The sequence below is a fragment of the Solanum pennellii genome, chromosome 9, assembly GCF_001406875.1.
Source record: "Solanum pennellii chromosome 9, SPENNV200".
Lineage (NCBI taxonomy): Eukaryota > Viridiplantae > Streptophyta > Magnoliopsida > Solanales > Solanaceae > Solanum > Solanum pennellii.
In genome coordinates this window covers 75,004,842-75,076,930 of record NC_028645.1, presented here as the reverse complement: position 1 = coordinate 75,076,930, position 72,089 = coordinate 75,004,842, and the positions used below count along the sequence as shown (strand labels likewise).

Genomic DNA, 72,089 nt, shown 5'->3' with positions numbered 1-72,089 from the left:
TTTCAATACATATTGTATTTGTTAGCCTTTTAGGCTAATAAGCAAAAGATTGGGTGGACACAATTTTTTCTTTATGACGGATCAAAGATAATAGCACCATGATTTCTCCTCCTGAGTCTAAAAGATAATATTTGCGGCCATCTGTCAATTTTACATAGACCCATAATTTGTTTAGATAATTAAGGATCTATAGCTAGTGTAGATACAATTGTTGCCACTCTTGTGGCTGCATTCTTGTTAGCTTCCCTCACGTGTTAGTTTATGTAATACTAAGTTGATCTGAACACGTGTTAGTTTTTTTAGATTTGTGTTATGTTCTTTTAAATTTCTGAACAAAGTGTTTAAACCTACTTAAAAAAGTTTTTAAACTTTGAGTCATAACAAGTGTTTTGAGCTACTGAAAAAAAGTGTTTTGTTTTTTGACCACACTTTAGTTTATAAATTACTGCTATATATAATTATTAATATATCTTATGATTTTGATTTTACTATAGTTCTCTTGGAATGCTTATAAATTATAATGATCTTTTTTTTTTCAGTTGAACATGTTTTTTAGCTTTTACTATAAATCAAAAATATGTGCTTGTTAATAGTAATAGTCAGACATTCTTTTGAGCTTATATACCACTAAGCAACGAAATAACGAAGTTTATTAACAAAAGAGAGTAACTACCCTTTGATTTTACAAAATAGAGAGTAACGAAAATAACGAAGTTGATTTTACAAAAATATGCTTCTATCATCATATGAATTAATAAAATAATCATCTATTAACCCAAAGAATCATATAAAATCAATAAAAAAAGGGAAACTCACATATAGCCACTTAAAAATAGCTTAATTACTCTCCATAGCTATAGTTGATAATTATAATTTGTAGTTACATGTTATATGGAGGAAAGAGGCGAGCGAGACTGGGAGAGAGAGGAGAGAGGCGAGAGAGAGGGGGAAGAGTGGGAGAAAGGTGAATTGTATATGTATATTGGTTAGATAATTGTATATTATACATATGTATTTGTACATATGGCAAGAGAGATTGAGAGAGGAAGGAGAGAGGCGATCGAGACTGGGAGAGGGAGGAGAGAGGCGACTAAGATCGAGAGAGATAGGAGAGAGGCGAGCGAAAGAGGGCAGAGAGTGGGTGAGAGGTGAATTATATATGTATATAATTGTATATTATACATATACATTTGTATATAGGGCAAGCGAGATTTAGAGAGGGAGGAGAGAGGTGAGCGGGATTGGGAGAGGGAGGAGAGAGGTGAGCGAGAGAGGGCAGAGAGTGAGAGAGGTGAGATGTATATGTATATAGGTTAAATAATTGTATATTATACATGCGTATTTGTATATTCTTGGGAATTATACATATACAAACATGACTAACTATACAAATTCAAAGTCAGCTCACGTAATTAATGTATAATGTTAGTCGCGAGTGGTAATTATAGCAAACTATAGCTATGATGAGTAATTAAATAGTATAAGTTTGCTTTGTTGCGTAATTTTCCCATAAAATAATCATCTATTAACCCAAAGAAGGGAAAAACACTCAACTAATTAACAAATATATATTATTTAATTATTTAACCTAGTTATAATTCAAATAATTTACTGCTCCCCATAAATCTTTATCCATATTTACGTAGGCCATGTAAGAAAGATAAAGATGATTTTTTGGTGGTATAAATAATCCTAAATACTTAATAGAACTTTCTAGAGTTATGTAGAGTAGTACCTTAAGCACTTGATGTATCTAGGAATTGTGTAGATGTTCTACAGACGTAGATATTTATAGTAAATTATAGGAAAATCTAGATTCTTGTTAGATAGTTAGAAGATAAGGTCATCTAGATTTTTCTTGTAGATCAATCTAGAATAACTTCTATAAGCATCCCTACTCTAGTATATATAATGGTGACCATAGTTATTTGCAATTAATCCAAATCAACCGGTCTTCTTCTATATCAAATTTTTTCTTATTCAAAATAATCCTTCTCCTTTCTAGCTTCCTCTTCCTTAGTTGAATCTTCCGATCTTAGTTAATGATCTTGGGCTAGCAAAAGGGTTCCCCAATTATACTCTTCTTCTGCTATTCTCTACACCATGTTCATTTCTGTATAATTATGTTTTCACACTTATTCAAAGTTATATTTTCTCTTTCTGCATAATTTTCTTTAATGTCTCATTAATTCACTCGAATCTGCCGATATTTCAAGGCAACTTCTGACTGTTTAAAAAATATTCTTTTTAATTTTTCTTATTGCAGTTTCAATCTTATTCTTTTTATTTGTATTTGTATATCATATTGATTTCTTTTATTTCTTAGTTTTCTCTTTTAATAGAATTAAAATCATAAATGAACAAACTCCTTTCAAGAGAATCACTCGAGGTATATAAACACATTCAAAAAACTTAGACGATTTTCAATTTTCATAATTGGATCTAACTCATGATTTTCAAGAAATTACAGGATCTCTAGCTAAATCTTCAGTTGATAAATGATAAATTCGGTCAAAGCATTGAATATTAGCGGATGTAGATTCGAACCCTGCAATAAAAGAATCTCGAATGAAAACAAAATTATAAACTGAAAATATTCTAAAATATACTTGTGCTTAGAATTTGAAAATAAAAATAGTTATATCACCGAAACATACCTTATAAGAGATTTCGTGTTGATAACGTGTTATAAAATAAAATATTAATATTTAATAACAAAGCAATAGAGAGAAAGAGTAGTAATATTTTTTCTCCAATCTTTCAATATTTTAATGCACTTGTATTTATATATAAGATGACTAAATATAGAAAACAAGTATATTTTTAAGGGAAAATTGTATATAATAGCAAACTAATAACCTAAAATAAATGGAATAGCTAGGGTTTGATTTAATTGTGCTCCATAGCAAACGTTAGCTAAAATTTGCCAGCGTCTCTCTCCCAGAAATCTCGCTCGCCTCTCTCGCTTTATACACATAAGTGTATAATTCTGTTTCTGTTTTGTATAAACCGAGAGAAAATTGTATATACACATGCAAAAATATATATCTTCGTGTTATACACTTAATTATACAATTTACAAACATTTTACTTCAAATATTGCAGAGAAAAAGGTCAACGAATTATACAATTGCGAATTATACAATTGCAGTGAAATACAATTTTCTCTAACTTTATACAACAGAAGTGTATATATTGTGTTTCTGTTTTTGTATAAAGCGAGAGAAAAACATATATCTTCTTGATATACACTTAGTATTGCAGCGAAATAGGCAGTGAATTATACAATTGTGCATTATACAATTGCAGTGAAATAGGATAGCGAATTATACAATTGCAGCGAAATAGGCCAGCGAATTATACAATTTAGGCCAGCGAATTATACACTTGTATATGTATAGCGAATTATACAGTTTTATGTTTGCTATGGAGCGCAATTATGCAAAATTTGCTATAGCATACAAATATGAATTTTCTTTTTGCTATATGTGAAAGTTGCTCTATTTTTAATCCTCAAAAGTCAAGAAGTAGATCTCTTAAAGTCATGCTTAATCTTTTGAAGTTTGAAATATGAATTTGATACATGTTATCCACCACTACAAGAAAACTGTGAATTACATGAGAATTTTTTCTACGGAAAATTTTTGTAACTATTTCATGTGGAATTTTTTATTGCAAAGTTCTAAGTTCTTCAATATTAGAATATATTACCTACGGAATGTATATTCCCAACAAATTTTGCAGGTAAATTTTGCGTCATTTTGCGCCAAACATGAACTTGCGATATTACCTGGGGAAAAGTAATGGTAAGTACATTATTTTTACCTAAATTCGTAGGTAAATCAACCAAAAAAATATTTTAAATTTTTTTTCTTATTCCATAGAAAAATCCTCAGGTAATCAATTCTACAGATTTTTCTGGAGATATTTTTTTTATCTAAAGGTTTATTACTTGGGAAATTATTTGGGGATTAGTTGCTGTGAAATTTGTTGAGAATTTATATTTGGGGATTTGTTTAGAAATTTTATTACTTGAAAATTATTTGGGGATTAATTGCTGTGAAATTTGCTGGAAATTTATATTTGGGGATTGACCTAGGGATTTTATTACTTGAAAAATTATTTGGGGAATAATTTGTTGCGTAATTTTCTGCGGATTTATATTTTGAGACTTACCTAATTGATTTATTACTTGCAAAATATTTAGGAACTTTTTTTAACAAATTCAGCTGAAAATTATTTATTGAGAATTTACTTAGGAATTTTGTGACTTGAAAAATTAACAAATTACATAAAAGACAATTACAATAACATTAGTAAAAGTAATTTTAATAGGAAAATGTTAAAATCGAAGATAGCAAATAACAAAAAAAAAGTTATACATTAAACTATCTAGTGAGCACGTATGGATTAAAAAAAAGATGCTCAATAAGATTAGTTTGTTGACTCTATTGAGATTGTTGAATGGTCATATCACCGAACGAGAAATCAAAGAGGTGAGAATTCATTGTCCAAAGATGATAGAGAAGTAATGTGTATCTTAATCAGGGGCTGATTTACGTGGACTGATGGGGGTGCCACGCATGCAGTGATCTCGGAAAAAACGTTGTTTATATATGTAAATATGCACAATATTTCAATATATATATTACTTTTGCCACTTAGTGACTGAAATTTGGAACAACTCATTTAGTGAAGGAATGCTATGCCACACAGCCAACCCAAGTTCAAACCTCACTGCCAACACTTTCTTTTTGCTTCCTCCTTTTCTTCTTTTTTATTTTTGCTTGCTCATTTTCTTCTTTTCTTTTTTGTCTTTTTTATTAGTATGTAAAGGGCTTAATTTTTTTTTCTATTCATTATTATTTGTTTACTACTTCTTATTAATTCAAATTGACTTTTTTTCTGTTTAATTTTTAGTTTTTTTTTTTAATTTTCTCTTGCACTGATTACTGATCTCTTGATATGAGCGTTGCATGTTTATTTTTATCAACTAATGAGTACTGAATTATGAACATCAAATAAATATTATTAAGAATATATTTAAATAATAATTTTTAAAAAATATAATTTTTAAAAATGATGACTAGACTGAAATTACAATTTTTATTCTTTTCGTACTTTTATCTACAAAAACACATAAACTCAATGTAATGTATTATGTTAGTACTATTTGATGGTTTATACAAGATCAAATTTTAATGTGAAAAAACTTTTTTTCCCTCAAAGTTTCAGACATTTAATTTCACAAAGAAAATAAAAATTGAATTGTTTAGTCATCTGTAATCTCAAAATATTTGAAATAAAATATTACTAACATGCGTATTTGATAAATTTATATATAAAAATAAAATAAAAATCAGTAATTCGAACTGTAACCCAAAATTAAAGCAACCGATCCTTTTATCTTACTTGAACGTTGTGGCACCCACTATCTCAAAATCCTAGATCCACCCCTGATCTTAACGAACTGAACAAGGGAAGTAAAAAGAATGAATAGCCCCTGATCTTAACGAACTGAACAAGGGAAATAAAAAGAATGAATATATATATATATATATATATATATTAGTTGACATATTTTCAAACTTTGGCTATTGGGCATTATACATAGGACACTCGAGTAGAACTTTTATTTTGATTAATTAACTAAACATAATTGTAACTTATCATATATTGAACGATACAAATGAAGTTAAGAGTCGATAGACTTCACACCAATCCAATCGTGAGAAACTATAAAATGTTTAGGATTTTAGGTATCGTTCTATATATGATACCTTACAACTCTTCAATATTATATATTTATCGAGATTAAAAATGATACAATTTATTTATAGTGAGTTATTAAATGATATTATTTTTCAATAGATAATTAAATATATTAAAATATAATTATTAAAGATAAATTTAAATTTTAAGTGCCGCACATAACTAATAAGATATACTACCAATTATAACTTCCTTCCACATTAAAGTTATAAATATATTTATATTTTTAATTACTTATTTATAAGAATTTTGTATGTATAATTTAAATTTTGTCTACGTTTAATATGCTTAGATATGGATATTATCTCATGGAAAGTGTAAACATAAAATTTTCATGATATGTTGTGTGGTAGTAATTTATATTTAAATTACATGAAATTTAGCCAATATTTCAACACATATTTCATTACCATATTAATATGAGATGACTTTATAGTTCTTTTTTGTGTAATTTATAAATGTTAAAATTATATTTTAATAATATTTAATTAATTTAATCTAATTTAGCTTAAAAATTAATAAATTTGGAGAAAATACTAAAAATAAGTGTATTGTCATTAGTACAAGTTGCACCACATACACTAACAATTTTTCATATATAATGTTATGACTTTAATTATTGTGAAAATGTAGCAATTAGTATAGGTTGGACATTGGGTAGTGGAAAGGAATTAAGTTGTGCATTTAATAATAGGTGGAAGATTATATTAAATACAAGCAATCAAGAAGAGGTGTATATGTAAAAATTTGGATTTAATACAACTATTAGAGAAAAGAGGTGTATATGTAAAAATTTGGATTTAATACAACTATTAGAGAAGAGGTGTATATGTCTTGGTGGTTTAATAAATTAATTAATAATTAAATAGGATATAATAATTAATATTTGCTTACAAGAAATTTCTTAAAAATTTATTAGAATATCTTCCTGCGGATTTACTTAAGGAAAAAAATGATAAGAAATACCCATATTGTTCATTTTTACCAAAAAAAATATTTTGGATTTTAAAATAATTTTTGTAAGAAAATTCGCAAGTAATTACATGCGAAATATAAATCCCTAGATAAATAATTTAGTGATTTTGAAAATTCGCAAGAAATAATTACCTAGGAAGGTTTTATCATCGGATTTCTTTTGACAGAAAATTTCGCAAAAAATTGAGTTTCCTGTCGATTTTCGTACACAATCCCTAGGAAAATCTCCAACTAATACACACTTTTCTTGTTTAACATGTAGAGATATTGAAAGTAAGACTTTGGATTGATAGACAAAAGAAGGGAGATCTGATAATATGCACGCTTGGATAGGGAGATAAAGAGAATTATGTTGCCAATCTTTGTTTGGAAAAAAACAGAATTACTAATTTTGATAAAACTTTGCAGAAACACGAAGTAACTAAAGTTTTCAGAATAAGTACAAAAGATGAACAGAAATCAAATTAATGAATAAATTAAAATCTGTAAAAACACATACCAGAAAATTTTGAATAGGAAAAAGATCAAGTTCACTGAACTCACAGTGTCCCCTTAAGGAAATTATCCCCCTTTAGTATCTGAGGTTTGATTTGTAATATGACCTACCAGGGTAAAATGATCTCAATCAACAGAGTATAGATACCAAAAACTTTGGTGTCAGCGAACCAATCAACAGTAGGAAAGTGCACGAAGAAAATTTTAGTGCAGAAGAAGAAGAAGAAACTCAGAAAATTCGTAAGTAAATATTCTGAAGAATGAGTGATATTTATAGGCAAGAAAAACAGGTTCTGAAAGGTTGCAACCCTTTCAGAATTCACATGACCATTAATGAAAGTTTGTAACCTTTCAAATGGTACTGACTGTTCCTGAAAGTTGAAATTTCAGAATAGTCATGGCGGAAAATTTAAATAAAATTGAAAAGTTCAAATAAAATGGGTCGCGCGCGGATCCAAGTCGGATCGAGTTAGTCAACTAAAAAATTGAAACGTTTCGGTTAATTTTTAACTAAATAACTGTAAAACAAACTTTGTCCAAAAAAAAATAATCACTCGATCGATCATTTGCCAAAGTCGTAGCTGTAGCTGATATGAGCGAGCGAAGACGACGACGGCGCGAGGGGGGTCCCTCTTTCCAACTCTTTTAACAATTAATAAGAGTGTTTCTGTATTTAAACTCTCCTATTTTTCTTTCCACCACCGATGAGGGACAAATGTCTTTTCATTAAAGCATAAGAGGACTTTTAAAGTTCCCAACTCTTCAAGTTCTCAACTTTCAAATTCCTCTCTTTCACTTTATTTCCATCAATTCTTGCTACATACCGAACAAATCACACTTTTACACAACAATAAGTGTAATGTCTCTTTCTAACTTCTCTTCCTTTTAAACTAGATGCTGATTGCGCCTTAATCCCAAGTCAACTTTTTGGCGCAATAACTGATTTTGTGATATCAAAGGTCATGTCGAACTGGAATTGATTCATAGCAACACTTTCATCCCCCAAAAGAAACTTGTCCCTAAATGAAGCCTGACATCGTATGATATATATCGAATTTCCATACCATACCAAAATTTTTAATAGAGTGATTTAGTTTTATGGCGTTTTTCGTAATATACACTAACAAATATGCAATGTAATATTAGTATAAACTAAATGTTTTAGAAGTTGAACTTTGGCTACTTTATTTTGATTAAAATGTATTTGACTTGTAATTGATTAACAAAATTATTTGTTGGATTTTATTTTGCATATATATAATATATATATAATGTGTTAGTATGATATAATTGAGACCTTTTTTTTTAATTATTGAATTCATAATACTCCATTATACGAGTATATATTAGTCGAAGTTAAACAAATTACGAACCAACTTCTCATGCCGTAGAATATTAAAACTGAAGTTTAATATACCGAACCATATTAAATTAAATTGATATGATAATGATATAATATTTTAAAAATCGAATACCAAAATTACTATATCCTATCATATTCACCCCTATACTTACTAAAGGTTCAAGGCAACAACAACGTCTAATAGCAAGCTTCTCATCGATTATCTCAGATATTAATAGGATGTCATTGTACTCTTAACAATTTCCTTAACGACATTTTCGTAGCAATTAGAGTTATGAATTTTCGGTTTAGGGAAAATGCATAAGTACCCCTCCAACCTATGAACGAAATCTCAGAGACACACTTATACTATACCAAGGTTCTATTACCCCCCTGAACTTATTTTATATATAATTTTCTATCCCTTTTCAGCCTACGTGGCACTATCGTGTGGACCCAACGTGTGTTGACATTTTTTTTCAAGCTAGTCTCACGTAGGCCGAAAAGGAATAGAAAATAATTTATAAAATAAGTTCAGGGGTAATAGAAACTTAGTATAATATAAGTGTGCCTCTGAGATTTCGGGCATAGGTTAAGGGGTACTTGTGAATTTCCCTTCAATTTATAATGGAGTAAGTTATATGATATCTATATTCAGCTAGACAAATACTCATTTAATTAAACACACATTATCAATTAAAATTTACCTTTTATTATCGTATATAAATTCAGATAAAAATCATTTCAAAATTTTAAATATATAAAATACTCTATGAATCACTCTTTGAAGTTGTTGCAATTTTTTATTGGGAAAATTATATAAACAAGCTAACATTTAGTACTTTAATTTATAATACATGACTATAGTTTTAATTAATTATAGAAAATGAGTTTTCATAAAATGGTTATGGGGCCCACCGTTTTTTGTATAAATCGTGTAGAATCCCAAATTTCATTTTATACGAATCTACACACAACCTCTCTTTACCATACCCATATAATTATCTCCTTAATTCTCTCAACTCGCCATAAATCCCTTCTGTCCTTGTGAATCTCTTAGCAGAATCAAATTCAAATTTTGAAAAAATGTCTCCTAATCGTTCAAATTTGATTTCAGGCATTATCCTTTCTTTTTTTTTCATCAGTTTTTAAGTGATTATATTTGTATAGTCTTTTTATTTTCCTCAATTTTTTCATATATATAATTTTATTTTATTTTGTATATTAACAGTTAATTGAATTGCATTATGTCATAGATGTATGACATTTCTAAGCCACACATGTATAAAACTTGTTTATACAATTTTTCAGCTATAGTTATACATTTCCAGCAGTTGTATAAATGTTTAGTTAAATTCGTTAGGTTTTTTGCTTACAAGTATCTAATGGTTTGCACTTGTATGAATTATGTCGTATTTGTATATATTATCGATTTTTAAGTCATATGTATAATGTGGGGTCCATCCCCATGTACCAAACTTTGAATAGCTCTCTGCCAATTTCAAAGTTTGGCAGATTTGGTGCTGAATTATTTTTCAGCTTTACTTAATTTTCAATAGTAGGTAAACTATGATAATAAACAATTGTTTTTCTTCTATAGCATATTTGGAGAGTAGTGCATTTGTTTTCTATAAAATGGAGGACAATTCTTCATTCTAGGTGCACCAAAAAAAAATTATAAATGAGAGAAAAGAAGAGTGAGGCATCACAGAGGAAAAATAATCTGTGAAGAAAAATAGAGAGTGTGAGCGATATTGTAGTGAGGTGGAAAAATCAAAAGAGTGTTATTTCATTTTGAATGTATAGTGGTCTTTGGAGTTTTGCTCAGACATACAAGTGTAAAATCCTTACTATAGTGATATTCGTTGCTCCTCTCGGGTCGTGGTTTTTCCCTTATTTAGGAGGGTTTCCATGTAAAATCTTGGTGTCATTATTTCTCTTTTATTCTCGTAGATTAACCGTATTGTTGTGTTCCATATTTATTGCCTTTATTACCGCAAATATTATTTCTGTTACAGATTTATTCCCAACATATAAAACACTAACGCTATAACCGAACAATTATAGAAATACAACTGCAACACAATGATTTTCTTTATTTCATTTTTCTGAATGCATCACCAAAATTGCTACACTGTAGATTAAAAAATGAATTTTAATATACAAATTATTTAATATGCAGTTTATTCAGTAACATATACAAATTGATTTAATCAAATACAAAAACAATTAAGATATACAAATCACTCGTGTTACTATATAAAACTCATTTTATATATATAATTTGATGGTAAACAGATACAAAATGATATACGTAAATGAAAGGGTTCAAAATTCATTTGTATTTTTGTATCCATTATATACAAATACATTTTTATATACAAATAATTCATATGTTAATAGTGACCAACTTTCCTATCATATTCAAAAAGTAATCTATATTCATAAGATTCCAACTATAGAAATACGAATAAAATTAAACCAATACTCCATATAAATCTTTTAACGCATTCATACTCATACGAATACAATCAAATTACGTTATATATACATAAGAACACAATCCATAACATACTTAGTATCTGAAAAAAGAAGAAAATAAAAGGGTAAATAGTACATCGAAGATTCACCAAAAGAAATTTTAAATACAAATGTTAAAATTAATTCGGAGATACACAAATGACTGTAATATAATTAATCATTGTATTTATCTTATTGTATAATTCACAAAGAAATCAATGGATTTTTTGTCAAAATTCTGTAGAAATATCGATATTAGGAAAGATGGTGAAATGATATGTGGTAAGTTTAAGGGATCGTTTCCTTACTTATAACCGAAATTGACTTAATTAGTTAAATCAGCTTAATAACCTATTTGTATAATTAAAATTAGTAAATCAGAATATACAAATCAAAATCAGTTTTAGCCATTAAACCTATAGCTATGCTGCGTAAATAGATAAATTCTAGGTAAGGAGGTTATGTTTCAACTTTTAGCTATTTGTAAAAATTTCTCCTTTTTTAAACTAGTTTATTATTTTTGAGATTTCATTCTTTATCTTTCTAATTCCAATATTTTTATTGAAATTATTCTCTATTAAATTTTTTTATATCTACAGAGTAAAATAAAATAGTAAATAATATTTTTAATTAGCGAAATGATTTTCTAGCCCATTTTAAATGTTTATTAACTTACTTTGTCCATATAGGTACCGTTTTGGAGATTTTCTAGCTTTTGCCTTAATAAGTAAGCAAAAATGAGTCGAGAGAAGTCTAGAATATGTATATTTCTTCACACGCGTGGCTCGACGAATCACGAACTTTCCACTTAACCCGTCTTATCTCTTTCTCAAACGGATACGGGTCGGATCATAATTTCAATTGCAAATTGCAAATTTTATAAAGAGGCAATTCTTTCTTCCCCAATTGCCTCACGCGCAAGTAAACCTTACGAACGTACAATCAGAGTGAGAAATAGTTTGTTCAAGTTCTTCGATAATTTGAGAGATGTGGAACCAGGCTTACCGGAAACATGACGTGGAGTTCGGCACTGCGCCGTTGTATCCGGCGATGTTGGAAAGTCCTGAACTCCGGTGGTCTTTTATTCGAAAAGTATACTCGATTATTTCTATACAGTTGCTTCTGACTATTGCGGTCGCCTCTGTCGTCGTCACCGTTCATCCAATTTCACACTTCTTTGCAGCCACAAATGCAGGCTTAGCACTTTATATTGTACTCATCATCACTCCATTTATCAGTAAGTTAATGATTCTAATCGTGGATCTAGTCAGGGTAATTTTCTTCTTCAGTGTTAATTAATTAATTAATTGATTGTGTTGTTGTTATTGTTGTTGCAGCGTTGTGCCCGTTGTATTACTATCACCAGAGACATCCGGTTAACTACTTGCTTCTTGGATTGTTCACGGTTTCTCTTGCCTTTACTATCGGATTGACTTGCGCATTCACCAGCGGTAAGCATCTTCAATTGGATTGTTTTGTATTGTTTTTCTGTTTTAGGGTATATGGACATTGCGTGCGTTCTATGTCATAGTGCATTTATCTTTAGAATATTCTTCTCTTGTAGATAGATCACTGGAATTAGTATAACAGCGGTTAGTCTCACCTAACTTTTTGAAGTTGACATTGAGAATCAAAAGAACCGACTGTTATATAGAAACATAGAATCTAATTCAGTAAAATTGCTATGCACCTATACACTTATATTTCTATACATACATAGGGAGCTTAAAGAGTGATTGGTTGCCCCGGCAGAGACAGATTCAGGTTTTAGTCGCTAAGCGTCTTTGAATGTAGACGTAGTTCGACAGCATCAACATTTGGCTTATTGTATGGAATTTCCTATGGAAGATCCATCAAAAACACTATTGACTAGTTAAATTTTGGTGGATTCTATCCAAATTAGGCATTTCTGAGAAGACGATACTACTCTATCCAAAACATCGTAATTGACCAATTATTTTGTTGGTTTTGATCAACTTTAGTCTTTGATTTGATAAGTTGTGTTCACTTTATATAGACAGATCAATCAAACAAAAAAAATAGTATACAATAATAATTATGATACCTTGACGCAAAACAGGAGATTGACTCAACTTATGAATTAGAATGAAATAGCACAGTGGTTTTAGTTCCATTAAGTGATGGAGCATCAAGCCCCAAGCATGATCGGGAGAGATGAACTTCTGAATTTTAAGGAAGAAAGAATCTTCAGTTCTATTTATGGAGTCTTAAACAAATATGAGATATGAAGTTTAGACTTAATTGAAAAAGAGAAGTCAAACAACAGCTCATGAAGAATAACTGGTCTGGAGGAAAGAAAAACGAACCACACAACGTTGCCTGTCATATTTGAACTCCACCAGTTGGGAGGAACTTTTAACCTCTGCCACTGGCACCTTTGAACTATCTGTTGCAGCGCGTAGTACTTAACGTATTTATAATATTTCTTACATCTATACAGATGTATACACGAAAAATTCCATTGAAGCCTGTAGGTGCCATTTCACCCCCTTCGGACATTAGTGGATCCACTTTTATGTAGAATGTATACTATTTAGGTCTTTCAGTAATGTTTGTCAAACAAATAGCTCTGTCAAAGTACAGATTGAGCTTTTTGGTTTACCGTCACATTTTTAAACTAGTTAAAATTTTGCAATTGTGACTCATGATTCATAACAATAACTGCCTGTATTAGTTCTTCGTTTTCTAGAAGCTGGGTTTCTAGAAGAATATGATATCACGACAATAATTGATGGTCTGAATACGATGATTGTCAATGATGTTGCCTCTACGGATAATGATCAAAATACTACTAATACTATCAAGTCTTCATTTTTCCTGCAAAAATGGATATCCCTTTCAAGAATAACTAAATCTTATGACCTTTTTTGGTGAAGTTATATTACATTATAACAATTGGAATGTTCAATGAACCAAGTTGAAACCATATGTTATTTAGGACATTCATTTTGATTGTACCCACTAAAGGTCGTTTGTATTTTGATAAAGTACTCCATGGATGATTGTTATAGGTTAATTTTGTTCAATGAATGAAGTTGATACCACAGATGAACTTAGACAAATGAGATTGTTACTTGGGAACATTTTATGTTGATTGTACCCAGGAAATATTGTTTGTATTTTGATAAGGTACTCATGAAAGATTGTTATAGGTTAATTTTCCAAACAATAACCAGACTGTCGGTTTATGATATAACTTGACTTCATGGACTTCTGATTGTGATAAATGGTGAGCGAGCTGTGTCTGCTCTGGTCTAAAAGGATAAATCATGAGTTCACTTATATAGTAAGGGATTACATGAACTCTCTGGTCAATCTTTTATCAATCTTACAACCTGAATTGACATATGTGTCATTTGTCTCTTACGGATTTGAGGTGACAATTATTGTCACTTGCCATTGAAATTAACACATTCTTGCAAATAGGACCTGAAAACATATTGGTATCTAAAATGTTTCTATTGGTGTATTTCAGGCAAAGTAATTCTGGAGGCAGTCATACTGACAACAGCGGTAGTGATTAGTCTGACATTATACACCTTCTGGGCGGCTAAAAGAGGCCAAGATTTCAACTTCCTGGGACCTTTTTTGTTTGGTGCTCTTATTGTTCTTCTGTTGTTTTCCTTCATCCAGGTTTGTAAATTTATTATTTCTCACTCTGTACGTTGTGTTCATCTTTATTACTCTCATAATTCATAAACAAATAATCTGATTTCTTTCCTTGTTTATGGCCAGATTCTTTTCCCTCTGGGTAAGATCTCAGTGATGATCTATGGGTGTCTTGCGTCGATCATCTTCTGTGGGTACATTGTCTATGATACAGACAATCTAATCAAGCGGTACACTTATGATGAGTACATCTGGGCTGCTATATGCTTGTATCTGGACGTTATCAATTTGTTCCTCTCTCTGTTGTCCATCTTCAGGGCGGCTGATAATTGAAGAGTTAAAGAGAGGAATACCTAATAATAATTTCTCTCTGTATGTATGTGAATGTTTTATCATTTGTTTCCTTTCTCCTAGTTTTCCCCCTCTCTTTTGTTGTGGATGGTTTGCTTATTGATAATTGTATAGAACCGTTTTCTTAGTTGGAAGAACTAGAACTACTGTATCGATTTGCCAAAGATGACATCCATTGATTGGGGTTCCTCTCATTCTCCTCTTCTGCTGTTTGAATCGTTGGAAAAGGTCATAACTCAATAATCATACACGTCCATTGGTCAGGATCAATCACTCCGGTGGGGTACGTTTTCGATCTATGCCCAATTTCTTACTAACCAATTACTAAACAAATGAGTGGTTCGTCTTTGACATATGCCCAACTTATTATACTAATCAAACAGTTATTTGGTCAAACGAATGAGTGGCTCGTTTTTAGTCCATGCCCAGTTTCTAATAAGCTATATAGTTAAATGAGTGGTCGATTCTTGTTATCTGTTCAATTTCTTACTAAGCAATTAATTATTTTGTCAAATAAATGAGTAATCTTCTTTCCATTTTTGCTTTGGGTACCAATCAAGTAAATATCTTTTCTTTGATCTATGTACAATTTCGTACGTCCATATTTATGAACAAACTTATTTTATATTATATATATTAGGTGTAATTTTCATTTCAGAGCATAAGATACTTTTATAGTAATTGGCTAATTTTCATTTAAGAGCATAAGATTGTAATTGAGCTACTAAAGTAAAGGGAACAAAAAAGGAAAAATAATCTAAAAAACATCAACAAGTTGTAATGCTGATTAATTATGACGTGTCTAATTGATAGATAATAATATGTATCCATATTAATCTGATTTCAAGTTATTTTTTGTCCCTCACATTTCTCCAAGAAATTGAAGACATTTTATTTATCACCTCAACAGCTCTATTTTAAAATAATCACAATTCTTTATTTCTTTCTTTCATATTGTAAAATGAATCCCCCTTTTGCTGCCTCTAAGGATTCAAATAATTTTAAATTTCAAAGTGAAACGTAGAAAATTAATTATTTTATTCGAATAAGAATAAGTAAAAGTTTACGGTAAAAAATATTTGGGATCTCAAAATTTGAAGGGCAGACCAATACTTCAGCAACCTCCCCTGACAACTTCTGTTTTCCTTCTCATTTTCTAATTTCAATCAAAGATAAGATAATAGTGACAGAAACATTGAAGACATTATTCATTGCTCTTACTATTCAACAATAGTCGAAACTAATAAACAATTAGTAAATAATTTGAATTTTTTATCAAATCATACTTACTAAATATAATCATTTAAACATTGAAAATTGAATCTGATTGAATAGCAAAAATAAAATAGATAAAAAAAATAACAAATTACTCGTTAACTTAATAAACTAGAAAAGTATGGACAAGCAGAGTCGAAAGGAGGAGAGTGCCAAATATGGTAAAAAAATCTTTATTTAAAGTAGGAAAAATGTATGAAAAAGATCAAAATATACTTTGAACTTTGCTAAAAGGATTATATATGCTTCTATATATATATATATATATATATATATATATAAATTAATTAATTAAAATTTAAAAATATAATTTAAAATTAATCTTTTCAATTTTGTTAAATGAATAACATATGTGAGCTTTGTAGTGGTAGAAGTATATGTCAGTCATTTGCATAATGGTAAGGTATATAAGTGTCAATTACATACATGTCTGCTTCAAATGACAAAATTAAACGTATATCATATCCTCTTTCTTTTTTAAGTATTTGAGTAGAAATCAGAAAGTAAAAATCCAAAAAACATTAAAAGGGGAAATTATATGCATAAAAGGAAAATGAGAAATTATTGTACAATCTCTGACAAAAATATTAAAGACATATCTTGAAATATTTATTACAACAAAAATTATTTTTAAAATTTTCATTACAACCCAAAAAAAAACAATTTTTGGGGACTTAAATATTAACCCTAAAGCCAAGCAAAGCAATTTTGTGAAGTGTGAAATAGAATAGAAAAGAGAATGTCTGCAATGAGATCGAAGCAATATTACGCCACTAGCAGTCTTGTTGTTGGGTATGCTTTGTGTTCGAGCTTGCTTGCTGTGATCAACAAGTTCGCCATTACTAATTTCAACTATCCAGGTCTTCTCACTGCATTACAGTACTTAACTTCAACTTTAGGTGTTTGGATTTTGGGCAAATTTGGTTTCTTACATCATGATCCTTTTACATTTGAAAATGCTAAGAAATTCTTGCCTGCTGCATTTGTATTTTACTTGGCAATCTTTACCAATACTAATCTATTGCGTCATGCCAATGTCGATACGTTTATTGTGTTTAGATCGTGTACGCCTTTACTTGTTGCAGTTGCTGATACTGCTTTTAGGAAGCAGCCATGCCCCTCTAAGTTGACGTTTTTAGCATTGGTTGTTATTTTGGGTGGTGCATTTGGTTATGTTGCTACGGATTCGGGGTTTAGTTTGACAGCGTATACGTGGGCGTTGGCGTATTTGGTGACTATTACGACTGAGATGGTTTATATTAAGCATATGGTCACGAATCTAGGGTTGAATACTTGGGGTTTTGTGTTTTATAATAATTTGTTGTCGTTGATGATGGCGCCTTTCTTTTGGATTATTACTGGGGAGTATGTTGATGTGTTTATTGCGATGGGATCGAATGGAAAAGGGAATTTGTTTCATCCTGTTGCGCTTGTGGCGGTTTCGTTGTCGTGTGTGTTTGGATTGCTTATTAGTTTCTTTGGATTTGCCGCGAGGAAGGCGATATCTGCTACTGCTTTTACAGTAACTGGGGTTGTGAATAAGTTTTTGACTGTTGCGATTAATGTTCTTATTTGGGATAAGCATGCTAGTCCGTTTGGTTTAGGGTGTTTGTTGATGACTATTGCGGGTGGGGTTCTTTATCAGCAATCTGTAACTGGTGTTACTAGTGCTCCACCACAACGGGATTCAGCTGTATCTAAGCAGGACAATGGGAATGACCAAGACAACTATGGAGATAGTGATGAAGAGAAGGGAATGTCTGGTAAGATCTCCGGTGTATAAGTATTTTGGCATCTTTGCCTATTGCTGAAGATGCTATTGTTAATCCTTCCACTATATTTTGAATCCTCTTCTCAACTGTTGTTCTTTACAAATTTTTGCTAGATATTTGTAAGACTGGGATTGCTACCCTTAATAATAGATAGTACTGATTTGATTATGATTTAGTGTGTTTTTGCTCCTTTTCTTTGAGCATGCTATTATGTTGATTTCATACATGTATCTCTTGTTTAACAGAGCTCCCACAGAAATGTATGCTTTTTGTTTTTCTGCAAAAGTAGACAACCTTTGCATCTTCAACTTTGTCCTAACATACTGTTAAGACATGTCACACTGAGATGGGCTGAATTATTAACCCAGAGAAAAGTGGACAGTGAGTCAAACTACTTGATTTCTATGTCAAGCAAGTAAGCAACAATCTTATCAGTCACCTGGAGAGACAATTCTATTAGATGGTTTATTATCTAATACAAAACCATTTTCCGTATCGCATCTGTGTTATTTAACAATTATCACTGTTTTGATAATCTCTGAACCTCTATTTCACGTCTCTCGTTCGGTACACTAATACATTCAGCGCAAGCGTTGTTGATTCATCCATTCGTTGCTTCCTTTAGGCTGACTGAGCTATCTAATCAAGTCTGAGATATAATTATTAATACTTGCGTGGAAACTTATTATGTGATAATGGACTGTTGGTCCATAAAACCCAAATAATTTCACCCACCAAATCCCAGCACATCTGATGAAGGAAAACCCTGAATATCATCCCTTAATCTCTGTCTGTCTTTCCTAATTCTTTTCCACAATTTCGTCAACTTGCTTTTCTCTGCCCCTTCTAATTTTAATCAGACATTCAAGATTATTCCAATTTTTCTACCTAGATGGAAAAAATGACAGTTAAATGAACAAAATCTGCTAAGGATTGTCTGTCTTATTCAGGATTGGACCGTTTTTTTATTGTGTGGAGGAATTCAGTGAATGTATTCGTAATACTAAATGCATGAACCTTGGATTATCTTGAGTGTAACTCTTAACAACTTTACAAATAAGTGTTGTTGGTCTTTGGAATTAGTTCCTCAATGAGCTTAGCTTGAGCTGAAAAGGAAAACCTCAGCAATGACAATGGTGGTGTACATTAAAGAGTAGGGGATGGGCTTATGGAAGAGGGAGCCAGGCCTTTTATTTTCTCAGTCTTGAGGATTGTCTCTCCTGGTCACTGGACTCCTTAAGGGTGGAATTTTATCTTTAGAAGACAATTAAGTGACTTGGAGATTCAGAGGGTAGCAAATTTCGCCATTGGGCAGTTTTTTCGACATCATTGGTTTTTGTGGTGGAAAGGAAATCAGAAGGGGATTGTCTCAAAAAAAGAAAAAAAAGAAATCAGAAGGGGAATTTTAAGGTGAGTTTTGCATACAACTGGTTCAACCATCCCAATCACCCAAAAGTCATTGGCCATGGAGAGGAATCTGGAGTCAAAAATGCCACTAAAAGTGCCCTGTTTTGCTGGTTATTTAGCCAAAAAACTGTACTGACTCAAAACAACTTAATGCGGAGGGTGATACCATTATGTTCTAGATGTTTCTTTCATGGAAAAATGCTGACTACACTGGAAGATCACTGGCCAGCTATGAGGTTATTCCTGGTCTTTAAGGGTATGTCATGGACCACGCCTGCCAAGAATACATAAGCAATTCAGAGTTGGGAGGAAGCAAGAAACCATTCCAAGAACAGAAGCAAATGGAGAGTTGTCCCTGCTAGTATGTGGTGGGCAATGGAAGGAGAGGAATTCTGGAGCTTTCGAGAATAGAGAATAGTATGCAAAAAGTCAAAACTAAATTATTTTATGTTACTGGTGTAATCAGTTATGCTCAAATGATACTATTTCCATAATTGATGTACTAGACTCAATTTAGGAAAAGATAGTTGGATTCGAAGTACATGTTGTAAATATTGACCAGTACAGTGTTAGTATTGTCTTTTGAGGAATATACAAAGTTACAGTTAAAAAAAAGATTATATCTTCTGGTCTGCAGTGGGTAATGTTGTCCGTGTGAGTGAAGGGATGATTCCGTGTTGGTGAATGTCCCATGTTATTTCTGTAGAAGAAGTCGTTGGTGTGTTTTTCCCTTTGAAGTGAGTGCTTGATAAAGTTTCTTTGTTTTCAGAAGGAGGTAGTTTGTTTTGGGGGTGGGAATAATAGAGGATGGTTCCCCTCCAATTTTGTGGGTTAGGGTCTTTGGGAAAAAAATTATTGAGATGGAAGGAAAGGAAACAGTTGCAGAAGAGAGTTTGGAGGGAGAGATTTCGAAGGGTAGAAAAGGAGGAGGAAAGAGTTGAAGCATACTAGAGAAGAGGGAGAAAGCGATCGAGCAGAGAGAGGGGAAGTTGGAGGAGTTTTGGTAAGTGGGACCCTAAAAGGTCCTCTTGTCAAGCATGTAAATAGCCTCTCTTACAAGTAGTGTATACTGTTTGCTGTGTGAGGCTCATTGTAGAATTTCTCAGTCTGATTGGCCTAAACTCGTGTTTAAAACATTTAGCTCAGCCGGTTCAGGCTGACTGGCCCAAACCGGGGACTATGTTCTTGATTGGTTGTTACTTTTCATGAAGCACTGTACAGTTTCTTTCTTCCGTAAGTAATACAATTAGTTACCAAAAAAATGCTCATTTATATCATATTATATACACTCTATATTTAAGAGCATAATTTTTGTAAGTAATGTTGATTTTCAAAGGGGAAAGAAAAAGAAAACAAGGAAGATAATTTAAAGATTTATGCTTAAGTTTTAATGTTAATTAATTATGTGTATTAATTAATTATCAAGTGTCCAATTAAAAAATGATGTTTCCACATTAATCAGATTTTAAGTTATTTATTTGTCCTCACATTCTTTACAGAGAGTGAGCATGCTCTTTGTGCCACCTCAACACCTAAGGGTGTATTTGTTCCATTTTAAATTGGTTCACGACCCTTATTTCTTTCTTCATAATGTAAAGGGAGCAAAAACCCAATTTTGCTCCTTCTATTGATAGAAAAAGGGTGGGGGGTAATAGGACCCCTGAAAAGAAAAGGTGTGTAGTTTGGAAATATGTTCATAGTCATGCAGATACTTATACCTTTTCCTGTTAAATTATATGTATACATTTAAGTTATGCAGAAATATATTATTGGAGTACTATAGTGCAGTCTGTAACTAGTTTCTGTTAGTCAATCATTAGAGAATTCACAATTCCTGAGTCTATTAAATCTATTTACCTTTGTCTTATTCCTAAATGTGTAGGGGCCTCTATGATTACTCAATCTCGCCATATTACTCTTTGTAAAACTATTTATAATATAACTTCCAAAGTTATTGTGAATCGTCTCAAATGTTTTTTGACTGACATTATTGGCCCTACACTATCTACTTTCCAAAAGAATAGACGTGCCTCCGATAATGCCGTTATTGTTCAAGAGATTCTCTATTACGTTCATAAATCTAAGAGTTGTGTCTCATATATGCTTCTAACTAGATTTGGAAAAAGGTTTTGATAGACTAGAATGGAGTTTCATTAGAGAAAGTTTTAATTTATTTCAATGTGCCTCCTAAGTAGTCAAACTTATACTTGTATACTTTTACTTCAATATTTGTCTGTCTCAATTGGTCAACCACGGATACTTTTAAACCCAGTAAGGGTATTCGCAAGGAGACCCTCTCTCCTTGTATAACTTTCTTCATTTTATGCATGTAAATGCTCTCAAGACTATTATTATGGCTGTTGATCTCCATCTTTTGGGGCATGTCAAGATTTCAAGGAATGGACCCCCAATGTAGCACTTATTCTTTATGATATTATCTTTACTTCAAAGTTTTACTGAAACTTCTTGTCATACTACCAAAAAGTTAATTTTGACAAATCTAAATTTCTCGAATAATACTTCAGTTCTGGATAAACTGTCTCTTCTTTTCAAATGAATGAAGACAGTCTTTTTTGGTAAATGTTTGGGATTTCCCATTTTTGACAAAAACCTTCTAGGGCAGATTTTCAGTTTATTTTGGACAGTTTAAAGCATGATGGATGGATGAAAAACCCATGTTCTTATTCTGGTCGGACGTACGACATTAATCCGCTCTACTCTCTACAGTCTTCCCACCATATTATGCAGTTCATATCCATTCCCTCTTATATTTTAAAACTACTATTGAAAGATATATGCACAACTTCCTCGGGGGTGGAACTTTTGAACGCAAAAATTATCTTGTCAGTTGGAAGGCTGTTACTTCTCAAAGACTTTAGTTGGGGGGTGGGTGGGTGGGTGGGGGGTTGATATACAAGACCTTAAATTTAAAAATCATGCTTTGCTTGCTGTGACTGCTTGATGATTCTTCAATTCACAACACCAGCTCTGGGCTTCTCTGTTACGTTCTAAATACTTATCCTCTACTGCCATTAGCTCTAATAACTCTAGGACTTGGAAAGCCATTCAACATGGATGGCAATATTGCCAAATTGGACTTCTTTGGAAACCTGCGAACAGCAGACACATTAATTTCTGGATTGCCTCTTGGATTCGACCAAACACCCCTCTTAAACACTTGTTCATGGACCTTCACTGGAAAAGTATCTCTTGACTACAATAGCTGTATTTCGTGTAATCTGTGGGATTTCTCGACTCTTTCCTTTAATCTGCCAGATACTCTACTTCGAAAAATACAAGCAGTGCATCTCCCCCAGCACTCGTTACGTGTGATAGTTTGATCTGGGGCCTAACCTCAAATGGCTCCTTCTCAGTAAAGACTTGCTTTCCTTCGATTGTCTTTGGCGTCTCAAACTGTCTCCTAAAATAAAACATTTCTCATGGATACTTAATCATGGTAGATTGCCTACTGCTAGCTATACCCTTCACCTTAGCATAGCTACTCTAATGAGTGCAAAGTTTGTCATTCCTCTCAAGAGGAAACTATCTCATATTTTTTTCAACTGTACCTTTAGATGCTACCTCTCCTTCTGCATGGCTTGAACAGTTCACTCAATTCACCCCTACAATTATGACTCAATCCCCTGTACTGTTTTCCTTTCTTATTCTCTCTAGATGATATGGAAGGCTCGCAACAAATTAGTTTTCGAGGGTAAACAGGTATTAAGGTATAGATGACAATTTGTGCCTAGAATTGAGAGAATTCCATAGTGGTATAATGTTTGGACAGTTGAAAAGAAGATGAGATATAGTTTCATCTTGAGAGAATAATAAACTTTGCACTCATCAATAGGCTGTGTTGACTCAAGAAAATCTCATGAAGAGGGGAATTCATCTGACCTTGGTGCTTCCTATGTGAAGAAGAGGCTGAGACAGTAATAACTCACCTATTTCTACGCTGCAGGAATACCTATGTACTGTGGAAAATCTTCATAAATATGAAGGGTCTGAGGTGGGTGATGTCAAGGAGAATAGCTGAGACCCTGAAGATCTGGATCAGCGATTCTAACATTTCTGGACAAGGATAGATGGAAAATTATACCAGCTCGCATCTGGTGGTCTGTTTGGAGAGAAATAAATCTCAGGTGCTTCCAGAACAAGAGCAACAACATCCAGAAAATGAAAATGAATTGTTTAGTGTCGTTTCATTTTTGGTGTAAATAGGAGTATATGAAGGATGTAGAATCAGTTACAGAAGTCTTAAGCTCATCTTCCTGATACTCTGCCTCAATTGGAATTAGGAAACCTGTGACTTGTTGTCGCAGGTTTCTGATTTTGTTTTTGGAAATAGAATATGAGTTGTTACTTTCTCCAGAAAAAAAAAACTATCATCCAACAAGCTATTGAATTTTGGTTCTTCACAGGCCTAAGCCTCTAAAGGCACAAAAGATACCTCTTTATGTCAAATGGAATCCTCCTAAAAAGCCTTGCTATATGCTAAAAACTGTTGGAATGGTGTCAATTGCACAACCTTAGTGGTATTGGAGGAGTTTTTAGGAACCATGAAGTCACTTGGATTTTAGGTTTTATAGGCTCAATTGCACATGGAGATGCTTTTAATACTGAATATATGCGCTTTTCACAGGTCTTACACTTGAATTGGAGCATAATATTTGACCTCTGGAAATTAACATAGACGCCAGTGAGTTTATTCAAATCCTAAGTAACTCTAATATTCATTGTTCGTCTATTGTTGTTGACTGTAGGTAACTTCTCCAGCCGCTGAATAGCTAGCTCTACTATAGGGCGTGTCTACACCAAATTGCAGACGGGCTTGCCAACTTGGCTACTCTGGGACTCGTTACACTTGTTTAGAAGTTTGTTGGGACACTCCACATTAGCCATCTGAAATTTTGTGCAAGGATTGAATAGGAGCAATGTCCATCCGTATGATTTCTGCTCCACAGGCAGCTTTCTCTACTAACTATTGTTCTACTTATACTAGTATTAGGAGTTCAAACTCTTTCAAGTACACTGTAACGACCATCTACTATATTGTGGAACAAACTCTCATGTTGTAGGCTTTTGTTATATATATTACTACCCTTTCCACCCAAAAAAAAAAAGTGTGTAGAAAATGTCATGATTTGTTAGTTTGGACTTTGGAGTAAACATTAGTTGATTTTTAATTGATCACTCAACTGAAATTTTCCCATATGTGGGAATGTTGCTGAATATGCTAGTGTACTATATACCTCTTGATAAACAATTTGTTCTAGCTAGGAATGACAACTAATTGATTTCTTCAAGGTCTAAACATAATACATGCATAAGTTTTAGAGTGTTGCCCATCAAAACTTTTATACAATTTTCTACCATCATAGATTTAACTACTAATCAAGTACGTAGTACCTAGTAACTAGTACGTAATCCATATTAATTAGTGTACTACTAATATCTTAGGCGCATAATTAATTGGTGAATTAGTGTTGAAATCTCTTCTTCCTTTCAGCCACCATAGATAAAAGTCTTGAAACACCTTGTGTCCACATCTCATATTCTCTTTGATTTTTGCATTCAAACTCAACAACACCGCGTATTTCTGTCTTCAATCCGAAGTATCGACGTTTTTCGCCATCCTCAAATAGATGCCTCCCTGGCCATGCTGGTACATCTTTGTAAACTTCTGTTACTACATCTGCTTGCACACACAACATACGTTATTTCTTCGTATCTTAATTGAATTGAGTTGTTTTGCTATAACATATAGTATTAAAAATTATTCGATTTGGACGTACTTTTCTTTTTCTTGGTAATAGTTTTTCCAACATGTTTGCTTTTCATTTTCAGCATCACCTGTGAAATAAGGAAACATAAAATGGTATGGACTAAGAACATCATCGATAACATTTTAAAGTTCTATGCACAGACGATATATTATCGAGTCTAGGGAGGTGCTTATACCTCTCCACTACGATGAAGGTAAACAGAGACAATTTTCCAGTGTAGATCACCTGAAAACCGCAAAATAAAACAAAATTTGAAAAACATTACAGAAAAAAGAAAATCAAAATTTTGTGGCATTGTTAGCAGGGGAAAGAATTATGCAAATTACCATTACGAGTTCTTTTGAGAAGCTCACGTCCTCGAGCAAGTAATTCTTGATTACAAACCCCCAAAAAGTTCTCTTCAATGTCAAGTCCCTCACAATAATTATTATTGTTGTTGTTGTTGCTGTGATTTTGGTCGTTGTTTCGCCCTGTGCCTCCTCCTATTCCCTTTTCTATTGGAATTACTGCTGCAATGTTCCATACTTCCTTCAATGCTCTTGCTTTTAGTGTTGCTGCACCTCGCAATGCTGCGAAAAAAGAAAGAACATATTAGAACTATCTCAAATCCCAAATATTAGCTCGTCGAATTGAATTTGTTTCGAAATATTTCACATTTAAGAGAAAAAAAGTTATTTACTAGAACTAGTACTTATAGAACAGAGGAAGTTAATCATATTAACAGACCATGTGTTATATTATTACTCAAATTTGTAAATGCATAATACATAAACGTGTCTTTTAACTTGACTTCATCTGATATTTATGTTTTGCATCTTTGGTGTGCACAGCTTTTAACACTTAAAACTTGTATAAAATTGAACAAGTACACAGATAGAAGTATTTTGTTAGTCACCTGTAGCAGCAGCAGCAGTAAGAGTTGAAATATCTCCATGAGATCGAACATTAACAGCAGAGCTGATCGCGGACATGAGATGGTCCCGATCAGCTCCCATAACTTCGGCAGCCTCCACGCACTGCGCGGCAATCAGCATGGCTGCCGAAGCGACAGCAGCATCAGTCTTCGCCATTTGCTCATCTTTGGCGGTGGACGAAGCTGATGCGGTGGCCGCAGCAATTGCGGCCACCGAAGCAGCAACTCCAGCCACTGAAACAACAGCATGAAGTTGGGCATTTTGGGCCCTACTTTCTTCTTTTTTTCTCTCTCTCCTTTCTTTTAACCATCTGCCAACTGTCTTACCACCAGGCGTGTTGGGTGCTAACCCAACAGCTGATCCAGTGTATCCTGTTCTTACATTTGTAAATAATGGTTGCAGAGTGCTGTTTGCTTTCAAATACTGTACCACAATATGAGAAAATGAAATATCAATACCTGAACTCAATATTTTCGATACGCAAGCATGTATTGAAGTATGAAAATATTCAAATTTGATCACATGATTCAAATGTATAATGGTCAATATGTAAGATGGTAAAAACTTATTTGTACAGTGTTTTTACACTAGACGGATTAATACATTACATATGTTTTTTTATCAGTTAAACATAGTTAATTAATACATATTTTCATTACATTAAGTCACTCAACTATTAAAAAAAAAGTGACGAAAAGGAAGATTTGCAATCGCTATTTTTTGGGTGTGCACAGAAAAAAACTCTAATGTTATACAATAGCTTGCAAACTATATAAGAGGGGTAATTCGCACTAAACAAGTCTGATGAGCTCGATTCGAAAGGTAAACTCCTTGCTTTCGCTGGCAAGGAATTTCGGAGTTGAGACCTTACTAAACATATTAATTAAATTGAGTTGATTGACCGTGAACTAGTAAAATCTAAGCTTATGTTTGACTATAGATTTGAGTTTTTGAAGTCGTGTGACATCCATTTTACTTGAGTTTTTATGAGTGAAAATCCAAAAACTTGTCACTTGAAAAATACTTGAAGATTGATGATATCAAATTTAATGACCAAATAAGATAATTTCTCAAAATCTATGAGAAAAATCTTGAATATGACTTTAATGAAGTTGACTACAACATGTAAATAACAAACATGAAAATGTATAACATTGAAACAGATAGGTACAATTTAACTTTTAACATAAGAGAGGAAAACATGTTGATGGAACACTAAAAAACAAGCAAGGCAGAATTCTGAAATTGGTAAGTGACAGAATACTGAAAATTGCAATGACAAAATGATAAAAAATGACAAAAGAGTATCAATTTTCCATTTACACACTCCACTTAAAAGTTTCTGTTTTGATAATCGATAGCTAACTAAATACAACAATAAATCTAAGTCAATTTTGAATTGTACTTGTAGCATATTTTTGTGAAAGTTAATTAAGACAAAAACAAAAAAAAATTGGCCTTTTTTACATATGACATCTTCACGTGCTATACATAATAACAAGGTACTCCATACCATAGGTTATATATATAGATCATGTTATGTTATTACAAGGTTTAGTCTTTTAATTACCAAATAATTATTTTTTTTGTTATATTAAAAGTGAACACAGTAAAGTAAAAAATACATTAGTAAAATAGTAAACAAGTAAAAGAGAAACGAGTGAGTAACTTAAATTCATTTTAAGCGCCAAATAGGCCCTTTTGCATTTTTCTATTAAAAAAAGTTTATGTTTACTTTTTTTGTTTTACTAACTTTTTTTTATCTCGTATAAAACCAAAGTTAACATCTTTTTCTTTTTCTTTTTCTTTTATGGCCATTTGTGGGTAGATAGATTTATTCCCTAAACAAAGTCAAAAGGTGAGTTTGATTAGACGGCTAAAGCATCCTTGTAATTTGTAAAGCAAGAAAAAGTTGGACATTGATATTAACAAAAGTGTATTATGTTTTTTTTAACTTTGGAAATGGGTCCAATTCATACATACCCCTTTTTTTCTACTACTACTACTATCATCATTAACTAATAACAACACCTTATCATAATCAAACAATTAAATAACAAAATAAAGTGATTTATGAAATTAATCTTAATTAATTAACATTAATGAGAGAAATTAATTACCTTAACAACATCTTCAAATTCTTCAGAAGGTGAGACTGGAGGACTATCAGTTTCTTCAGTCAGAGAACCATTCAAAGGCCCACTACTATGAGACAATCTTCCTGATGTTAATGGTGATATTTCCTGCCCATTATGCATCTAATAAAAAAAATAAAATAAAAAAATACTAAATTACTCCATGGAAATTCCCCTGTATATAATAATATTATAAACAAACAAAAATAAAACACCCCTTTTCCTTTTCATTTTTATAATAAACTACGTCTAGATTCCAAATAAATTGCATCAATTACATGAATCTCTATTATTCATCATGTCATTAATTCTACTTATACGGTCTATCGGTTGTACCTCCTTATAACCGTACAATTTTTTGTTGTTGTTGTTGCAATAAAATGGTCCAAAAATACGTTATTGTTCATTTTTAGACCAACTACATAAATTTCTACGATTCATATTGCTTATATCAATCAAAATGTTTAACATCATACGCCTCTATAACAAAATTGTTTCGTGAACCAATTTTTCATGTTCTGTTATACATCATACACACTCTGTAACAATATTTCGTTATAGCAATCAAAACACATCCAGACAAACAATACTGTTAGAGAGAGGTTTGACGGCTACTTACTGAATGAGACATAATGCGATCAAGAACAAGTTGTGAAGTAGCAGAGGAAGCAAAAGAGAATGTGTTTCCAGCAAGCTTATTAGCAGAATCTTCTTCCTCAACAACAGAGATAATGTTCTCTGGTATAGTAACAACAACACTACTGCCACTATTTGTATTTGTATTATTATTATTCGTCTTCGTAGGAAGAGATGAGGATGATGATAATGTAGAAGTTGTTGTTAATGCCTTGCAAACTTGCAAAGCAGAGGCACTCCATGATCTTGACAAAAATTCCATTGGTGCTTTTGGACTTTCTGGAAGATTCATATTCAACTTCTTTTCTGACCATCTATTATCCATCAAGAACACTAATTGGGGCAAATTTTTTGTAGTAATAACTAGTAAGAGTGTGAATTGCTTTTGAAGAAGAGTGCAGGGGTCTTGTTAATTTTTAGATTTTGGGGGTGTTTTTATAGTGGGAACTTGACTTGTTAATGTTGTCCTGTTTTGTACACATATGATTGAAAAATGACTATAATAATTGTAATGTAGTATTCATTCGTTTCATTTTATACGAGGTAGTTTAATTCGGAGTTTAAGAAAGAAAGAAAGACTTTTAAATTTGTGATTCAAAATGAATGATAGCAATTTGTGTGGATGTAAATTATTTCATTAAGTGTAAAATAGATATTTTATAGTTAAATTGTTACTTAATATAAAAATATGTCATTCTTTTTTAAATTGTTTTATAAAAAAAATAAGTCACTTAAATTGATATAGTAGCTTTGTTAAAACACATTGATTGTTAAGTCATTTTCATAATTATTTTAACTTATATGTATTGATGTAATGTTACACTATCAGGTTAGGTAAGGAAAGATAAATAAAGTATTCCGTTCGATTTAATTCTTTTATTTTATTTTAATTTGACATGGAGCTTAAAAAGCAAAGAGAAATTTTGAATATGATGTTCAATGATTTTAATTTTTCATCATACATGATCAAGATAATATTTTGATACATTCTACATATTTTTAGTTTAAAATCACAAGATTTAATACTTTGTTTACTTTTTAAAATTTGGTGTCAATTCAAATTCCGGACAAACAAATTGATATGAAAAGATTATTATTTTAATCATAAAAAATATTTTTAACTTTCGAAAATTTGGCCAAACATATCAACATAAAATAAATCTTATAAAATAAGATAAACGTCAATGGAGCCAATAACAACAATATACTCTATAAGTGGAATGTGAAACTGATAAAATGTATATAGATTTTACCATCGGCTCAAGTATATGAAGGTAAAATGGTTTTGAACTCTTCGGCTCAAGTATAACAAATTCAAACATTAAAAAAAAAATAGTGCAAAAATCATAACTACTAAATAATGCAAAACCTATAATTGTAATAAGAGGATTTTTTTAAAGAAGTACAAAATGCTATATCTAAAAATTAAGGGAATTCAATTGTTCTTATAAATACAAAAGAAAATTTTTGCCCACTTGTATATCATGCTTTTCAAAGAAAGTGGACTTAGGTCGGTATGATAAAATTGTTTTTCATAAAAAATATTCTTTAATAATTATTTTCTAGAAAATAAAAACGTCTAGATAAAGTATTATATTTTAAAAGTATTTATATATCATTTAGGTCAGAGGATGAAGATAACATAAAATCAACGCAAAATGTTTCTAATTGTTCGAGTTTTTTTCTCATGCTTTCACCGTTTATTTTCTTTATTTTTAAAGAATATATTTTCTACAAAACAATGTTTTACCTATCCAAAAATATTTTTCTTTTCGTCGAACACAACCTTAATTTAAATCATTTTCTACTAATAACACGTTAGATTAAAAATTTAACCAATTATTGAGTGTGTTTTAGTTGAGGGATAAAATTGTTGAAGATGAGGGCAAGTGGGCCAAGGTCAAGCAATTGTGTTTGACTTATTGTCAGGGATCCTTCTTTTTCTTTTGAAAGATAATTACACCAAATATTTTGGTTGATCCCAGGCATACAGTGGTGGGTAAAAGCTAAAGTTCAATTGTCCCACAAAAAGAAAGAGATATGTAGTACACAAATGAAAACTAATAAAGCTTTCCATTAGGGCCTACACCACTAATATGGTTTATATGGTATAAATATCATTTTATTAATATAATAAAAATAATTTTTAATGACAATAAATATTGATATTAATAAAGACTGTTAAAATTTTTACTGACATTAGTTAAGTATCATTAGAACTAATGTCACTAGCATTTTGTTTGGATCATTGTTATCCATTGTTTCATAATGTATTATATTGTATAGTACTCTATTGTACTGTATTGTAAGGTAGATATAATGTTTGGCTAGATTGTATTGTTTGTTGTTGTTTACTAACATTTTAATTGTTTGGTTTGATTGTATCGTACTGTATTGTAATTTATAAATTTACTTAAATATCCTTAATTAATCTAGGGTAGGAGGTTTGACTAGATTTAAATAATTAAGGTAACGGGTAAAATAGTATTTTGAAATATTTTGTAAAGATATAATTGAAAAAAGAAATCAAGTAACAACGGGAACACACCAAATTGGTTGTTCCATAAATAGGGGTTTTCATTGTTACGTAACAACGAAATTTAACAATACAGTACAATACATTTTAAGTAACAATCAAAACAAATATTGTAGGTATAGTAACAATACAATACAATACAATGGATAACAATGATACAAACATAGTGTAAAGGCTTAGGAACATATATAAAGAATGTTAATTATCGTCAAAAATATATATTTAGCGACAATTAGAAATTCATTATCGTTAATGATCGTTTGTTACGTAATCTATTCAATATTTGATCCTACTTTTAAAATATATACATTGTCCTAACATAAACTTACAAATAATATTGCCATTTTTTTTCCTTTGTATAATTGTAAGGGTTAAGAAATAAGTAAAAGTTATAGGGCAATTTTCATAAAGTTATATGCATTAGTTATTTAATATAACGATTGATTCAATAATTACATCTTATCCTGAGTTTGCCTTTAGATACACGACATTGAACTAATATATCTCGCCTCTCTCCCTCTCTTATTCACGTGTTTCATTGCATATGTATTTTATAATATATTGAGTTTTACAACTTAATGTATATGTATATTCAATATAAATTATGCAGTAGTGTATCTAGTGTATTTGTGCATGTCAATTTCATTAAGCGTGTCCGGTGTTAAATAAGTATCGAGTTTATCCACTATTAATTTCATGTATTTAGTATCAAATATACCTTGATTTATCTAGTGTATTTATGGATGTCAATTTCATTCAGTATGTTCAATACCAAATATCTAGTGTGCACTATCAATATCATGTATTTAGTATTAAGAATGCATTAATGTATACGATCTATTTGTACATAATTACTCATTGATTCTGAAATGATAATGATATATCCAATGTAATTGTGATATATGTAGCGTATCTATGCATAAGCACATCATACCAATATAAAAGTTAAATTACATGCACATAATATCAAATTTGTGATATATCTAATGTATTTGTGCATACATAAACTTTTAGAAAAACAAGAATGAAGATACACTTATCCAAGTACTTATATTTGTGCATAGATGCATATATCATCTTGTATAATTATGACTTAATAGTGGTCCTTCAATGATTATGGTATCAATCACCTACCCTTTATAAATTCAAATCCAAATTAAATAATGTGTGATTATGTAATCATTTTAAAGTAATGTGATAATTATACTAAAGATATTTGCTTATTTATGTAATATTTTCGAATACCCTTATCTAGAAGAAAATTAGAGTCAATTTTGAAATTTTATGTGAGTGAATGCGGAGTGCTAAATCTTCTAGGAAAGTGAATATATGCCACTAGTATAAGCACATATTTTAAATTCTAATATATACAGTTTGCTATGGAAAAATCTGATTGGTTGATCAAATTAAAAATTATTTTTTCTAATAATATAACTAAAATGACTTTTTTTGAAAATAAAAATAAAAAATTCATAAATAACATTTCAAGTTCATTATTCCGTTCCACGGACACTTAAACATCCCACTCCCTGTCACCTCCAATCCCCACTACATTCTTATAGTTTTTTATTCGATTATATATATAAATTTTTTAGAAATAATTTTGGATGCAGCAAACTGGCAAAAATATGCAAGAGGAGAAAAAAAAAAGGAAAGGCAGTAAGTATTTTTTTTTACTTCCTCAGTGGGACACTCGACTGGCTCAATATTTCTTAAAAATTACTTCTAATTTTTCTCATTTTTGTTGATCAAAATATGTTGGACACAAGTTATTTAAAAATCAGAAAAATAACTTTTAGTAAACAATTATTATAAGGGCTGGTTTGGTCACATAGAGATACAATTATGATATGATATGAAATTTTATCTGGACATATAATATGATATTTTTGTGTTGTATATTTTTTATATACATAAAAATCTCATAAATTGTAAACTACTCTATTAAAAGAGCTCCAATTGTTTATTTCATCTTATCAAATAAATAAAAATTAATTAAATCGCATAATAAATTATTACAAAGTTATTTGTTCTTCATTTAGTTAACTGTTTCATCTAACTTTAATTGATCAAACTTTAATTCAATAAAAATTATTGTACATAAATTATAGTGTACTAATATTTAATATAATCCTCTCACATAGTACGAACAACCTTCTAACGTTGAACTTGCATTTCTCGATTATACGATCGTGAAGACGAACCAACATTGTTACGTTGAGCCATTTGTTGGTCAATATCAGTCACAACTATATTTTCATGCTCATAGACCATAAATATTTCATCACTCCTTTGACATTCTCGCAAATAATTATGTAATGCTGTAAAAGTTATGACAATTTTTTCTTGTGTGTCAATATCATATATATGGTTCATGCCTCGATTCACTTGTGTGCAATTACACATTTTCAGTGCATTAGTTTCTTGATAAAAACAAACATATTGGAAGCAGTGATTATCAAACATACATCACCAATTTTGTCCTTTTGCCATATTAAATTGTTTTAAACATTTTCATATGTAGCCGAAAGAGAAGTATTTTCAATTATGAAAAATCAAAAAAGTATTACTTCCATGACTTACTTATATTCATCAAATCAATTCATACTTTATCATTTATATTTACCAAATTTAAAGCAATAATAAATTTTAAAAAGTAAAAATGTGATTATTAATTTTATTTATATATGACACAAATGTTTATTAGTTATAAATGTGGATTGTTTTAATAAAATATAAACTTGTGGGTCCATTTTTGTATTTAAAAATTTCCAAATCATGTTATGGAATTCTCATCTCATGAATGGGAATCATGAGATGGAAGTAGTGTGGAATCACATGTCCAAACGCTGATTTTATATCGTAATATGATATCGTTTGACCAAACGCCTACTAAATAACATTTTAAGTGCGTTGTCTATTCCACCGTCAAAGCCCCCAACTTCCACATCCTCTCTCACATTGTTTTTCTAAATTACGTATAAATATTTTTGAAATAATGTTATTGCTTATTATCAAACATAACGTAAGAAATGAAATTTTTTATTTTTTGGGAAAATGTTTTGTCAAAAAGCACTTCTTGAAAGTGAAATTCTCAACTAATACTTTTCCTTCTCTTTTTCTTTTCTAAAAATGTACTCTACAACGAATAATAATCATTAAGATGCTTATATATACTTTTTCTCAAAAGCTCTATAACCTTCAGTGTTTAAAACAAAGACGTATCTAAAGCTTATATATGTCAAGTACAACTTTTAGTACAAATATATACGCTAAAAAAATACCTCATATAATTTTTTATCGAATCAGGATCCATCCTTGCATATATTTAGTTCAAGTTCAATTCATCAATGCAGCTAAAAATCTAGAGTCAGTTTCAATCAAATCTACTACTTTTGATTCGAACATGTAAATTAAATTGCAAAAAAAAGGTATGTATATATTTGATGTACGAATAAAATCTCACATCACTGCTTGAAAAGATGGGAAATATACATGTAAGTTGTAGTGATTTTGCTGCGAACAAAATCGCTACCTCTTGAGTGATTTTATCGTTTTGATTTTTAAAAAAAATTATATACCGTTTTAAAACTTTTATTAACATTTTTCACTCTTTGAACTCCTGACTCATCTTTTCCTTGTCCCCTAAAACAACACTAACAACTCATACACCAATATTAAATAAAGTTTGAAAAATTGGATGATATGTCACTGTTCATCTAATTCTATATTCCAATTTAGACACTGAACATACTATGTATACCTTATTACAAAACAATATAAATTGTCGGGGCATAATTGTTACATACAAAATGACAAACCCTATAAGGTTATTTAATTCAGAATAATTCTTATATTGTGTCTCTTATTTATTTATTTGTCTCAAGTATTCTCAACATCAAGAGCTCTTACATGTTTTTTTTAGGATCAATACAAAAAAATATTTCTGAACAAAGCTGTATGAATTTTGTACTAGTTATTTAGGCGTGCTATAAGCTAAGAAACGTCATTATCTTTCTTTTCTTTTTTTTTTCAGATCTTTTTCTGTTCTTTTTATTTCTTTTACTTTTATCATCTTCTAATATCTGAAAACTATTATAGCAAACTATAAAATAATATTTAAAAAATAATTATTATTTTTTTTTTGAAATTTTAAAAAAGAGTTGGGACCATTACACAATCTCTAGCTATATCTGTGAGGATTTAAAAGAAGATCCCTTTATTCGGTTTGTCTGAAAATTCCAATGATCAACCATTACTCTCCTTTCACTTTCATTTCATCATTGGGATTGATGTTTGCATTTTGTAACTTCAAAAGGGTATGAGTTTAAAAATTTTATTGACTTGATATGATCAAACAACAAATATGTGTTCATGAAAAATGATCTCAGAATTAGAAGTTTATAGATCAAAAGAATGGTTACTTTGAGACGATAACTATGATATTAGTTGATTCAAAACTTACTTATTCAATGAATTGTTAAACAAATACATAAAGTTTGGATCAAGACGTGAACTTTGTCATCCAAGGGTGTAGTCTAGTAGTTAATGGAATAGGTTGAGAATCACGATATCTCATGTTCAAATCTCAATAAAGATAAAAATGGTAGTATATTTTTTTTTCCATGTATTCTAGCACAACCATAGCAGATAGAGCTATACGATACAGTTCTCAATGAAAGATAATAGGTATATTTTATGCTAGCTTCTAATTTTGCTAATTCAATGCCTTCTTTATGACTTTCTACCAAATTAAAGCACCCGATATATTTTTTTATATTTAATACAATGCAAGTACAAATGGGTTAACGGATAACCTGGATAATATGATTTTAAATGAAACAAATTCAGTCACTTCCACATTTAATAAATATATAATATAAATAATTTGGAGCCAAAGTAGCATCTTTAGAAATACCTTAGTGGCGCCGTCTCTGAATTTTTTGGATTATATTTTATCCAATTTTTTTTTTATATAGTACGTAGCTTCTATGTATAAAATATAATATAATCCATATCTAAATAAATCAGCTATTCACCTTGTTTTTCATTGGACAAGTGGACAGATACTAACCTGTGCTGGTTTTACATTTAAGATCTAATTGTAAAACAAATCATTGTCACACTCAGTAACGCGGGGTCGGAATAAGAATTTTCCTTAAGGGGCGTCAATAATTATAATAAAAATTAATTATAAAATTATCGGACTTAAACACGCAAGCTCAACAAATTCTCACAACCCTTTAACTAGAAAATTAAACAATCAACTTGTGTCAATAATAGTATATATATTTATTAAACCGAAATTTGACCTCTATATAAAATATAATTTTCCGTCAAAGCGGTGTCACTTGACACCCGTGGGCAAAGATAGCTCTAGTGTACATGAAATTTTCACCTCACAGAGCTTCTTGTTCAATTCATTTGCTTACTCATTTGCCTGTATGTACAATGTACCAACCAAAAATTGTCAAGTTTCATCTCAAAAATGTCATCATTTTCCTGCAGACAAGTACATTGTTTCAACCATTCAATCAATACATCTAATTATTTGTTTCTGAATCCATCTGTCGTATAGGGTTGAAATCGATTAGTAAACATTTGGAGCGGGTTGGATTATGACTCGATTCGTCTTAACTTAAATGGAGATATGAATAATAAATCAGATCGAATAATTCAAAGAAAGAAAATATGAAATACACCCTCAATCACCTTCAAGATTCTATATTGAATATGTGATTTAAGATAAATATTTATTCTCACCATTTTACGTTCATTGATTAGATATAAACATTAAGTTTTTACCTTGATTCAATTATGAGAGTGATAAAGAGTTGTTATTCCACTCTGAAATAAAGACAATCTAGAAGTCAAAAAAGACGAGGCCTATAGAATAAATTGATCGAAATAGTACAAGTATGCTCTCCAATAGGTACAAACTACAAGGCAAATATATCCCATCATTCAACTAGTGGAATAATTACCTCATCTTAGTCCTTGTGTTATTAAAATGGGCAGCATGTGCTCACAAAAAGCATTCAACAAGTAATCATTATAAACTACTCTTTTCTATCCAAAAACATGAAAAAGATTGACAACACTCGAAGGGCAAAACATTTCTAATACTCATACAACTTGCTAACATAAAACAGTAAAATTTCATGGCACACCTTATTTAACCTATTACCATTTTTTTTCCAAAATATGCCAAGCTAGGGGTCGAAAGCCGAACCTCCTTTTATATTTACATATATATATATCAAGTATATTGCATCTCTTTAATTTCTTCGTGTGTTTTTGTCATAAAATTTTGAATGCTCTAAGCAAATACTGACTCAACCAGACGGCCACTACTGGCAGCCACTCTAGGCCTTCAGATAAAGTGCTTCTTAGTTGTTGTACAATAGTGTGTTTAAAATCTATTGTACATCGTCTATAATGTTTACAGAAGTGAATCTTAAAATTCGATTAGATCAAGTAATGTTGTTGGAGAAAGTTCGAAAAGATTGTGGTGTTGCAATTTCAAAATGAAAAGTGAGTTTAGTAGGCTTTTGGTCGTAAATTTAAATGTTTTCACTTTATTTGGACTTTAAGTTGGAGTTCAAGATGAAGTCATGTTAGGCTATATACTTTTCTCAAAGGAGAAAAGAGAGCACTTTATTTGGAATAAGAAAACAAGTTACTATTCTCAGTTTCCAACATATATATGAAACTGATAATTCATACTTAAGATATACATACTTGATGTTTGTCCTACGAAACCCAGCTTCAGACACATAATTTTTTTTACAACTATAGTCGCATGTTTCAAAAGTTTATTTCCGAAATGACTAAACTTACAACAGTATATTAACCTCATTTATGCTTTAAACAGAGGTCCCAAAATCGACTATCTATGCACTTGCGTGGAAAACTGTATGCATGTAAATTAGCACATGTATATATATACATGCGTATGAGGATGTAAGTGTAACCAAAGGAAAGCGAAAAGTTCATCAAAACGGATCAACTGAAACAATGTATAACCAACGTCCAACGCTGCAAAGGTAGAACAGTTCATTTAGGTGAGGAGTCAAGGAATTTAAAGATGCAACGCGCCTTGCAACAGAAGAGGATTGTGGTCTGATAATCCACATTCTTCTTCTGAGAAGGTTTCGGTTGACTGGTTTGCCATTTCTAGTATCTCATTTTCATATTAGCACATCTTTAAGAAATTCACACATTGTACTTACGGATATTCCAATATTTCTTTCGTAAACGGTAACATTTAAATGACTAACTTATTTGATTTTCTTCTTTAATTGAACATGCCACCATTATTTTAGACATGATGAAGAATAACAGGGCATTGAGCCAGTCCTAATGCAAGTCCAAAACCAGGAGAGCATTTCGAATTAGTCAGATGTACCTGTAGTTATGCGGATGAGGCCCAAGCTTGTAAACCCCATTCATGCCTACCTTCTGGCTATCTGCAAGTAACACACAAAGAAAAACCTATGACTAGGACGTAAATTTAAGGTAGATCTTGGAGATCCAAAGTTTAGAGTGGCAAAGGTATCCCAAGTAGAGGTCACAAGAATATGTTCTTAGCTTTCAGCAGTCATTGCAAGTTGCAGTGACTTGTTCTCTCTTCCTTAGGTGCATTGAACCATTGACACAAAACCGGGCTATTGCCGAAGTTCCAAAGACAAAGTTCCCATAGAAAGTGAAATCATTTCCTAACAGTACAAGAGGCACGCCGCCCCCTCTTTACCTGAGAAAAGGAAGTTGACAGTGACACTTTGCAACCACCAGTTTGACATTATCAAGCTGGATGGCACCTCTGGCCATATAAAGATATACACAGAAAACCTGAATCCAAAATAAAAATAAGAAATACGCTATTATATACTGAAGTTATAGGTTCGTATGCGAAGCAAAAGAAATGATTACTACTCACCTATTTGTTGGACTGTAAACCTTTACCACCATAGTATTGTTTTGTAGTTTCACGAGAAAATTCTGCAAACGTCATCCCATCTTTCAGCCTCGACAAAAGTGGTGGAACAATCTTTTGAATCTCATGACTTAATTCCTCAGGGACCTGCCTAGACTGTTCAGTTCCCTTGCTACATACCCCGCACTGCTGACCACTTAAAGCTAAAAGTTCAAGCGGGTAATCCAAAAGAGAGAACTGTTTGCTCCATGCTGGCTGCAAGAAAACAACAAATGTTTCCCTGCTCAAGTTTTCAACCTTTGGTGGTCTAAAAACACAATGAAGTGTTGCTCGTAGCTTCCCCTTAGATAATATATCAGCTGCTTCTCCAACCTGCAGAATGAGACTCTCTGAAGGTGCCTTTACAATGAAGACCTGATTCTTTTTGGGATCAAATATATGAAGATATGTGTGCCCACTGGGCGAAGGGAATTCATGCTTAGAAGAAACAGGTGAATCATTATTTATAGCTGCTGGTGCTTCTTGGTGAGAGGACAATAGAAACATGGGAACTGTTAAAAGAGTGAAAATACCATAATCATAATGCCACTGCTGCCACAGACCATAGTCATTTGACTGGTCTTTCAATGACTCAATTCCTTGCTGCTTCAGACCTAATTGCTCATTTTTATTGGCTTTCCCATTTCTTCCTTTAGACTGTCCATTTCTTTTAGCATCTTCTCTAACAATATCATTGTCAACAGCGGAATGATAATGGATCAGACGCCCTTTAGCTGTGCCAGACTCTAATAAGCTCTGTTGCAGCTCTTGGCCCCCAATGGCCTTATCACATATTTGTGCAAGGCGAAGCCCTAAGTCCATCATGCAATATCCTAGCTCCTTAAAGGTGCAACCTAAATTCTTAAACTTATCCTGATCAACCTCTCCTTTATCCCGATTATCAACATCTAGATCATCAACCTGACAACCACTTCTTTCATAGCATTGCTCATATTTCAATTGCATGGAAAAAGAGGAGACATCTCTATTCGGGTTCTTCAATGATACATCACTTCCCAGATTTTGTTCCTGTTGATCAATGATTATATTGAGAGTAGTGAGCAATGGAGCAAATTATACAACCTAGCTACCATCCTTGTTCTTTCAAAATCAAATTTTACAATGCAACAGTCACATTTCAAAAGCGTCATAAAAATAGCCTTTAAAACAATTACCATTCCTTCACCCTCAAGCAGTAATATGGCAAAACAATTTGGGATATGCAGATAAATATGCTCACCAATCAAAGTGGAGTAAAGCATTTAACATTAGATACCCATTGGATCTCAAATATTGTTATCAGTAAATATATATAGCCAACCCCAACTAATTTGAAAAAGTGAACCATCCTCCTTTATGTAGCCAAATTTCATTCAAACATTGGTAAATGATATTAATACGTCATCCTACAAATATACGGGTCCTCCAAATAGAACAATAACATATCCAGTGTACTCCCATAAAGTGGGGTCTGAGAGGGTAGAGTGTACACAGACCTTACCTTTACCTTAGAGGCGAGGTAGAGAGGTTGTTTCCTATAGAACCTTGGTTCAAGACAAAATCAATCTAGAAAAGACGTAATGGAAGTATAATAGACAATATATAATAACAAAAACGACATATAGTAGCAGAACAGTACTACATCAAAATAATACTATAATAGAACTACACGAAAGAACATATATTAACAGAAATCAAAGAAGAAGAAACTAAGAGAGTAGTACTATGATTACTAATAAGCGCAACAAGACAATGCACTCATACAAATCACTACTATCGACATACTCCTACTACTACTAGCCAATAGTTTTTTATTTAAGCACATTTCATTTGCATAAATAATAAGGGCTAGAGCTTCTCCTTATTTAACCAAACAAGTGTAATAAGTGAATTTTAACCTCAATTAGATTGTACAATTTTTTTTAAAATTTGTTCATCACATTGTATCCTTAGCTAAGCGTGCATTAGGATTTTTGAATATTAAAGGGAGGACAAAAGGAGAGAGGTTGACCTTAAGAAGGCGCTTGCGATCCTCATTATTGAGAAGAGCGAGTTTTCGAGCTAAAGGAAGAAGAGCTCGCCGCAGATTGGAAGCTTCTGGAACGCCGGTGATGGCGAGGAGTCCTGGTCCCTCTGGCCCTAAGTTTTTCATTACACTTCTGGTGACTGATTTCAGCCGCTGAGTTTCTTCAATAAATTCATCTGATAAAGATTTCTCTGAAGAGAGTTGCAGCAAATCGGAATAGTGAAGCTCGTACAATTCTACTACTTCCATTTTTTTTCCCGTTTGTTGCTATGCCGCTGTAGCAATGCTGCAATTTCCAAGTCGTAAAATATATATATAGTCGACTAAAGTGACGTCGTTTCGTTGCAAACTAATAAACAGTTCTTGCCCAAGCAAATATTATGTCATTACTTCTTTGAGAAATTTTTAGTAGGTGTCTGTAAGAATAAAATATTTAGCTATATTGGTCCAACTTTTATTTCAGTCTCACGCATGGGACTTCTCTTGCTTAACAATGGCTTCAAATTTCAATGAAACTAGAATGCCTTGTAGATTTTAACGTGTCAAACAGTCAACTCAATGGGTCAATTCGTAGTACTCTTTTTCATTTGCTTGTGTTGAAGATTGAAAAAATTAGTTGCGGATAGTGAGGTAAGTTTAAAGACGCTGCTATATCAAACTTCTAAAAATGAACAAGTTATTCATTTAAACATCACATTCAACAAGACCCAAGACAATCAATTACTCTTTCTGCTTCTCATTAACAGGTTATTTTCATGTTGTACAGTTCTCCCTTATGCATTGTGTGATTCTTTTTTCTCTTTTGAAAACCCATGCATTCGTTAGTTCATGTAAGCAGTAAAGATCAAAACGGAGAAGAAGGTTACACTCCATTCTCCTTAAAACTCTTTGTCAACCATATAGCAGTTTCCCTTGGAGAAACCTTTTCTGGCCCAAATGGCTTCAGTAACACCATAAGCTCGTCTAGACGCTCTTGCTGCAATAGTTGCGCACTGAACTCAAGTAAACCTTCTAAGGCTTCAGCACGTTGCTGGTAAGAAGATGTATCGAACTTCCGTGAACGAGATTCTGATGATGACCGGCTTGAGGCACCAGTTGGATAATGTTCTGAACATTCACTTCCAATCTGTGCAACTCCATGAATAGGGTCAATTAAAGGTGGCTTGGGGAAGGTTCTGTCAACAACCTGTACTGTACACTTGTCTTTTGTGAATGACCAGTCACTATAGCGTGGTGATGGGGAAGACAACTGTGTCGATTTTGGTGAAGCTCTCTGGATGGGTAAAAAATGGTCTTCTGAAGAAGCCAAGGGATCAACCATCTTGTCAATTCTTGGAGCATTCATGGAAACATCCGGAGACTGCACTTGGTGTATAAGACCAACATTGTGTTTGTAAGGTGATTCCAACTTCGCAGCTCCTCTTGATAAAGGAAGAGATGCTCTACGTGTTGACTTGGAAGGTTGGCTAACTAGTGTATTTGTCACTGGAAGCTGCATACATGTGTAGATAGATATTTAAGTCTAGATGAGAAATCTAGCCTTGAAAAACTACAGGTACTAGCTCAATAATATAGAATCGGGACAAGAATATCCAATTCCTGACTGGAGTTATATTCATTTGTTTCGACTTATAAGCTGAAGATCTTTATGATACTACTTCATCAGAAACTTACCAGTTCACGGGTAGAGCCAGCATTGGACATCTTTAATGGAGTGCTCTGTCTCCTGTGAGGAGTGGAATTTCTGTTTGAATTGAATCGCACAGTTTTGACAGCACCCGACAACTTTGAGATAGCAGAACTTTTTATGCCAAGGTCATAAGGAGCACTTTCAACAGATGGCTCTGAAAAATTTTTCTTCACAGAGCTCATTAGATCTTTTTTTCTCCGGGATAAACATGGAGAGTCCATTCCAGAAATACTAGGATTCAAAGCTCTATCACCGGACAATCGCCTCAGCTCTCTTTCATTAAAGACCGGAGCATGTCTCGGCTCAGACAATCTTTTTTTCTTTGCATATGTTGAATTAGAAGATTGGACTGGGAACTTGTGCTGCCTCGGGCTGTCAGAATTCAGAAGGATTTTTAAAACATAGGGCTGAAGATGGGGATGTTGGAGTAAGTCTGCAGCCTGGAACAACAGTTGAAAGAGAAATGAAGTGAAAAAAGAGTTGATGTGTCAAACAGTAACTTCCTTTCTGGAAGCTGAAATATACACTTAGAAAGTAAATAGTGAACTTTGAGGAAGTGAGGGGTACATACACTTGGCCTGAGTTCTGGATTTTTCCTTAGCATACTCTTAATAAGGCCACGGCTGACGAAGAAACAAATTAACTTTAGCAACAGAATTAAAAAAAATATAATAATCCAATTGTAGCACAATTTGACGAAATACGAACAAAAATGGGTAGCCTCAAATGTGTAAAAGATCATTTACTCACAGTGCACCAGAATACACGGTGGGAAGTGGAGCAACTATACATTTGTTAATTTTATTAATGAGACCTTGCATATCCTGCATTAAAAGCATTGGAGGTTATTTAAAAGTACTGAGCTGCCAGAATATTCCCTAAACCTGCCAGTTGCACCTATGATTTAGTAATTGATTATATAACTCATGATAGTACTAGAAATTCATTGTCTGGAAAGTACTATTTAATGACTTACAAATGCTTTGAATGCCGGCTTGTGAGAAGTCATTTCGTATAAGCAGCAACCTGGATATGCAAACAGTCAGCAAAACAGCGTGCATCTAAAATAAAAAGTGGTTCCGTGTGAAGCAACACAAGCAAGGAAAGGTAAAGACTTACCCAAAGACCATATATCTGATTTGCAACCATAGGGTATATCAGCAAGAAGCTCAGGACACATATAAGTTGGAGTGCCCACCACCTGACAGTCAATATGCCTCATCACCAGACTAATCAAAACAACAAATACAGAATCTTCGCAGACAAGTTACTTACAGAGGAAGCAAGATCATTGGAAGATAGTATTTTAGCAAGACCAAAATCACCTGAAAACAGATCTTTAAATAAATACTCAAAGTCAATCATACCCAACTTCAAATTATGAGGTAAGGGGATTACCTAGACGAATATCGTGCTCTTTAGTCAGAAAAATATTTGAACACTGACGCCAAAAAAGTAAAATCAGCAAACAAATCTATGAAACAGAGAAAGAATAACTTTATGGAATAACACAGAAGAGATATGCAACTCACCTTGACATCACGGTGAATTATATGGTTCGAATGCAAGTGATCAAGTGCCATCAACAGTTGAACTAGCCACTTACAAAGCTTCTGCTTACCAGTCAGTATTTAGAATTAGGAAATGAAATGGTCTCAATATTAGGAAGTAAATTTGGAGGAGGCAGGAAGGTATGAATCACAAGGAAATGTAAATTTAATAACAACCTCCTCGGGGAAAAGAACACCATTTGTTCTCTTAATAGCGTCTGCCCTGTATAAGTAATGAACAGATTATTAGACGATATATAGGCAAAAAGACATCAGTAACTAGATTCAGGCGCTCAGGCCTAAGGTCCAATATTCAGAAAACAGTTCATTTGGAAAAGGAAGATGACTTACATATCACCAGCTTCACAATACCCAATAATAATGCACACATAGCATCCCTGAAATTGGGTATTTTCACATGGTCAATGGCACGGTAGACTGAATAAATAATTCTTCAACAGCTAGACAGTACTATGAACAACTCAAATGCTTAGTCGTATCTGAGATAATTTATGTACCACTCCTCGTATTGGTGTATTAAACTTGAGAATATTTGCTAAAATTGGAATTGTAGCACCAGCTTCTGCCTAGTAAAATCCTAATTAACCATCGAGTTCAATAGTTAAATCACTATACCTCTATCACCTTTAGACATGTAAATGCATATTCACATAGAAATCACTTAAATAACAAAAATGCACAAGGGTAGAGTATTCACTTGAACAGCAGTTTTAGTTCTTATATAGTTCAACGTTTAACTTAGATAGGCACCTTTTTGCCGTTCTTACAATTTGTAAACTTCCACTTAACAATCTTTCATGCTGTTCACATTGTGAGAATCTAGAAGTAAATGACATGAGTAGACAAGTTATCACATGTACGTTGATTCCTTTTATGCGTTTAAGGTGAAATTGTGAAAGGACAAGAGTAAGCACAGACCTTCTCCACCCAGGAATCTTTGTATTCCACCACAAATGGACTTCGTACTCTTGCAATCAGTTCCATCTGAAAAATAAAGAACCCAGTTCAGAAATTGCACATAGAAACCTGCACCTACAGATTCCCTGGTCTTCCTCAAGAAATAGAAGGAAGAAAAAAAGAGATTAAGCAGAATGGATCTACTCAAGTTAGAGTCTTACAAGTGCATTTAAGATAAGCAAGTATCATTGACCTTAACAACAATGATGATTACTTCACTTTATCAACAAAAGCCTTTTCATTGTTTTGTGGCCTTGATCAAATCAAAGAGTTCGATAAATGTTTAATTAACCCAAATGCACGCATAACCTTCATCTATCAGGTAACAATGTGCAATTCATTGCACAACTTCTTAACAATTTAAGACAATAATAGTGAATCCTATAGTGCTTCTGACATTTCTTATCTAGTTGCCAAGATATGCAGATGTCTTCAAGCTCTTCATGAGATACCTAGAAAAAAATTGTAACTACCCTGTTCATTCTCTCAGTTCGCAAAGAAAGTTGATAAAAGGCTAACCTCCTGATGGGCAGATCTGCGTGTTCTCTCTGTCTGGCGAGCCAAGCGAATTTTTTTCATAACATATCTTTAGGAACAGAAGAAAATAAAAAAGAACAGTCAGAAATCAAAAATAAACTGAGTAACACAATAATGAAATAATTCATGACATAAACTGAATACAGTAACAAAGAACAAAGTATAACAGATGTACTTAGAAAAGGTTGCACATCTCCTTACTTCTTCTTTTCTTGTTTATGCCTTACAAGTAGTGCAGAGCCAAAGGAACCTTTCCCAATTTGCTCCAAAATCTCATAATTTTCCATCTTATGATCTATCTATACGACCACCTTTGCTTTATCAAACAGATTTCAATGAAGATACAAAAATATCAAACCAAACCTGCAAACATCCTGTAGATCAAAAGGAAATGCATCTATAAGAAATTTTTTGAAAACATAAGAATTAGCAACACCTCTTTAGTTCAGAATTTCTTTCCATGGTCATTGCAGGTTTAAAATAATAGCAAGTGTCTGCAAACTTGTTGTATCTCTAGATACAATTCCACTTTCATACACCAATTGAAACCATAGGACATTTCTAAACCCTACACAACCTCCCATTCCCCAGCTCTCTTTCAACCAGGCAGGAAGAATCTACTTCTATAAAGAACTAGCAACAACTATCCTGAGAACACATTGATACTAAATTAGTCAATTCACACACACACACACAACTAATCAACGAAGAATTCTAATTAGCAGTATGAGTTATTCAATGTAAATCTATAAATTCCTTCAAAAACCACAACGTTTTGATCCATGAGTAACGTAATCCAATTACTTCTACACTACAATTTCAGAAGCTATACAAACTCTTAAACCCTCAATTATAAACACCTGCAATTAAATCAATCGCCGCTCCATTTTAAAAACTTCAAAACAAATACTAAACCTAATCGAATAGCAATTGCCTGGAAGAACAACAATTCGCAACACATAAAAAAAGTAAAAAAATAAATAAAATACAATACGTACCCGTTACAGAAACCGATAAACAGAGAAAATTCAAAATGTACCAAATGTTTTGCTCTATTACGTACCTGAAAGTGATGAAGAATTGGAGAAAGAGGCAGAGCATTAAGTAATGGAGATAACAATGTAGAGATGAAGACCAGTTGTTGAATAATTAATTTTATTTATGGAGTGAACAGAGAAAAGGAAGAAAATGGAGAGAGCGGTAAAAGAATTGTAAACAAAGCAAAAGGGATGATGCGTCTCCTTTCAAATGACATTTTCAAAACATTGATGTATTTTTATTTTTTTGAAAAAAGTTGGTTCGTTTTTTAAAATCAAAAAATTGGGCCCCACAGGTAAAGTCATGGGGATGAACAAACTCGAGAGTTGTCCCTTCTCTAATCTTAATTTAGTAGGGGTCATTTCTTTCTTTATTCTGATTTAAGGAAAACATTCTTGATATCGCCACTATTAATATAAAATGGTTTAGTAGATCCTTATACTTGTATCAGTTAATATTATTGATTTTTTTATTTAATTATTTGTCAACTAAATTCTTAGACTTAATTAAAATGAGATTTTTAAGCCTCTTCAACCATGTGTGTAGCTCACTCTCATTTACATATATGACATGTCATATTCACGTCATATATATTAGTGTCATGTCATACATTTCATTCTCTCAATTTTCACGGTTCACGACTTACATCTACCAAGAAGCCATTGTCGGCGCCGGCGCCATTTTTTCGGCGAAATCGCGCATACTCTCTCCCTCTGCCGACTTCATCTCCGCCGCACACTATCGCCATTTCCTCCTCCAACCTTCACAAAACCAACAACCTAAGCCATCACATCACTAAAATCTGGCCAAGAAACTTCTTCGCGCCCATGACCTCACACCCTCGCCCATCTCGTTTTTCTCCCTCCGCGGTTAATCAGTGGACTTAACATGTACCCAAGATCTGAAAAATTGATGTTAATAAATTGTGGGTGAAGAAGAAGGATTTTTTTTAATAAATTGTTTTATAATTTTAATATTTTCTTGACAGGTTCTTTGTTGTCGACATAAATTGCTTTTTCAAATCCTCCATCTCCGACGTAGTTCCTCCTCACCGAAATTAAAAAATTTAAATTTAAATTTTTTAATTTAAATTTTACACTAATTCTAAAAATTTGAGATTTTGTTTTTCTAATCTTTCCACTTTCACCTTCAAATTTTCAGCAAAATACAAGTAAAGCTTCAACCTTAAACCCCCAAATATACTTTTAGCCTGTAGGCATTCATTCATATACATACATCCAGTTGCTTTTTTTTTTTTTAGAGTTAAAATTGTTTCTTTTCATAAATGTATTTATATATTTATATGTTCATATTCACACACCTACTTGCCGTATTTGTTGTTGTTCAGATTCTAAAGCACAAAGCTTACTCAAAAGTCATGAATCTGTAAAACAAAGCTCATTGAAACGTCATTAGATTTATAGTTGAAGCTTTGAGCTCGCCGAAACACTTGCAATAAAAATTAAAAGAAAAAGAATCGAAAAAGTGTAAGGTAAAGAGTTTTGATTCGATGTTCGTCAACGATTGATTTGAAGTTTTAAATGGCTGTTTGTAGTGGCTTAGTATTTGTTTGGTGGCTTATATTATAACTTGTGGCCATAACTATTATTACAAGTTTAACTTGAAAAAACCAGAAAACTAAGTCATACACAAGGTTAATTAAGTTGCATGGACACCATGGATTGATATTTGGTAATTTAGAAATCACAAAGAATTCAATAAAAATTTCAGTTTAGAAAGATATGAGGAGTTAGGTCTTTTCTTTCTTCAAAAAACTCAGAAAACCAGTGCATGCAAAAGAGAAGCACAGACAAGAACAATGAATAAGCATACATTATAAACTTTGAACTGCTTTGTTATTATGCACACAATTTCAGTGGCGGATCAAGGATTTTTGTTTTGGGGATTTTAAATGCGTCTTTAAAAATGAAATTCTTAATTTTTTTTGGTTTAAAACCACATTTTTAGCACGTTTTTAAAATAAAAAATAAAGCTAAAAAAAGCTTGAAAAACTGAACTGGGATTCGAATCGGAGGCATGTAGCCTAATTTTAGGGGTCTTGCCACTAAGCCATCTATTTCTACTTGTCATTGAGGGGGTTCAAAATATATATCTCTATAAAATACAGAAAAATTACATTAAATATACTGTGTAATTTTGGCCGAGGGGGTTCGGGTGAACCCCTTGGACCCAACGTGGGTTCTTTGAAGATATCGTAAGGTAGTTCACATAATTCATACATACATTTTATATTTTTTATGCGGTTACATAACTTACGAAGATTATTCATTCAAACAATTCAGGCTCGAATGCCACATGTAAGATTAAATACTTTAATACTTCATTCGTCCCATTTTATGTGACACCATTTGAGCCGGCACGGAGTTTAAGAAATGAATGAAGACTTTGAATGTTTACGAAATTGTCCTTCAAAAGTGGACTCACTTTTCTCTCTCCTCATAAATATATTAAAGTAGTCTTTAAAATTAAGTGGGACCAATAAGGGTAAAAGAGGAATTATACCTTTAAGTACTTACCATTAAGAAAATATTACATTCTTTTTCGGACTGACTAAAAGGAAATGGTGCCACATAAAATGGGACGGAGGGAGTACATAATATCAAGATCTTGAACACAATAATCTTATATCGAGATCATTAAGGGCACATACCTGATGCGGAAGACATCATCACAGAGAAAAACAAAAGCGTTAGTCGTAAATTGATTTCTACCTCCTTGCTCTAGCCTTACGTTACCACAACCGTCAGCGATAGAATTATTGTAGAGAATATGTGGTAACCCTATTGGATGAAGGAAGGATCAATTTATAGATATTAAGACTTAATCTGGTACATTCATCAAGTAATCAACGTATAAACAAAATATATTATTTATTAAATATTATTTATGATATAACATGAATCACAAATATACTTGGGTCATAAATAACCAATTTACTATTAATATAAATAAAATTTTGTTATTTTCAAGTTGACCTTCTATTCATGTCATCAAAAAATATATAACTTGGCAAAATAACTTTGGTTTCAATTTTCTATTTTTTCATTTACTTTAGAACTATGAATAAAATTATAGTTGTATGGTTATTATTCATACATTTTAAAGTTTAAACCAAGCAACATATATACAAATTTTCTTTTACTTTCTGTAGTTGCTGAAAACATCCGCTAACCTGAAATAATCATTTAATCCAGAAGATCATAATTCTAAACCATTATTGCCATAGTTAAATCATGATTATTGCCATCTTTAAATCGTGATTAATGGCATCTTTATCAATGACTTATATTTGGAAGAATATTTAAGAAAATAATACTTTCCTTCGTCCCATTTTATTTGCCAGTGTTTGACTTGTTTCAACATTTGAGAATTTCTTCTTTTTAAATTTATGGTGTAAAATAACTCATAGATAATTGTATGATTATAAATTATTTCATGAAGTAAAAATATTAGATTCTAAAGTTGAATTATTTCTAATGATAATTTTTTATGACGGACTAAAATGAAAATGATATTACCAAACAGAGGAATTATAGTAAATTGTTACTATATATAGTTCAGTACCGTATCCACCTTTGTATTAGACACCCTTCATCGAAAAATTATATAGTATAAGAGTAAAATGATAAAAAAAAAAAAGTGATTAAACAACATATTTTGGACACCCTAGACATAATAATATGATGTAGCCTAGTGATTTCAAACGTCCTCAAAGAGTGAAAACATAAGAACTTAAAATGTTTATGTAGTTGAATCTCACTAGTAGCAACTTTATTTTTTAAGAAGAGCAGACTTACTTTAATATTTGAACACTTTTCATGGAATTTCTGGTTCCGCCACTAGAATTGTGTGGGAAAGGAGTTCAAATAAATATATTATTTTTTTAGTGAAACAAGTTGTCTTAAATGAAGTGCTAGGAAACAGTGTCTATGTATTGTTTTGTTTGTTCTTTTTAGAGATTCTGTAAGAAAAAATCCAAAAAGTATTTTTGTCTCTAGGAGCAGTTGCATAGACATAGCAATGACGTTATGATATTGATTTTAATTTTTGTCTTTAATTTAACTACGTAATTTCTTCAATTTTGTCAAGTTAAAATTAAATAAATTAATTAAAATTTAAAAAAAAAGTATTTTTTTAACAACTTTCGTGATAATTTATTTAAACGATTTAAAGTTAGATTTTTATGTAATACATTTTCTCTAAAAAATTAAGTTATTACTTTAATGCTGTTGTCTTTTACCATAGTAAAGGAAGATATAGGTAATATTATTCAAGCTTATATAGTTCTCTATTTGTAGTTAGACAGATTTTTTATCTTTTTTTTTAGGGCAACTTTCACATATAGCAAACAAAAAATTCATATTTGTATGCTATAGCAAACTTTGCATAATTGCGCTCCATAGCAAAGATAAAATTGTATAATTCGCTGGCCTAAATTGTATAATTCGCTAGCCTATTTCGCTGCAATTATATAATTCGCTATCCTATTTCACTGCAATTGTATAATTCACTGCCTATTTCGCTGCAATATTAAGTGTATAGCAAGAAGATATACGCTTTTCTCTCGCTTTATACAAAAACAGAAACAGAATATATACACTTTTGTTGTATAAAACTAGAGAAAATTGTATTTCACTGCAATTGTATAATTCGCAATTGTATAATTCGTTGACCTTTTTCTCTGCAATATTTGAAGTAAAATGTTTGTAAATTGTATAATTAAGTGTATAACACGAAGATATATATTTTTGCATGTGTATATACAATTTTCTCTCGCTTTATACAAAACAGAAACAGAATTATACACTTCTGTGTATAAAGCGAGAGAGGCGAGCGAGAATGGAGAGTGACGAGCGAGATTTCTAGGAGAGAGACGCTGGCAAATTTTAGCTAACGTTTGCTATGGAACACAATTAAATCAAACCCTAATTATTCTATTTATTTTAGGTTATTAATTTACTATTATATACAATTTTCCCTATTATAAATGTCACACGTGAAACATTGCTACAGAATGTAGAAAAATTTGTAGACTTCACGACAAATCAAAAGATCTAGTGGATTGACAAGAATAATCTTCTTTGAATTTTGAACTTGCCATTCATTTGTATTTTTGTACCATTAATTATTTTGAATTTTTTAATTAAGGATGATGAAATAATGTCATTTTAATTAACTTTATTTGTATGTATTACGTTACGAGAAAAGAAATAAAAAGAGGAAGTTTACTATTGACAAATTTGTGAATGTAATTAGCAAAGTCTTTTCAGTTTTGATATAAATATAGATATAGTTTTCAGTTTTTAAAATAAACTGAAATTTTTCAATATTTAATCGATTCATGATATGATAAAATAGAAGATAATGGATCCGGCTCCTTTTCATTTCTCTTTCTTTCTATTTTTTCCAAGTTTCTATATGGATTAATGACACGTGTCATACGTTAAAATAAATGGTTAAGATTTAATTTTTCAAAGTTAACCTCTAACCATAATTTTAGTTAATAAATACATTATATATCAAGTATTAAAATTATTATAATCTCACAATCTTAGCAACATATTATCTTGTCCATAAATATAGAAAAAAAAGTTTTCTTCCTTTTTTTTTATCGTAGGATCTTTTTTGCCGTTTATATAATATTTTTTTTGTAATCTTTTGTTAAAAGCATATTGATCCGTGATTAATAAATTACCTAGCGATAATCAAATCATTTTAACAAACTAATTTCAATTTCTTAATAAGATTACAAATACGGTGATGCCATTACATACGGTAGTTAATTATAGTTTTTATACTTCTATTCAGTTAATTAGATAAAAAGATTATTTAATCTTTTTTTAAAAAAATCTTACTTTTAAACGAAATTTAGAAAGAGAATTTTTTTCTCTATATTTATGGACAAGATAATATGTTGCTAAAATAGTTATATTATAATAATTTTAATACTCAATATATAATATATTTATTAATTAAATCATGGTTAGAGATTTATTTTGAAAATTAAATTTTAACCATTTATTTTAACCTATGTCACGTATCACTAATTTAAATAGAAACTTAAAAAAAATGGAGAGAAGAGAAATGAAGAGGAGCCGAATTCGAAAATAATTACTTTGGATAATACATTGTTATAAATAATTTTCTATATATGATCGATAAGTCAAAAATATTTGTGTACATGTATAAAGATTAATAATATTAGCCAATTGAAATTTATGAGTAATTAATTCCTTGCTAACCTGACTCTAGATATAGCTTTTAGCTAATTGAATTTTCTTATAATCCATCTTAATCAGTTAGCTAAATTGACTTAGCATGAAACTTATTATTTGATTATAAAATTTTATCTGTCGTTATTTTTTATTTTATATTTTGACGTGGATTCGTATTTGTGACATTAAAAAGTTTTAGTGTCTACTCAAGTTACATGATTATTACTATTTGGATCTTACTTTTAATGATAAAAAGGAGTTAGATTTAAGATGAAGATGCTTTTTTGGAAATAGCTTTGTCTCTTGGAGTGAATTTTTGTATTGAAAAGCAAGTCGGTAAAGATGTGAAGGCAGGTTAGTAAGATGTGATCTATTAATATTTTATTGGTAAAATATAGCTGTCAACCATTTTTAATTATTTTCTTTCATTTCATATATATTTCTCCATTTCTTATATTATTATTTTTTGCCATATTCACCTACAAGTTACATACCTTTCACGTGTAGGTGAAAAAATATTTCAAATTGAAGTTAACTTTGTGTTTGGATATAGTTTCAATTGAAAATAGAAAGTTGCAAGTGAAAGTTATTATTTAACTTTGGGATAATACTCAATTATCCCCCTAGCCTATACTCAAAATCCCTACGACACACATTATCTTTGATGAGGTCCTATTACCCCCTCCAACTTTTTTTTTAAGTAATTTATTACCCCTTGCGTGCCTACGTGGCAATAATCGTGATTTCACCCATGTAGGTGAGTGCAGAGTGTGTGCAGAGTGAGTGCAGGTTTTGGCTAACAATGACCAATAAAAGTTAGTCACGTGTCAAAGCAATTTGAAAAAAAATTCAAAAATAAATTTTATTGTTTCTCTCAAAAGCAAGTTCTTCTTCCTCTTTTCAAAAAATAACTCCATGTTCATGGTTCTTCATTTTTGAAGAAGCTCCATCCATTATCATTCAAGTTAAATAGCTCCTTGATTTGAAAAGGTAAAGTAAAATTTAATATATTCTTTACATCTTTTTATGTCGATTATTAATTCTTAATTTTTTTTAACAATGTTTATAAAGTTAGGGTTATGACAAAATCCGAGTTGAATAAGTTTTGACAATGTTTAAAATTAACTCCCAAAATCCAACATCGAAAATCAAATTTCAGTTAGAAATCTAATTTCTAACCTTTGAAATCGATCCCATCCACACATGCAAGACTTTCCCTCTTTCTACTTCATCTACTTTTTGGTAAAATTAATTTGGAAAAGATAAAACGCCAGCTTTTCAAACTTGGGAAGTGTAAAGTTACTTTATCGAAAGCTGAAAAAGTGGGTCCCGGCGCGTGTTCATCAAACACTTCGACCTTGCAGATTATTATTGCCACGTAGACACGCAAGGGGTAATAAATTACTTAAAAAAAAAGTTGGAGGGGGTAATAGGACCTAATCAAAGATAAGGTGTGTCGTAGGGATTTTGGGTATAGGCTAGGGGGGTAATTGAGTATTAACCCTTTAACTTTTTGAAATACTTTTAAATTTAAATAAACTAAAAGAGAGAAAAATTAATTAGCTTACTTGTCGGTCATATTGTAGAAATCATTTGATTACAAATAATTATTTTGAAATTAGTTATCTCGAAATAAGTTATCCTTACATATATATTTATAACTTATTTCATTACTATAATCTTTTAAATGTCGGGATAAGTTATCCAAACTTGACAACCAAACCGACACCAAAATTTTATTCTTGGACTATTTTTATCCTCAAACTATTTACTTTTTATATCTCTCACACCAAACGACTCCTTAGTGTTAAAAAAAAAAGATATAAAATAATATCTCTTGAATCAAATTCAGAATTTGTCTTATTTTCTCGAGATTAGTATGATCCCACTTCTTCGAAAGAAATTCAAAATTAGTAAATTAGTATCACTTATCAATGTTAATTGACTTTAATCAAAATCTTTTATTTGTACTAATATTATGGTAGATATATGGATTTAAGAATGTAACTTAGTGTCCATTTAATAAAATGATTAAAAATCATAAGATTTACTTGATACCTATGTTGGTGCAAGAGATATGAGATATTCATAAAATTAATTGAAATACGTATAAACTGATCCAGACATCACGATTATAAGTCTATGGCAAATGTATTAAACTTCATCGTGTCAACCGTGCATGATAGACAAGAAGGGGTCATCTAGTGATATCAAAGGCCATGGGTATACTAATTTTGTATTGTGTAATGTTGATCACAATTGGAATCATGTCAATCACTTGAAGATCTTGTAAACGTAACGTGACAACCACCAAATTTTAGATGCCATTTTAGTAGACCCCATAAGACTTATTAGTGTGTCCCAAGAGTATGATCCCTTCACATTGTTACCCACCAATTTAGGGTAAATACTATATTTTCTTCATCAATTTGTGGTTGAATTTGGAGCTTGTGGGCTAGTAACGGTGGTTGTTCTAACATTTTTGATTGGGATTTCAACACCAAATGAGACAAGGAAATGACATTGCATGTCTCTTTTTTTTTAAGCCACACTTTATATTATTTTTTCTTTTTTTAGATTTTGTGAATATAAGCAAGAATTACACATAAGAGTAATAAAATAGTCATCTATGATTAGATCCTTTTCTAAACCTCGTGCATCGAAAGAACTTGGGAGAAGCCACTCCTCATATGTCTTGATGTGCTTCAATGCCTAGGAAGATCACCTTACAACTGGACTATTCGCTTAACTCTCGAGAGAACAACAATCAATCTTGAATTACGCACCTACCTGCCCCAATGAGCCTTTGGCGAAATATCAGAATATAGACACATGCTATTAGGAAGTCTTTTTAAGTGTTATGTGCAGTCATTTCACGTTGACGTGACAATTTGACTTTTATATCCCATAGAAGAAGCTTCATAAAAAACACGTGGCTTAAAACAACTAAGAAAACAAGATATTTTTTTGTCCTATTCTACGTGACACTATTTGACTTGACACGATGTTTGCATAAAAAATGAAGACTTTTGAATGTGGTCTAAAATAATGCTTGCATGGTGAGAATTTTAAAGTTAAATTGTTTTTAAATCGAATGAACATTTCGGAAGTTAAAGAATTAAGATATTGGGTAACAATCACGGCTCGACTAGAAATCAGTATAGCAAGCACCTTTTTATGTTTTTCTTCATTGTTTGTCCTCTCAAAACTCAAATATATTCATTGGCCAAATATATATACCTTATATTTGTATCAAAACATATATTTTTGGGAAACATCCACATATATCTACTTAAAAATAGCTTATTATTCACCATAGCTATAGTTTGATAATTACAATTCATAGCTACATGTTATAGGCAGGAGAGAAGGCGAGCGAGACTGGGAGAGAGAGGAGAGAGGCGAGAGAGAGGGAAAAGAGTGGGAGAAAGGTGAATTGTATATACGTATATCGGTTAGATAATTGTATATTATATATATGTATTTGTATATATGACAAGTGAGATTGGGAGAGGGAGGCGAGAGGCGAGAGAGAGGGAAAATAGTGGGAGAAAGGTGAATTGCATATATGTATATCGGTTAGATAATTGTATATTACATATATGTATTTGTATATATGACAAGTGAGAGAGGCGAGAGAGACTGGTAAAGGGAGGAGAGAGGCGCACAAGATTGGGAGAGGGAGGATATAGGCAAGCGAGAGAGGGAAGAGAGTTGGAGAGAGGTGAATTGTATATGTATATCAGTTAGAAAATTGTATACTATTATAATATGTGTTTGTATATATGACAAGCGAGATTGGGAGAGGGAGGAAAGAGGCGAGCAAGAGAGGGAAGAGAGTGGGATAGAGGTAAATTATATATGTATATCAGTTAGATAATTGTATATTATACATATGTATTTGTATATTCTGGCGAATTATAAATATACAAACGTGACTAATTCTACAAACTCAAAGTTAGCCCAGGTGATTAATGTATAATTTTAGTCACGAGTGGTAATTATAGCAAACTATATCTATACTGAGTAATTAAATAATATAAGTTTGCTTAACCGCGTAATTTTTTCTGATATTTTATGTATATATTTATTTTATAATAATATACAAAATGTGTTGGGCTTTTGGAGGCCCATGTCAATGTCACGAGTGTTTTTGGAACTAGCTGATCCATTAAATGGTGAGAAAATAACCGACTTCCTCTTATCTGTCAGGTTTAACAATTTTATTAAAAAAAAAATTGACAAACCATAGGGAGTAATTGATATGAAAAAAAATATTTTTTATAAAAAAAATTTGCGAAAATAAATAAATCTTTTACTTATATTTTTGTATTTGATAAGTAAGCAAAAGAATATTATCTAAAGAGAATTTATAGGTCATCTAAGCAAAAGTTAGGCAGGTAGGGGTGGGGAAAGGGGGCGGGGTTCGGGGGTATTTGGTCAAGAAGTGAGGGTTGTAGAACTTGAAATATTATTTATGTAACATGTTTTTTCTATTTTCATAGGAAAATTATTTTATTCATTTTTAAATATTTTATTTTTTTTAAAAAATATTTTTTTAACATAAAAGAAAACTCAAAATATTTTTCCTTTATAATCATACACACTCTATATCCTGATATACAATGATGTACTCAAGTGACCCTTTGATCTTTTTCAAATTTTGTATTTAATTTTGTCTAGGTACTTTCGATGAATCTCAACCACAAGCACAAAAAATATTGTTCTTTTGATCTCAATTTATATGATAATTTTTTTGTTGTTAGTCTGTCTCAAAATAATAATAATTTTTTTATAATTTATAATAATTTAACTTTAAAATTTGAAGCTTTAAATTTTATTGTTAATGAGGATTTTTTTTGTAGCAGTGAAAAAAATTAATTAAATATTCTGGTTGGCGGTGGTTGTATAAGTATAACGGCCAATTTTTTAAAAAAAAGATACATATATTCCACAAGTTATTAGGATTTGGTTAGCTAAGTATATATAATTTCCTAACTAAAATTTAGTTACATCGCTAAATAATATTTGGTCATTACTTATTTTCCATATAAATAATATTTACATAAATTATGCAAGAATTTGCATGTTATTTAATGTAAGACAAAATTCTAGATCATGATATAAAATGTTGGTTTTACTCCTAATAAATGTGATATCCTAGAAAAAGCTGAATGAGTATACTTTTATAATACTTATATAAAATTGAATGACTTTTAGTGTTACAGAACACAGTTTAATAATTTTTGTGATACTTATATACAATTAAATAGTGTTTTTTATTACGAATAATATTTTCATATTTTTTCTTGTATAAAAAAGTAAATTCATTAAATTAATCCGTAATACTTTTACGTGATTAAGCATACACTATAACCTCAGAAATATGAATTTCCAATGTGAATTCTAGCAGGAAGTTTACCTATAAATTATAATCGCCTTATTATTAATTTATTCTCTGTAATTTTTTTAAAAAAATCTTCCTCTTCATATATGCTGTAACAATTGCATCAACAATAACTATGCAACTTTAAATACTGCTAGATAAAAAAAGTTATTTTCAATAGATTTTTCGATTAAAATAAAAAATATTAAAATCTATAATATTTGCATCATTACAGGTAGTTTCGTTTGGGGCTTCTCTGGATCCATTGTCACTAAAAATTTCAATGTATAAATTATTTTATTTTGAGAAAGATTGATCTCGACATGATATTTATCGTTTCCCTCTTTTGGAAGGCAACATTAGCAATTTCATAGTGAAACATTACTTACAAACATACATGGCATACTATCGGGGCGGAGCTAAATGTCTGAGTACAAGTTTGGATTCAGTAATTCAATAATTTTTGTTCATATTGTGTATTTATATTAAGAAGTTTATTAAAAATATATCCAGATATTAATTTAAAATTCTGTTATCAATACTTGAATTCGTCGTTATAGAATTCAGAACCTACAAAATTAAAATTATGACTTCAGCTGTGTGGATATTATACACGATTGTTAATGGAAAATAAAAAAAGCTATGATTATTCTCAGATTAAATTTCACTACACTCATATCTCCTATATTTATTTATGGTAAGAAAAAATTTAGCAATGAGTTGAATTAAATTCAATAGCTTCAATTCTTATTTCGTAAACATGTGTGAAATCATATTATATAAGATCAAATAATACTATATTCTTAATTTATTATGAATTTTAAAAATTTTGAACTCATAAAATTTATATTCTAGTTCGCGATAAATAATGTCATGTGTCATTGTATTCACAAATGAAGATTTAAGTGGAATAAAAAGTAGCAAAGAGAAGGCAACGTGAATGATTTGGATGGAAGAAAAGCTAAGGGATGACACCATGATAACTTACTTATGTGGTTTTGAAGAAAAGATGAATCACAATCTGCAAATTTTTGTGATGTTTCTGGCCCTATCTGTCTAGTGTCTAGTCACCATGATTCTTCGTCTAGTTCGAATTTGATAAAGTTAAAAAATTATATCTTAAAGTTTTGAATTAAGAATATATAAGACATATTAAATTTTTTTAATTTTATAATTTTAAATATGTCGGGTGATTTTTTTAAAAAAATAAATAAAAACGGAAAATAGGGAAAAGAATTAAATGGAATATATGATTTGAGGACCACAAGGTATGTGATTAGTTCCACTATGAATTTAAGGGACAAATATGAGGAACATGTCTTTTCTCAACCCACTGAAAAAAAAGAGAGAGTTGCCTCTCTAGACCTTATAAAATAGTTTCATCACTTCATGAAATTTATTAAACATGTGTGGATACATTACCAAGGTTACATTTTGACCATAATTTTGGATGAATTTTGTAAAAATATAAAACATGTATTGCAAATCAAAGTTGAAAAATTATATCAAGTCATGAATTTCACTTGAAATAAAATACACGTTTAGTCAAAGATATTGCAATCATTTTTTGAAAAACTTTTTTAGCTAAATTTGTTTGGCCATTAATTTGTTTAGTTTTTGGATAGTATTTCTTTTGGGCACTATAACAAAATCAATTTTTAGCAACAATAAATATTGACATTAATAAAGAATGCAAAGTTTTACCGGCATTAGTTAAGTGTCATTAGAATCAATATCGCTAAAGGCTTAAAGAATACTAATTGCCGCTAAAAATATTTTAATTTCAGCTAATAATGATTTTTGATGGGGGAGGGAGGGGGTGTGATTCCTAAATTTACAAAAAGATATTGGACAAAAATATAATATATTGTTGAGTTCTTACAAAATTTATCTTAAAATTTATATATATATATATATATATATATATCCAACTAATTTTATCTAATTGTTACATTTATCATACAATACTCCTGAAATTGAAATCTACTCCAAAATAGCTATGACTATCCAATTATAATTTGTCTTGACAAAATTATGATTCAGCCAATTAAAAAAAATCACTAGCATTGCCTTACTTGTTTTAACCCCAGCATTCATAAGCTAATTTGTTCAAATATATGATAAATAGTAATCAAGTTTAATGGCTTAACGATTTACCAAAAAAATTGAGTTGATCGTTATCTTTATTTATTTATGTCGTATTCCAATGTGTGAAACGCTAAAACTAATTATTTTAGTTGTACTAATTTGTTGGAGTTCGGAGCCTAAAGGGTACAAAATATTAACAAAAATTCTAAAACGGTATATAAAATTTTATATTAACCAAAACGGCAAAATCGCTGCATTAACAGCGATTTACTTCACCTGAAAAAGCAAAATCGCTGCAGAGGCAGCGATTTTGCAAAATGTGAATTTTTTTTTAAAAAAATGAAATCGCTACCTAGGCAGCGATTTAAAATTTTTCTTTTTTAAAATCGCTGCCTAGGCAGCGATTTATAATTTTTTAATTTTTTTTTAAAAAAATAAGGAAAATCGCTGCCTAGGCAGCGATTTTTTTTTAAAAAAAATTGAAATGTGGAAGTCGCTGCCCAGGCAGCAACTTTATAATTTTTATTTTTTTTTAAATTTTTAAGATTTTTTTTTAAAAAAAAATTTATAAAATTTATAAATCGCTGCCTAGGCAGTGGTTTTTTTTTAAAAAAAAATTATAAATTTTTTAAATCGCTGCCTACGCAGCGATTTATAAATTTATTTGTTTTTAAATATGTAAATCGCTCAGCGAATTTATAATTTTTTTTAAATATGGAAATCACTGCGATTTTCCAAAAATATTTTTTTTTTAAAAAATAAAATTTAAAGTAGCGATTTTATAAAAAAAAATATTATTAAATTTTTTTATTTTATAAAATTGCTGCTTTAAATTTTTATTTTTTTTTTAAATTCCATATTGTTTCCATATTTTTTTAAGAAAAAAATTTAAAAATTAAAAAAAAAAATTATAAAAGTCGCTGCCTAGGCAGCGATTTTCCTTATTAAAAAAATTAAAAATTATAAATCGCTGCCTAGGCAGCGACTTTTATATCGCTGCCTAGGTAGCGATTTCATTTTTTTTAAAAAAAAAATTCACATATTTTGCTTTTTCCGGGGAAGTAAATCGCTGTTGATGCAGCGATTTTGCCGTTTTGGTTAATATAAAATTTTATATACCGTTTTAAAATTTTCGTTAATATTTTGTACCCTTTAGGCTCCGGACTCTAATTTGTTGTGCTATAGACATGATGTGATTTGTGTAATAACTTTTGGATAATTTATATATCAAGTTCATTGTAAAAATGTAATTTAGAGTCAAATTGAGAATATAAATCATATCTTTATAAAAGTGAAATATATTTTCAAAAACTATGATAAAATTTAAAGTACGTATTGTCAATTCAAACTTTATCCTCATCAAATTTCTCTTAAACACTAACAAAAAGTTGAAGTGTTCTTGTGCTCAATAACATGAGTTGATTGAGATATATGAAGTTGAAGTTGAAGTTGATTGAGAATTTTTAATATTTAAATTGCGTTTAACATGAAAATACTATAATTATTTATTAAAATAAAACTTGTAAAAACTTGCAACCTGTTTCCTAAATCTTACATTATCTATTTAAGCTAAAGTTAAAAAGAGATAATTATTTTTTTCTAATTTTGACTCCTCTCTTTCTTTTCCTTTAGTTACTTTTTCTATATATATNAGACTTGGAATATTTCTCGACACGAACACCAAATTCAAAACAAACTACTACATCATTATTAAATTTTTTTGTCACATATCCATAAATAATCATATATTAGTATCACAAAAAAATTATTCACGCCAAAAGTATTTTTTTGCCATTTAGTATTCAATAGGTATGTTTTTCCAAAAAAAATATATAGTTAAATTTATACATAAAATTTAGAAGATATCTGATTTGAATCTATCAAAATAATAAAATATGTAAGTTGATTATATGCATATGAGCTTAAGGAATGCCAAAAATTGATGAACAACTAAGTTGATAAATATTATTCGGCGAAGTTGCTCAGATGATAACTACCGAGGAAGCAAATGTGATTTATATAGCTACTACACTTTATTTACACGTTGGGGCCTATTATTTCGGATTTTTTACTCATTACATGATTTATTTTCAAATATGGTGCTTTTAACTTTATTTTTAGAGTTCATACTCAAAAATTATTCAATTCCACTATAATTCATTTTAAAATTATTTACGTCTAATGTTTAAAATTAATTTATAAAATTTGACATGAAGAATAACCAAGGACGGATTATCATAAGAATTAAGTAATTTAAAAAAATTTATCAAATATTCATAAAACTGATAAAATTCAGTTATTATTGTATATGAATAATTGAACTGAGGTGTTTATGAAAATTTATAAATTTTTAAATTTGGACTCATCTGAAAAATAATGTATTGGAGTCGTATACGTTATTAATATTTGACCTATTTAATGGTAAGGTTTTCATCGGCCCTTTAATTTAGAACCACGTAATATAGTGCCAAATAAAAAACATGTTTAAGAATGATTAATTGAAACTAATATATTATTGTTGAGTTTTGTCGTTATTAATAGATTAATCAAAATTTTAATCACATATGATTATCTCATTGACTAATACATAGTTTAATTTTGACCTTTTCCTCTATGAATGCATGAATGTGAAAACTTTTTGTCTGCATCTTGTGTGAACACCTTGGTTAGATTAATAGTACATTTCTTTTATGTCATCCTAAACTTAGTCATTAATTGAGAATTAATCCATAATATTAACACTATAACATAAAAATAACTTTTTATAATAAATAGATATATTAATAAAGAGTGTTAAAAATTTTATCGATATTACTAAATTCCTATCGACTCTAATATTGTTGTATGCTTTAGGAAAATTTACAAAGTGTGTTACTTTATTGTAGTAATTGTTTTAAACCAGTAAGCAATATCTACTCAGTCTGTTTTTATATTAATTGATTATCTTATTAAAAACAATTATTTCATATCGGTTTATTTAATATGTATTTTTAATGGCAATTGACATTCTTTGTATATGTCCCTAAAGCCTTTAGCGACATTGATTCTAATGACACTTAACTAATGTTGATAAAGACTTTAGCACTTTTTATTAATGTCAATATTTAATGATGCTAAAAGTTATTTTTGTTATAGTGATTTTCTACCTTACTAATAAAAAAAACAACATAGAAATTTTTTCTATATTATCCTTGTAATTAATTTTTTTTAAAGTATTCATATTTATTTGTAACTTTTTTTTAAAAAATCAAACTTTATTTATAGTAACGGAGGGAATATTAAAAAAAGTTCCCTTTGACGTAAACAATTATATTAGTGTTATTTTGGTGCAAGGGTAATGATATTTTTTCCTTCCCAATAATGGTCATTTGATCTCTTCTAGATAAGTATTATTAATTCCTGAAAAGATCCTTGGTAATTTTTTTATTTTTCTTAAAGTAAGAATTAGGTAAAAAAAATTACGACTGATGATTTAAGTTTTTTCCAAATAGAGAAATTATCGAAAGAGTAATTCGATTTCCCAAATTATATAACGTTGACCATCAAAAGCAACTAATTAAATAGGATACTTAACTAAGAAAGAAATGTTTTATAATAAAGTGCAATTCATGCTATGCAATATTTGATTCCATATTAAGAAGTTATATGGATAACTTTGAATTGCTACAAATTGAGTAAATCGAACAATTTTATTTTGCTTTACTAATTCAATTAAATTTAGATTTGTGTTTAAAAATTTCATAACACATACAAAAAATTGTGAAGTTTAAAAAATCCATTGATTATTAAAATAGACAAAATTAAGGTCAAACACATTTAATTGTGAAATTTGCTACATAATGATTGGACTTTATATATAGCTAAATCACGTAAACAAAATGAGTCAAAATTGACTCCTGCTGATCTCCACTTTATGATCATTTTTTGATAACATCTAGATACATGTGTATTTATATTTGCTCAAAAATTGCACGAGAGAAAATGCAATTGAATATTTGAATTTCTCAAAAAATAAATAAAAAATTAATAGAATAAAATAATTATATAACGAAAAAGGAAAATAAATATGGTGATGAAATAGCATGCCACGTGGTACTTATCCAAATGTCAGGTTACGTGGATTTTCATCTTGTTTTGGTGAAAAGATATAAAAGTTAGTATTTTGTTAATTTTGTTAATGATAGGAATATATTTGGTCCTATAATATAGTTACGGACAAATTCAACTTTTTGACTAAGATAAAAAAATAACTTTTTATCCTTTTTTGTTATAAAATCAAGCTCATAAGAATAGAATCATAAAGATAAGAAGACAAGAAAAGTAACTTATTTTAAGTGTATTAAACAAAAGGTGAAGATATCTCTATTTATAGAGCTGAGATATCACTCCAAAGGTCACCATGATAAATATTCAATTAATAGGTACATAGTTATCCAAATGGTTCTTATCACCTTGGAAATATGTATACATGAATACAATTAAGTCTTGAGTATATCTAACGGACAATCCACACAATTCAATGGATTCATAACACTCCCCTTGAATGTCCATAGATAATGTGCCTCGTTAAAACCTTTACTAGAAAAAAATCCAGTAGGAAAAAAAATTCTAGTGAAGGAAAAAGAGTACACATATCTTTTGATACGCATTATTTGTTGCCTCATTAAAAACCTTGCCAGGAAAATCCAGTGGGACAAAACTTCGGTCAAGAAAAAAAGAGCGCAACGCGTATTGTACTCCCCTAATTAAAAAATCACTTAATTTCTTGCAATGATCTCCAATCGTTGTACATTGTGGTTGGTATATTCTTTTTCAAAGAAAAACCACACATTTTTGGAATATGGTATATCATTTATCTCAACCAGACGCACTTTCGACTTGCTTCATCGAGGGCTTTTATTTCTGCATAGAAACATTTGCTTCATTGATCGCCAGGATTTATTGTGCCTCCACATGCAAACATAAAGCGTGTTTGAGATAGTGCTTTATGCGGATCAGATAAATATTCTGCATCTGCATAAACAATCAATTTTGTCTTGGATTCCTCAGAATAGAATAAACTCATAACTATGGTCCTTCGAGGATATTCAATCATGTGCTCAACACCATTTCAATGTCCTTTTATCGGGTAGAAACTGAATCTTGCCAGTAAATTTACTGCAAAAAAATATCTGGTCAAATATTGTTAGTAAGATGCACTCAATGACATTAAAGTATTCTTACATTTTGTTGAAGAGGAGAAGTCCAGAAATTCATTGTTGAAAAATAAGAGGAAACCTCTCCGTTATAAACAACAAGAGGTAGTGTGAATAGATGTTTATTGTGTCATATCAAAAATGTTACAATTTATTCAAAAAATTACAATCTTTTGAAAAGGTCACAACATTTCATAAAAATCACAACTTTTCATAAAAATCACAACTCTTCGTAAAAGTAACATTTTTTTATTAAAATCACAAATAAATCATAACTCATCATTTGTCCATACACAACTTTTATAACCCAACAAAACTCTAGCTATATTTAACTCCATGGCGTCATTTGGTCTAGCAAAACACTATTTATCTTGAGCAATGCACCATTGTCTTCCTATTTGCGAACTTATTTTACCAACAATGAGTTAATCCAATATGTATATATAAGAAAAAAATTTATGGTGGTTGAAACACATCATAATTGTAAGCGAGATTATTTTAATAAATAAAAATTTATAGGTTTTATGTCTTTATAATTTTTCATGTCTTTTCTCGCTCCTTCGCTTTACCTTTTATTTACCCCTTTATGTAGAGTACTTTGTAATTTTTTTTCAAAAAATTAATATATTGCTTTACTCAGTAAAAATGATAATATCCTACCTTTTGCGTATTATTTGTCCAATTCTTCTATAAACAATAGTGATGTCCTAAAATTAGTGTAATTTATTTTCTTTATTGTTTTGATAATTCATAATATTCATTTGTTAAAAATCACATAGAAATAAACATACTAATATTAATTTAGATTTAAAGTCAAATAACTACGTATTTAAAAAAAAGTTAGATTAAAATCTGTCTTCTTAACCTCATACAAAATAAATTGTATTATTTAAACGACAAAAATTATTGTTATTAAAATTACTTATAAATCAACAACATCAAAATATAATTAATTAATTTTTTTTTCATTTTACTCTCTCTATTAACTTATTATCTTTTGTTCGCGAAATTCAAATTATAATTTTATTTATTTATTATTATATTAACATGATAAGAATTTGCAACTAATAATATTTTTTGGTTGAATTTCAACTCAGTGAAAAGGTTATATTTTGACGCAATGAGTAAATCCGATAAGACAATGAATAAATCATTTTTCATGCACCGTTAAGTCATTATATAAGTACAAAATTTAAAACCATTCTCCAATCATTAATCTATTAATAATAATTTAATTTTAAAATTCGATTTTAAACCGTTCTAACTCGATAACGACGAGTATGTTACTGTTTTTTTCAAACTTACATTCAAAAGTGGAATCGTGCGCTACCAGCACTTTGCTTCCTTGCGCTAAAATAAAAAACAGCTACTATTAAAAATCCGTCTTTGCGGCAGTTAACGCTGAGATAGAAAGTAACTACTAATAACCAATCAGAAAATAGATTATTTGGTCCCTTTGACCCACCTAAAAGTATATATCTCTTACGTTAAAAAGAAAAATCAAGTTTAATTTGGCATAGAGTTTCAATATATATATATATATATATGTTTAAAATAAAATTTAATTTTGAAATTTTAAATTAAAATTATATTAAAAGTATTAAAATATTTTTTAATTTTGTGATTATAAATATCACGTGCAAAATTGAAGTTAAATATTATAAAAAAATAAAAATAAAAGGTAAAACATAATTATTTCTTAGACTATGACAGTAATCCACACACCTTAACTAATTTTATCACCCTGAAACTCAATTGTGAGTTTGATGAATAATACGATCTTAGTTCAACTAACGCGTGGTTCTGAAATTTCAGTCATAATCTAAGGTATACATGTACCCTATCCCAAAAAGAAAAAAAAGTTAAGAACCATTTTTTTAAAACAAACTAAAAAAAAAGATCGATTATTCTTTTTGAAACGAATAATAGGTATTGATTTTCTCTATATAAAGCACCCCACACCACCCTCGTAGTCCACTTACAACCAATAAAATTACCATCTTTGTTTAGAAAAAACAAGAGAGCTTTTTATCAATGGGTAATGCAGAGTATGATGAATATTCATCATCAATGAAAGGAGAAAAAAACAGAAAAAAACACCAAGTTGAAATTCCAGCAGCACAGCCATTTTTAAAGTCACTTAAAAACACTGTAAAAGAAACATTGTTTCCAGATGATCCCCTTAGGCAATTCAAGAATCAACCACCATTGAAGAAATTGATACTTGGGCTTCAATATTTTTTCCCAATTTTCGAATGGGCGCCTCGATATACCCTTGATTTCTTTAAATCTGATCTTATTTCTGGGATTACTATAGCTAGTCTTGCTATTCCACAGGGAATTAGCTATGCTAAACTTGCCAATTTACCACCTATTCTTGGCCTATGTAAGTCATATAAAATCGTTTCAAATTATCTGTCGTGATGTTTAGTAACAGTTTGTCTCAAATTATTTGTTACTTTAAAATTTTAAGATTGAATTAACTATACTCTTCCTAGTAATTGTTCTTGGAAAGTACAAACTCATTAATTATGTGGAGATAACACATAAAGACAACAAATACTTTGTGTTTGTTTTTTTCCTTTCAGTAACCGGAAGCTACATTGGAATACGACTAATTAAAATTTGCGCCTGAAAGTGTAAAAATCGCTTTCTAACAAAGATGATTCCATAATTAAGAGAACTCGAACTCGAGACCTCTGTTCAAGGATGATAATTCATTTGTTTCAATTTGTTTGTCCTATTTTTTGTTTTAATCTGTTTTAAAAATAATGTATTTTCCTTCTTTTTTTACAAATTTTTAATTTTTCATTTTTTAATGTGACAGGTATTAAAGACATTTTGATACCTTTGACATATTTTTAGTTTTACACAATAAGCTGCAAAAAATTTATTTACTTTCTTAGACTTTGTGTCAAATTAAAATCGAGAGAATTATTGTATAAGATAGATAAAATGATCAAAATCTCTTTTTCTTGTTAAGAGCGTTGTAAGAGAGAAACACAACTAATAATTTAACTACGTCAATTGATGGTTTTCTTCTTGGGATGCGTGCAGATTCTAGTTTTGTCCCAGCATTAGTGTACGCAGTAATGGGGAGTTCAAGAGATTTAGCAGTTGGAACAGTTGCTGTTGCATCACTTCTCATTGGTTCAATGTTAGGAGAGGAAGTTAATCCCACTCAAAATCCAACACTTTATCTTCATATTGCATTAACCGCAACATTCTTTGCCGGACTATTTGAAGCCGCACTTGGCATTTTCAGGTAAAATTCACTTTCGAAATTCAAACACGATCATGATGTGAATTGAGATAAAAATAATATCAATATTTTCTCCATTTGAATTAGTTAGTTTGGTTAGAATTTAAGATAATTAAAAAGAAAATTTTTTGAAACTTGTGCAAGTCACATATGTTTCTGTAATGATAAATTATTTCACTAATGACAATATAAATATTTTAAAATTAAATTTTCACTCCCTCCGTTCGAAATTATTTGTTATGTTGTACTTATCGAAAATTAATTTGACTAATTTTCAAAGGTAAATTAGATCACATTAATTCAATATTTTAAACAAAAAAGTTAGATATTCTAAAACTATATGAAAAATACTATAAATTACAATTTTTTACATATTAATATGATGAAAAAATTCATCTTAAAATGTTAGTCAAAGTTTTTATAGTTTAACTCTAAAAATGGAAACCATAACAAACAATACCGGACGGAGGGAGTATAACTAAGGGGTCGTTTGGTATGAAGGGTAATATCAAATAGTCCTGAGATTAAATTATAAAACTACTTAATTTGTTGTTTGGTTGGCAAGTCCGGGATAACTTATTCCCGAATTAATAATTATTATCGGGATAAATTTTTCCTACCCTTGGGTGGTATAGTAATACCGGGATAACTTATCCCGGATAAAATAAGTAAGTCACAAAAATGTCTCTTTCAATCCTTTGATACATCACTTTTTACATTCATGAACGGCCTTTTTGTAAACAAATAAATCGTTCTTAAAATTTTTTATTTTGAATATAACAAACTGAACAATCAATAAAAAATAATTCCATCATAACTTATTACATCATAACTTGAATTTAAACAAACGACCCCTAAATATAAAAATATGTTAGTCTTTTTTTTTAATAGACTAAAAAGGAAAGTAAGTGTCCTATTTTCTATTTTACTTGTATTTTCTTTTATACCATCGAAATTAAGTTATATGTAATGATTTTTTTCAAATTATGAGTAAATTTTGACTTGTATATAGCAAATTAATTATCATTTTGGTGAGATTAATCATTAATGCTTATTAAGGAAGTGGTCAATTATTACCTAATTATAAGTACTTAATTGTGCAAGTATAATTTTTACGCTAGCTATCAATTTACAGAAATTAAACTTTTATTGATGTTTAATTAGAACTAAATTTTTTTTGCTAGAATAAGCAAAATATGATTACAAGGTAACATAGTTTAGTAATTAAATAAATAATTTGCAGGTTGGGATTCATTGTGGATTTTCTATCTCATTCAACTATAGTAGGATTCATGGGAGGAGCAGCCACAGTTGTAATACTCCAACAATTAAAGGGAATACTTGGTCTTGACCATTTCACTCAGTCCACTGATATTATTTCGGTCTTGCGTTCCGTTTTTACCCAAACGCATCAGGTATATCCATGATTTGATTTAAGTTCTATATATAAACGCATTAGGTATATCCGTGATTTGATTTAAGTTCTATATATAAACGCATTAGGTATATCCGTGATTTGATTTAAGTTCTATATATCGATACTATAAAAAGAAATAAGTTTGGTGCCGGTCGCACTTGATCAAGTATCATTATTGGGCACGTCGGTGTCACACTTGAAATGTCATCAAGTGGTAGGGACTTTTTGGGTATCAATAATGTACGATTTAATTATTTCATTTTTTTTACATAACATATCCAAAATAGTACATAAATAAACTTATTATTATTTATACGTATATTAGTTATGAGAGATTATAAACTAATAATCAAACATCGTATTTGATATGAATTGTAGTGGCGATGGCAAAGTGCGGTTTTGGGTTTCTGTTTCCTTTTCTACCTGCTCGCAGCTAGATTCTTCGTAAGTAATAATATAATATTATAATCTTTTCGATCCAAAATAATTAATATTTTTGCTTCTAACGATTGAATTCGGAATAATTGATGTTTCACAATATTAATCATGCAGAGCCAGAAAAGGCCCAAGTTTTTCTGGGTATCAGCAATGGCTCCATTATTATCTGTCATACTGGCAACTATTCTTGTTTATTTCACCCATGCTGAAAATCACGGCGTTCAAGTGGTAAGCACCTTTAATATTTTATAAACATATTTGACAATAAATTTGAAAAGGAAAAAAAATAAATATATTATTGAATTATTGTAAGTGATATTCAGATATCCATCGTTATATTTTTGAGATACTGATGCCTCTGCTGTCCATAAAGTAAAACATATATGCCCTTCACTCTAACGAAGACTAAATAGGGACATGTGACACAATCTAATCTGTCGATAAATGTCGAATCGGTGGATAAAATTAGTATAAAGGATATATATGCTCTAGTTTTTAGACGGCAGAGGCACCAATATCTCAAAAATATGATGGAGGATATTTGTATACCATTTACGATAGCTTAGGGATATATGTGTCTCTTTTCCATTTGAAAATTTTTACTTCTGATGATTCAAATTACAAATTTTCGGATATGGAATAACTGATAACTTGTTTTTCAATTCATTATACAAGCATTAACGTTTTCTTTTTTCTTTTACAAATAAGTAAACTATCAAAATTT

General features: G+C 30.6%; 6 protein-coding genes across 17 annotated transcripts in view; 3 read left to right on the top strand and 3 right to left on the bottom strand.

The window, feature by feature from the left end:
- The first annotated feature begins 12,000 nt into the window (after positions 1–12,000).
- LOC107029434 (protein LIFEGUARD 2-like) lies at positions 12,001–15,279 on the top strand. Its single transcript, XM_015230845.2, has 4 exons — positions 12,001–12,341; positions 12,442–12,555; positions 14,601–14,758; positions 14,861–15,279. Exons 1-4 carry the CDS (start codon positions 12,092–12,094, stop codon positions 15,065–15,067), a joined length of 729 nt encoding a protein of 242 aa, XP_015086331.1. The 5' UTR covers positions 12,001–12,091; the 3' UTR covers positions 15,068–15,279.
- Positions 15,280–17,015: 1,736 nt separating this feature from the next.
- LOC107031572 (GDP-fucose transporter 1) lies at positions 17,016–24,699 on the top strand. 2 transcript variants are annotated; one of them, XM_027911746.1, is made up of 2 exons: positions 17,016–18,123; positions 23,504–24,264. In XM_027911746.1, the coding sequence occupies exons 1-2, from the start codon at positions 17,100–17,102 to the stop codon at positions 23,533–23,535; spliced, it is 1,056 nt and encodes a 351-aa protein (XP_027767547.1). In that variant the 5' UTR covers positions 17,016–17,099; the 3' UTR covers positions 23,536–24,264. The 2 variants fall into 2 exon arrangements, with proteins under 2 accessions (XP_027767547.1, XP_015088475.1); XM_015232989.2 differs by lacking the exon at positions 23,504–24,264 and adding an exon at positions 24,306–24,699 and having other exon boundaries at positions 17,018–18,123.
- A 118-nt stretch (positions 24,700–24,817) lies between these two features.
- LOC107031571 (VAN3-binding protein) lies at positions 24,818–29,478 on the bottom strand. Its single transcript, XM_015232988.2, has 7 exons — positions 28,997–29,478; positions 28,363–28,500; positions 26,224–26,665; positions 25,655–25,897; positions 25,504–25,553; positions 25,338–25,395; positions 24,818–25,237 (listed from the first exon to the last, which is right to left on the bottom strand). Exons 1-7 carry the CDS (start codon positions 29,336–29,338, stop codon positions 25,023–25,025), a joined length of 1,488 nt encoding a protein of 495 aa, XP_015088474.1. The 5' UTR covers positions 29,339–29,478; the 3' UTR covers positions 24,818–25,022.
- A 7,262-nt stretch (positions 29,479–36,740) lies between these two features.
- On the bottom strand, positions 36,741–41,932 carry LOC107029642. Of its 10 annotated transcripts, none has more exons than XR_003574461.1 (5): positions 41,536–41,932; positions 39,489–40,553; positions 38,958–39,400; positions 38,499–38,587; positions 36,741–38,442 (listed from the first exon to the last, which is right to left on the bottom strand). XR_003574461.1 is itself a non-coding variant. In XM_015231076.2 (3 exons), the coding sequence occupies exons 1-2, from the start codon at positions 41,797–41,799 to the stop codon at positions 39,489–39,491; spliced, it is 1,329 nt and encodes a 442-aa protein (XP_015086562.1). In that variant the 5' UTR covers positions 41,800–41,932; the 3' UTR covers positions 36,741–39,400. The 10 variants fall into 10 exon arrangements, 1 of the variants encoding a protein (XP_015086562.1); XR_001458035.2 differs by having other exon boundaries at positions 36,741–38,587; positions 38,958–39,018; positions 39,303–39,400; XR_001458036.2 differs by lacking the exon at positions 38,499–38,587 and having other exon boundaries at positions 36,741–37,051; positions 38,958–39,018; positions 39,303–39,400.
- Positions 41,933–42,203: 271 nt separating this feature from the next.
- Positions 42,204–47,580, bottom strand: LOC107029521 (serine/threonine-protein kinase Nek2). 2 transcript variants are annotated; one of them, XM_015230949.2, is made up of 15 exons: positions 47,369–47,580; positions 46,507–46,679; positions 46,288–46,354; positions 45,730–45,795; positions 45,142–45,188; positions 44,968–45,013; positions 44,773–44,853; positions 44,639–44,681; positions 44,516–44,565; positions 44,360–44,441; positions 44,217–44,266; positions 43,991–44,064; positions 43,812–43,863; positions 43,225–43,680; positions 42,204–43,042 (listed from the first exon to the last, which is right to left on the bottom strand). In XM_015230949.2, exons 2-15 carry the CDS (start codon positions 46,590–46,592, stop codon positions 42,413–42,415), a joined length of 1,830 nt encoding a protein of 609 aa, XP_015086435.1. In that variant the 5' UTR covers positions 46,593–46,679; positions 47,369–47,580; the 3' UTR covers positions 42,204–42,412. The 2 variants fall into 2 exon arrangements, with proteins under 2 accessions (XP_015086435.1, XP_015086436.1); XM_015230950.2 differs by having other exon boundaries at positions 47,304–47,373.
- Positions 47,581–68,213: 20,633 nt separating this feature from the next.
- The window catches only part of LOC107030963 (sulfate transporter 3.1), an 8,925-nt gene continuing 5,049 nt past the window's right edge, over positions 68,214–72,089 (top strand). Inside the window, exons 1-5 of the mRNA XM_015232176.2 lie at positions 68,214–68,634; positions 69,306–69,513; positions 70,754–70,925; positions 71,306–71,371; positions 71,480–71,593. Coding sequence (XP_015087662.1) covers positions 68,283–68,634; positions 69,306–69,513; positions 70,754–70,925; positions 71,306–71,371; positions 71,480–71,593 — 912 coding nt within the window. The 5' untranslated portion in view covers positions 68,214–68,282. The remainder of the gene's footprint in view (positions 68,635–69,305; positions 69,514–70,753; positions 70,926–71,305; positions 71,372–71,479; positions 71,594–72,089) is intronic.

Excerpts from the sequence above, each read along its gene's own strand:
- LOC107029434 (XM_015230845.2), top strand. The coding sequence starts at position 12,092 with ATGTGGAACCAGGCTTACCGGAAACATGACGTGGAGTTCGGCACTGCG. Across the intron at positions 12,342-12,441 it reads CATCATCACTCCATTTATCA|CGTTGTGCCCGTTGTATTAC; the intron begins GTAAGTTAATGA and ends TTGTTGTTGCAG. Across the intron at positions 12,556-14,600 it reads GACTTGCGCATTCACCAGCG|GCAAAGTAATTCTGGAGGCA; the intron begins GTAAGCATCTTC and ends GGTGTATTTCAG.
- LOC107031572 (XM_027911746.1), top strand. The coding sequence starts at position 17,100 with ATGTCTGCAATGAGATCGAAGCAATATTACGCCACTAGCAGTCTTGTT. Across the intron at positions 18,124-23,503 it reads TGAAGAGAAGGGAATGTCTG|GAATACCTATGTACTGTGGA; the intron begins GTAAGATCTCCG and ends TCTACGCTGCAG.
- LOC107031571 (XM_015232988.2), bottom strand. The coding sequence starts at position 29,338 with ATGGATAATAGATGGTCAGAAAAGAAGTTGAATATGAATCTTCCAGAA. Across the intron at positions 26,666-28,362 it reads AATTTGAAGATGTTGTTAAG|TATTTGAAAGCAAACAGCAC; the intron begins GTAATTAATTTC and ends ATTGTGGTACAG. Across the intron at positions 25,396-25,503 it reads ACCTTCATCGTAGTGGAGAG|GTGATGCTGAAAATGAAAAG; the intron begins GTATAAGCACCT and ends CTTATTTCACAG.
- LOC107029642 (XM_015231076.2), bottom strand. The coding sequence starts at position 41,799 with ATGGAAGTAGTAGAATTGTACGAGCTTCACTATTCCGATTTGCTGCAA. Across the intron at positions 40,554-41,535 it reads ATCGCAAGCGCCTTCTTAAG|GAACAAAATCTGGGAAGTGA; the intron begins GTCAACCTCTCT and ends ATTGATCAACAG.
- LOC107029521 (XM_015230949.2), bottom strand. The coding sequence starts at position 46,592 with ATGGAAAATTATGAGATTTTGGAGCAAATTGGGAAAGGTTCCTTTGGC. Across the intron at positions 45,796-46,287 it reads GCAGATCTGCCCATCAGGAG|ATGGAACTGATTGCAAGAGT; the intron begins GTTAGCCTTTTA and ends TTTATTTTTCAG. Across the intron at positions 45,014-45,141 it reads TATTGTGAAGCTGGTGATAT|GGCAGACGCTATTAAGAGAA; the intron begins GTAAGTCATCTT and ends TTACTTATACAG.